General features: G+C 36.9%; 3 protein-coding genes across 3 annotated transcripts; 2 read left to right on the top strand and 1 right to left on the bottom strand.

Moving 5' to 3' along the window:
- Positions 1 to 33,980: 33,980 nt before the first annotated feature.
- Positions 33,981 to 38,528, top strand: LOC145163679 (uncharacterized). Its single transcript, XM_079082485.1, has 5 exons — positions 33,981 to 34,145; positions 34,780 to 34,885; positions 37,722 to 37,840; positions 37,930 to 38,051; positions 38,131 to 38,528. The coding sequence occupies exons 2-5, from the start codon at positions 34,780 to 34,782 to the stop codon at positions 38,390 to 38,392; spliced, it is 609 nt and encodes a 202-aa protein (XP_078938611.1). The 5' UTR covers positions 33,981 to 34,145; the 3' UTR covers positions 38,393 to 38,528.
- Positions 38,529 to 40,514: 1,986 nt separating this feature from the next.
- Positions 40,515 to 43,023, bottom strand: LOC145163672 (uncharacterized). The gene is made up of 2 exons (XM_079082480.1): positions 40,837 to 43,023; positions 40,515 to 40,742 (listed from the first exon to the last, which is right to left on the bottom strand). The coding sequence occupies exon 1, from the start codon at positions 42,884 to 42,886 to the stop codon at positions 40,853 to 40,855; it is 2,034 nt and encodes a 677-aa protein (XP_078938606.1). The 5' UTR covers positions 42,887 to 43,023; the 3' UTR covers positions 40,515 to 40,742; positions 40,837 to 40,852.
- Positions 43,024 to 49,622: 6,599 nt separating this feature from the next.
- Positions 49,623 to 61,866, top strand: LOC145126349 (uncharacterized). Its single transcript, XM_079061735.1, has 6 exons — positions 49,623 to 49,859; positions 49,904 to 50,125; positions 50,181 to 50,647; positions 50,718 to 50,906; positions 53,314 to 53,533; positions 61,804 to 61,866. The coding sequence occupies exons 1-6, from the start codon at positions 49,623 to 49,625 to the stop codon at positions 61,864 to 61,866; spliced, it is 1,398 nt and encodes a 465-aa protein (XP_078917861.1).
- The last annotated feature ends 10,223 nt before the right edge of the window (positions 61,867 to 72,089 follow it).

Genomic DNA, 72,089 nt, shown 5'->3' with positions numbered 1-72,089 from the left:
CACATTTAAACTCATGAACTAAAACATACAAGTAGTGATGAGATGTTAAAACACAAAACATTCCCATAAAGATTTAAGAACATGTTCATGGATTCTTCAACATTCAACAAAAGTTCAAAGGATTCAACAAAAGTCAACCAAGATTAGTTTAGCCAAGCATGGCTAAACTCAAAGAAACAAAGTTAGAGAATATTGTACCAAACATTAAACAAGAATCAAGAGGTGAAAAGATGATGTTCTTGAGGTGTTCTTGGCCTTCAAAAGTCTTCAAAACTCTATAGAGAATGCTCAAAAATCGGATGTCCAAGAGTCTCCAAAAGATGGGCACCAACCTTCCTCAAATAGCCTTCCAAATGGATTTCCGAAATTACCCCTGCAGGGCCTTGCGCGACCCGCGTGTTGTTGCGCGGGTGGGTTGCGCGGGTGGTGCCTGATATGGCCTATTTTGAGTTTTTGGGCCTCCAAAGCATATCCCAATGGCCCAGTTCGAGTCCAATAAGCTTGTAGTCCATAATTCTTCATGTTTTCTTCAATTTAAGCCCAAGATGACTATTCCAAATGATCCATAGCTCACGTAATCAACCGATCATTAATCTCCACATGCTCGAATATTCTCCCACATCTTGCAAATTCAAACTTCATTTTCTCTAAGCCTTCAAATAATCATCAAGCCCGCTCCATGCATTAACTCCATTATTATAAAGCCCAATATCCTTGACATCCTCTAAGTCCAATCGCTTCCTAAAGATCCCACTCCGCTAATCTCCTTAAAATCTGCAATTAAGCTCACAAAACTAGAAAGTACCCGAAATGGCCATAAAATAACAAAAAGGAAAACATGTATGGAAATTAACTAAATTATGGATGAAATAAACTAAAATAAACTAAATTATGGATGAAAAATATGTATGGAAATAATCATCACGGCCATCTTGGGTGTACGGCCGTACACCCATGTGTACGGCCGTACACTCCCTTTGATGGAGTGTTCGGCTTGATTTCAATGCGAAGAACCTAAGCAACTCAATCCTATACCTAATGCTTGAATGTACTGAGCTTAGAACCCTTAAACAGACTCTAAACAATGCTAAAAGATAGCAGAAACTGGTCTGGTTCTCGATTGAATTGAATGGCTGGACTTACAAGGCAAAAAATTTCGGGTTGTTACAGTCCCGCTTTTAAAATGCGCATAACTCACTCATATGAAGTCGGAATTACTTGATTCTTTTTTCATCATGTAATTTAGTGTTGGTAATTCATTTTAGAATGTAAAAGGCCATAATTTGGTTAAATATTGAATCATTTACATGCTTCATAAGATAAAAAATCATCTACAACATTTCAACCAGTTCTAGTTTGAAAAATAACTGAAAAACCGGTACCGGAACCGGCGCTAGAACCGCGGTCCGGTTCCCTCGTCCAACGTACAATATGTACGCCCAACGTACGTGGCCTCGTCCCAAAAATTACAAAAATGCCACTATGGGCCATTTTGCAACATTTTTCATACAAAAGGGCTCAAATGCAATAATATTCATACTTAGGGTTAAAATTACAAAAATAACATGTTGCCCACACCCACTAGCCTAAGATAAAAATGGTAATGATATAGCACGAAAAATAATGTGGAATAGTGGAAACATACAAAATGACGGGAGAGGTACTAACATTCATTCGTCCCTTTAACATTTATTAGGGTGCATTTGGTTGACAGGAAATGAATAAAATTTGAGGGAAAAAGATTCAAATTCCCTCGAATACATGCGTTTGGTTGAAATTAGAGGGGGGGAGGATTCTTAAATGAAATAATTTTTCCACCGTACGGAGGAAAGTGGATTCCTTCCAAAGTTGGATGCAAAACATTCTTTTTCATCAAGGAAAGTGGAAAATTACAAAAATACTCCATTTACTTATTAGAAAACCAACAACCACCATTACTGCTACCGACCACCAATCGCCACTGCCACCACCACCTACCACCACCATCACCCCCCACCAATAGGCACCGCAGCCGCCGCCACCATCACCTATAACCACCGTCGCCACTGCCACAACTGCCACCACTAGCATTACTGCCGCAGCCACCACCACCACCACCACCACCACCACCGCCACCACTACCACCACCTACCAACACTACCACCGCCACTATCGTCGCCGCCACCACCACTACCATCGCCCACTAACATTACCTTTTCTAATTAACTTCTAGTCTGAGGCTATGGTCCGAAGGTTGGTCATTATAAGGATTATGGATTTTGATAAGGTAAGATCTAGGCCCATTTGGGTGCGGGTGATGTATTAGAAGTGATCCGGGTGTTCGGTTCGTGTTTTGGAGCCTATGGGTATTTCGGTAAATTGGCAGTCCGGGCTTTTATGGAAAATGAATTTTTTTCGGAAGTTTTTAAGAAAGTTATAAGTTAATAGAAGTGTAAGGCTTCTCGTTACCTTTCCGTGGATATAAGGATCGCCGGAATCGGGCTTAGAACGAAGAAGTTATGGCCTTCGGAAGTTTCGTGGTTTTCAGGCCTAGCCGAGTACACGGGGCATACACAAAGAGTATGCGAGGCGTACTAGTGAAGAAGGCAGTACGCAGGGCGTACCTTACAGTACACTGGGCGTACTGACCAGGATGGTCGCGAATGCTCTTTGGAGGACACTAGGCGTACCATAATTACGCTAGGCGTACGCCAGTCAGATCAGAACCCTATTTTAGGGTCTTGGACCCTATTTAAGCTCCTTATCTCATAACCTAACCCTAATATCTTCAGCCTCCACCCTCTAAAACCCTATAAATCGTCATATATCATTCATGGTGACATTTTGAGCTTATGGAGTCCCTTTTTGGGATGTTTGGCCCATTTTCAAGAAGATGGAACTTGTTGCAAAGATGGGAATCAAGGAGGAGCTTATGGATCTGGATTTTGCGATTCATTCTCAGCTTGATGAAGGTATAAAGCTTTGAACTTGATCATTCATCTCTTAGATCTACCATTTGTGAGTTTTTGTTCATTTTGGTCCCAAGTATGAGATCTAGTGGTCTAAATTTCATTCCAGGAGCTTTGAGTTGCCCCTCTTAGTGTTTCTGAGGTTCAAGGTCCATAAAGTTGGCACCTTTAGAGTTTAAGATCATCTATGTTGGAAATTGAGCCATTTCCATGAAAGTAGAACGCTATTTGGTCTTATTGGGAGCATGCAAAGTCACCAAGTCAATGACTTTATGGGTTTAGACATTATGTGGGACTCAGATCTGTGTTTTGGACTTATGACTTAAGGCATTAAGTGCTTAATGGCAGAAGTGAGACTAGATGGTAGTACGTTGGGCGTACAAGCCTGTACATGCAGCGTACAATACATTATGCGAGTACGCGTAACGTAGTGATGAGTACGCCCTTCGTACTTATCCAAGTTGGATTTTAGACTTTGGGCTTCGGGTTAGGGCTATCGGTTTGGGCCTAGATTCTTGGGCCCTAATGGAGCATCAGAGTGGCTGTGTTCTGGACTAATTGAAGGATTGGATCTTAGGTTAAGGCCCAATAAGGAGCGTGGGCCCAATTTGGAAAATTAGGCCATTCATGGGCCTTTATGGATTTTATGGTTTTGGACTTTGTGTTTTGGGCCCTGTTGGGCCATCAGGTTTTGGGGTTGATATTTAGTTGTAGACTATTGGGTTTGGGCCCAATTTCTATTAAAGGACTTATGGACATTATAGTGTCGGGCTTTTGTTTTGGGATTAGGCCTTAGTTTTGGATCACACTGGGCCAGGGGTAGAATGGTCATTTTACCCCATGCATGGATTAAGGATTATGGTATGAGACCCAATTGCTAATTGGGTATATTGATTGGTAGTGACAGCTCGGGAAGCTGGCGGGGCAGCAGCTAAGGAATTCATGTGGGAAGCTTCTGCAGTGCGAGGTAAGTCTTCTCACCATACCAATGGGTCTAAGGCACCAAGGCCGGCTCATTTATCTAGTTTTGATGATTGTTGCGAATGTGCTATTGATACATTATGTATTTATGTGAAGACCATGCGGGGGTTCCCATGGAAAATAGTTATATATGCAGTATTCTAGTTGATTGTGTGGTATTTGGTATGTTAGTTGTCTTTGTGATACTTGCATGGAAGACCCCGGGGGGTTCCCGAGGCAGTTGGATATAAGACCATGTGGGGGTTCCCATGGCAGTGGGCAAAGACCACGTGGGGGTTCTAGTAGCACCCGGTGTAAGACCTTGGAGGGTTTCCAGGGCATCCTTATATGTTTGTATGTTTAGCTCATATGTGTGTATGTATAGTTTGCATTGTGTCTTGTTTGGCAGGAAGACCTTGTGGGGGTTCCCAAGGCAAGAAGACCATGTTGGGGTTCCCATGGTAGATAAGACCACGTGGGGGTTCCCGTGGCACTAGGTGTAAGACCGTGGAGGGTTTCCATGGCTTCCTTATATGATTATATGTAGGGCTTATGTGGTAGAGATAGCTTTTACAGCTAATATGATATGTGTTATGTGGATTGTGTGTTGGGTATGCTCTGGGGGACTCACTAAGCTTTATGCTTACGGTTTACAGTTTTGGTTTCAGGTATCATCGATTTGGAAAAGAAGAGCTCGGATTGATCGCGGTGCACACACCTATGATTTCTGCAATGAATGATTTTGGGATGAACTCTGATAAATCTTTTACTTAACGATGATTTGAAATGTTTAAAATAAATGGTATCAATGTTTTAGCTATATTAAAAATGAAATATTTACCCTTGATTTTTGGATCGTTACAAGTTGGTATCAGAGCCTTGGTTTGAGGAATTCGGACATACTTTCGGGTGTGTCTGAACTCAAACTGAGGATCTGTAAATTTTTCAAAAAGAAAAATGTTTTCAAGGAAAAGGTTTTCAAAGACAAGAAAGGGTGTGGTGCATGCAATCAGCCGAGCTCAAGTAAGTTTCTCCATAATACCCATATATGTTATCTGTTATGACTTGGTTTATGGATCTGAGAATCGCATGCTAGTTAGGGCTAGGGAAGATGCCTTTATATGTTGTATGAGCTGGTAGACTTGCATGCTAGTGCTGAGTAGTCAGTGATAGATTGGCCTAATATGTGATGCATGTAGCTTTGGAGATACTGTATGCTATGTTGTAATGAGAATGACTATTGGTATTGGTAACTGCTAAGTGTATATTTTGAAAATTGTATACGGTTAGGATCTTATAGCCTTAGAATAGCTTATTTGGCCTTATTTCATGTGGTCTTAGGGTAGAGTCTATTATTCGATAGTCTATTAGATCCTGTTATGTGTATAATTTGCATGCATAAGGCAGTCAGCAGCGAGGTTGGATGGATGTGGACAGCATGAGTGGCGGTATGTGGTCCGAATGTTTTATGATAGTTCATGGGTCGGAGACTACCCTCGGGTAAGCCTAGGATGAGATTAGTGATAGGTGTTACCTGCTTGCGGATTGTACGGGTGAATAGAATGACTTGTCTAGTGTACGCTGGTTAGATTTACCGATTACCTGAATGTTGCTTGGTTTGTGCTTTGTAGGACTCGTATTAATGTGAGTTAGCTATTAAGTGAATATGCTAAGTCACATGTAGCACAGAATGGATAATATCAGAGTGATGGACTTGACCATATTACGTAGCTCTTGTATGAGTCCAACCGTTCTAGGGATGAGTCTTTTACTTGAAGGATTATATGATCTCTGCTACATGTGGCTATATTCATGAGGTAGCTAGTTGACATTAATGGGAATCTTTCAGAAGCTGAGGGCAGGGTGAGGTTGGGAACCTAGGAAAGCCTAGGATATGCTCCAGTGTGCTTAGTGGGGCGGTTCGGTGAAGTTGGGAACCTAGGGGGAGCCTAGGAGATGCTACGGTAGAGATCGTATTGTTGTTTAGCAAACATTTAGTATACCGGTGGAGTAAGTGACTTAGAGGATTCGGGAGGATTGCTGAGGAAATTATGGATAGGTGTGGAAGGTAGTATTGGGCCCGTACTACTGAAAGCACAGGATCCATACTCAAATCGGTGAGAGTCTTGGAGAATCTGAGAAGCTTACGGGAAGGAGAACTCTTGGTTATGCCTTGATCGTGGGAATAGTTGCTTTGCAGAATGAGGATGAGCACGTATGGGAAGGACCAGGGTTTGGTCCTGGCTCCGTTGGTGAGCCAGTTAGTGGAAGGACTGCCAGGGTTTTGAGTTCACCTTGAATCTCTTGTATCAGGCGGCAAGGATTGATTGTGCGGTCTATTGCACTTTTGGGACTGGAGACTATGTCTTGGGGGTAATTTGTAGCCCAGTTTAGAGCAGAGGTTGCTCCAGCTATTGCAATTCAGCTGTTGACGATTGAGCTAGTGAGTGTGTCAGGGTGCGAGACCCTGAATGTTGTGGATCCCAGAGCCCAAGGGCGGAAGATCGATTTGGAGTACCTCGAGAAATGAGGTTCAGGTTATGTGCATTTAGTGGAGGGTCTCGGGAAGAGACCTAAGAAATTCGAATCAGCTTTTAAGAGGCCAACAGGTCGGGTTCAATGCAACGCTTGTGGAAACTGCACGATGGAGGTTCATTCCAAGAGTTGGGATCGTCGTTGGGACTGGAAGGAAGTGTACACCATGTTCTCAGGGTGGTCGAGGTAACACAGGAGGAGGAGGTCAGGATTCCTTCAGATGTTTGCAAAAATGCTATTTTCTGCCATTTCCAATGGATATCAGGAATTTGCATCGCTTTGGAATTGTGATAAGTTGGATCTCGAGTTGGTTATCTGCTATTGTCTGAGTTAGCAAGGGTTGTTAGATGCCAGTCAGCATGCCGAGGAATCTTTTAGAGATCTTCATAGGGACGTATCTCGTGGAGCGGGTTTCGCGTGTACCGTGATTGCTCCGAGTCGTTGTCAGAATATGTTCAGTGATCTGGGTTGCTACAGGTGTAGCAAGTTCGGCTACGACAGTAGGGATGGCCCACAGGGGGCAAGCCCGTTATATTTTCGTTGTGATCAAGTGGGGGACAAGGAGGTCGATTGTCTGATGATCAGAGAGTAGCAGTGAGTACACCTGCTCCAGTTATTTGGGGTTGTTATCTCTGTTGGTGGTTGAGTTGATTATATTCAAGAAGATTCATATGCCATCTGCATACCATGGATCTTTGGTGGAGTAGCACGAGGTTGTCTCCTTATATACAACAGATTCCCAGTGTTCGAATGTCATCTTGGGTGTAGTCGGGGTTGGGTCAAGGGCTTGTGCAAGGGAATCATGACTAGTTTTAAGTAGCCTTAGTATTTTGTGATTGGAAGAACCTTAGGGATCGCTGAGGGAAGAGAGAGTTGTTGCTAAGGTTTTGGTTAGACTATCCGTTCGTTGAACTCCGAGATCTGACCGTGATATCACTTTTTAGTGTCTGAAGTCATTGATGTTGTTGGGATACAAGAAGTGTTAGCTGGTTTTTAGGAGTTGTGTTGTTTTGGGTAGATTTACTTATGGTGCACTCGTCTGGATAGGCACCGGTCGTCAGCAGATTGATCATTGGAACGAAAGATGGACTGGGAATCCCTTAATTTTTATGTGACAAGCGAACTTAGTGGAATTTAAGTGGAGGAGAATCACGCAGGTATTCAGGACAGGGGCAGGCATGAGACCAGGATGGGTTTCTCATCCTCATCGAGGAAATGTTGGATTAGATGTTTAAGCCGATAACTATTATTGGTATGTACTCGACCTGAGAGTAGCATGGTTCATTTGGGTTGCATAACACCAGGACAATTTGTTAGGATGGACTTTTGAGAAGAGGTTATATATGATTTATTAATATACTATAAGTTATAATATATTAATATGAAATCATATGATTTAATTAGTATTGATCAAGAATTAGTTTGGAATTAATTTAGTGATCAAAAGAGACTAATTAAATCTATGGGGACTAATTATGGTAATTGGTTATATTTATATGTGTTGGGCTTATGATTCATATTGGACTAAGTTTATGTATGGATACATAAAGAGTTGGGCCACATGAACCATGGATCATAAAACCCATAGGTATGGATTTGGGTTATACTCATGAACCTTGAAATCCTACATATAAATACATACTTCATAGCCTAAAAACTCCCACTTGGTAGTTCTTGGAGTTCTTGGAGTTCTTGGAGGTGTTTTTGGTGCATAGATATTCTTTCTCAAGAGCCACCTTTTCCCTAGGTGAGTTGTGAGCCATTTGAGGCATTCATACTTTTGGTGCTAAGCTCTTAAGGCCAAATACAACAAGGTTTCAAGCTACATAAGAGGTATGTCATCCTAACTAGTATTTCATATTGTTTATGTCAATTGCATGCTAGTTATAGGCTTAATGCTTTGGAAATACCATTACATGTATAATTAGAGAAAACATAGATCCAAGGCATTTAGGGTTGTATGTGCACCATAGAATGTTATAGTATACTAAAACCCAACAGTGGTATCAGAGCCATGGGTTGTTTTCTATTATACTTGATGTTTTTATTGGTTTTCAAAGTGAAAAAATCGAATTTTCTGCACTCTGACAGCAGAACTTGTCGAGTCCAGTGCTTAACTCAACGAGTTGCATGGTTTTTCCTTGGACTTGCTGAGTTGGATGAGTGACTCTCCGAGTCCACTCACAAAGTTGACCAACTCGATGAGTCAACTCATGCACTCAACGAGTTGGCTGTCCTGGATGCAGATTTTCGAGTCTTTTGGCCTGTTTTGGATTAGGATCATTACCACAAAATGTTTTGTTCATAAAATTTTATTTTGATTCTATGGTAATGATTATCCTCATCCAAATAAAGGATAAATGTCAAAGTTTCAAGATTTGTAGTGGTTTATGTGATTAGCTAATTTCTTGAAAAATGTTGTTGTTAATTATCTTTACTTATGAGTTTGATCTAGATCATAGAAAAATTATTTGATTATTGTGTTAATTGGAATAATTGATTTTAATGGTTTTTATGAACTCCATAACTTGTCCTCAAGTTATGGAAAATGAAGAGTTTTTCCTTTTAAAAGTACATTAAGTCTCATAGGTTATGAAAATGGAAGAGTCTCTCGTTTTCAATGTCATCATAAAATAGTTTTATGTCTTCCATAACTTGTCCTCAAGTTATGGAACTTGAAAAGTCTTCCATAAAAACCATATTAAACTCATAAGTTATGGAAACCAAAAGTTTTTGAATTGTTCAAAACTTGCCCTTAAGTTTTGGAATTTGTAAAGTTACCCCCCCCCCCATGTATACTTTAATTCCAACCCTAGAATTTTAAAAGTATAAAATTCAACCCTTATACTATTATAATATTATAGGTTTAATATTTATATATATGTATAAGAGTAAGTCAGTTTTACCGTTAGTAGGCCTCATTCACGAATCCGGTCTATAAGGGGGTATAAGGTTACTGCCTATAAAATGGCGGTTTAATGGGTGTCCACTCTCACCCACCGCTTCCTTGACTGGTGGAGGGTTGTTAGCCGAACGGGTAGGACGGGACATTAATTCTCTCTTCATTAAAAGTATAATGATAAATACAAAGTAACTAAACTTTATTAAATTCTCAATCTTAGTTACTTTAGGAAAATGTGAATTTGGTACTAACCCATCAAATTGCACTTTGCACATTATTAAGTCATTAGTGGAGTGTGTGTGGTTAACTGGCACACTAATCTGGGACTGTAAATGTGTGGCAAAGGGTAGCTTGATGTTAATCATAGATCAATGGAGCGTGTGTGGTTAATCAGCACATTGATTAGGTGGTTGTAACATTAAGTGTACCAAGTTAATTTGCATGGTTATTCACTCCTTGTTTGTGATCCTCGGCATCCCAGTCACAAACTTGAAGGGCACAATCGAGATTTAAACATGTCATTGAATAGTTCAATTAATCTCAAACGATCTAGGAGTTTCAATTCATTTAAAACCTAATGTTAAATTTCGTTTTTCATGGTGGAAATTGGTAAATCGTTATTTACCTACCTTGAAATATTTTGTAGCTTGGATTACGGCATCCCTCTTCCAAGTTATAAAATATTGTGTTGGGTCCTAGCCTTAATATTTCATATTGGGTGTTATATTAAGGGCTTAAATCAACTACACTAGAATTTCTCCCTCAAAGATGTCTAGTTATGACAACTATGGTCTTCCTTATCCTTTTGGATAAAGCTATCCCAATGAAGATGATATCCCAAATGGCGATCAAGGTGAAAGATTAATCCCTTTGTTGTGCATTAATGGGACTGGAAATCATCCTTCACTTCCTCCACTTCCTCCAATTATTCTCCCTAACTCAAAAGTTCTTGAAAAGTTCAAGTTCACTCAATCCCTATTGGCAAGCAGTGTTTATATGTACTCACATCTTGGAGATGAAGTCTTATATTGACAAGCTGGGAGAGTTGTGTGTCGAAGTCTCAAGGAAGTTGACTGTTGACTGGGTTCTTCAATCACTTTCCGAGTCGAAAAAGGAGAGGAAGCTTAGAAGAAGAGTATGCTGAATATGATCGCGAAGATGGATTTCGATCGCATGATTCGAAGATCAGAATTTTGAAGTTGTTGCTAAGAGTCATGATAGATTGCTTAGGAATGGATAACAACATAATTTTCATATGTATTTGCATTGTAAGGATAAGTTTTTCCACAATTTTAAAATAAAAGGAAAATTTTGATTTTATTTATTTTAAGTATCCTTACAATGGCATTTGTGAAAAATTGTTGTTTATATGATTCCATTAATAGCAATATTGGAAAATGGATTTGATTCTTTCGTTTGTGGTAGTGTCATAATTTACCAAATAAGGAAAGATTCTCATCACCCAAGTTTCAGTTGGATAGAAACTTGGAATCATGCAACATGTATTGTATGAGGAATGAGAGTTTTCATCTTTGGGAAATTAAGACTAATTCATTGTTCACATGTATATGTGAGTCAAGTGAAGGACTAGGAGATCGGGTACACTTGGTTGTGCGCTGATCAAGTCCACCACAAAGAACGATAAGGCTATTCGTCATGATTTACTAAAGTTTAGTAAATATAGTTATACTTACAAGTTTAAGTGTAATTCTAAAACATTGGAAAAGTGTCAATGTATGGAAGGACGAATGAGAAGAATTAAATTAGGCAGAAAGATAAAAGTTTCTTCAATCTGAAAAGATGGGAGAGTACTTCAGTATCATGTTTTATGATCATCTTAATGATTATGAATAACCATGTCACAATTGATCATCTAAGGACATTTTAGTGCATTTTTTTGACTAAGAAGAGAAATCGTGAATTGTTAAAATGGTTAAATCAAAAGATGAATCTTACTTCGTTCCAAAAACGAGTCTTAGAGTAACACTCCAAGATCAAGCCTTAAGTGACATAATGTTAAGAAGGTTTAAAACACTTATCAAATGTAGAGTAAAATGTTTTCTACTCTTGTACATTTAAAATTGGTGAGTTGTGATGTTTTGGATAAAACAAAGTGTAACATCCCGAAATTCAGGTACAGCTATTTAGCCCTTATTTTATTCAAAATGTCAAGTTAAGCCCTTAAGAGGAATTGGTAGCAAATGAGTACGCTGGGCGTACTCAAGAGTACGCTGCGCGTACTCATGCGCTTATTTTGGACGCGGACTCGCCTGAGTACGCTGGGCGTACTCAGGGTTACGCTGGGCGTAATGTGTCCAGGTGCAAACCCTAATTTCTGACTTGTGCCCTATATATTGGATGCTAAGGCTCATTTCTCAGCCTCCATAGCAGTGAGTAAAACCCTAAGAGAGAACTTTTCATCGTTCTTAGTGAGTGTGTGTGATTTTGGAGCTAAAAGTGCCTTGGTGTGCTAGTGAAGAAGAAGGAGAGGAGTTTGTGGAGACTAGAGCTTGAAGTGCAAGTTTGGATCCGAGATCTATAGAGGAAGGAGCTGCATTTGGAGGTATAAAGTTCAAAACTTTCCTCTTCATTTGGTTTGTTGCTTCATGGACCATTTTAGGGTTAAAAGTCCCAAAGGTGGAGACTTTATGAGTGTAATGTGCTCCATGGACCTAGATCTGTCCCATTTCAGTGGTATTTGTGTTATAGATCCATAAAGTTCCCATCTTGGTCGTGGATATGAGATCATGCTTGAGTATTGGGCTTTCTAGTGTTAGGAAATGGTATATTTTGGGTGTTAGTGACTTGTTCAGCCATGCAAAGGCTTAAAGTCATCGACTTTATGGATTAAGAGGCTTAGAAATGGTCAGATCTAAAAGTTGGACGTGAGTCTTAACTGTTTAAGACCTCAAGAGCTAAGGGACTGAAACTGGGATTTATGTCGGGCGTAATCCCAATACGCGCGGTGTACGGGGTGGCGTTCCCCGATTCTGAGAGACTACCGGGTACGCCCAGTGTACACATCTGGTACGCGCAGCGTAACCCGGAGGGTTGACTTTTGGTTGACTTTTAGGGTTTGGTCTATAGTGGGGCCTTTGAGTTATGAGAGGGGTAAAATGGTCTTTTACCCTTCTGAGAGTACTAAGAGGAGGAATAGTCTAGCCTTGAGAGATGTATTGATTTAGAGTATTTATTTCACATGATTAGGCGGAGGCTAGACCCGATTTTACAGAGTTCGAGCTTTACCGAGTTACCCGAGGTGAGTCTTCTCACTATACTTTACCTAGAGTGGTAATTAGAGCTATGAGACAGAGTATTTTGTATGCTTTTGCATGATGTGATTTCTATGTGTTATATGCTATGTATGTTACAGAGTTTTCAGAGTTAGGACCGGAAGGTCCACAGAGTTAGGGCCAGAGGGCCCACAGAGTTATGGAACTGTAGGGTCCCACAGAGACACCTTGACCAGAGGGTCAACAGAGTTATAGCCTCGAGTGGCTGATATGTGTTGTGTATGGTATTTTGGGGAACTCACTAAGCATTTATGCTTACAGTGTTGTGTTATGTGTTTCAGGTACCAGTGAGGATCGCGGGAAGGCGCCGGCTTGATCATTACACACACGTGGAGATTTTTACATTATGATCTTGGGATATGATGTTATGATTTGACTATGTGATACAATGGTGTTTTTTTATAACGATTATGAGTGAAAATGTGTTTTATAAAATGTGAAAAATTGTTTTAAAAATTTGGGTGTTACAAGTTGGTATCAGAGCCTTGGTTTGAGGGATTTGGGTGCACCTTCGGGCGTATCTGAACTCAAACTGAGGATTTGGGAGATTTTCAAAATAAAATTCACAAAATTTTCTCAAGAGTAAAAAGTTTTGAAAGAGCAGAGCAGAGCAGTGTGTACGATCAGCCAGCGCCTGAACGGTGATTTCCCAAAATACCCTTACCTTATGAGTTATGAGATATGTTATGATACGATATGCATGCTAGAGTAGGCTAGGTATTCTTATTAGGACTAGAGTGGCCTGCTTTGTGATGCCTTAGCCTAGGGAGTTTGCTGCTAAGAGATGCCTGAGAGTGAATAGATAGCAGCGAGGAGTTTATGAGAGGTTGGTTAGAGGGCAGTCTATGCCAGTGAGACATAGAGTACTTGTGACATGGGATCCAAGGAGGAGGACTTAGAGTGAATGCTGATGCGGTGTGGACGGTAGTATAGGGCCCGTACTACTGAAGGCACCGGAGCAGTACGCACCCTAAGTAAGAATCCATTGGGTACTAAGGAGCAAGTAGGGTGGATTTATCGAGTGCGAGTATACTCGAGCGAGTCCCTGATATTTCTTATGTTGTATTTCAGAGACATCATGGTTGGGACACGCCACACACCAGGAAGCAGCGGTACTAGTGATGAGGAGATCCGTAGGATCATTCATGAGGAGGTGGCTGCGGCCATCAGGGCAGAGATACCAGAGATGTTCGGGTCTATCAAGACCACACTGATAGAGACCTTTGACGAGAGATACGCTGCTCTTTCTGAGGCTGCGGTTGCTGCGGCCACTGCAGCTATAGCTGCGACTAGGCCGCAGGGTGGTGATGTGTTGTTGTTTCGTGAGTTCAGCAACACAAAACCACCAGAGTTTGATGGGACCCAGGACCCGATTGCAGCGATGAGGTGGATATCAGACATAGAGGGGTGTTTCTTTACTTGCTCATCTCCAGAGCGTTTGAGAGTCCGGTTCGCGTTGAACCAGCTTCGCTTGGGAGCGAAGGACTAGTGGAAGTTTGTGACGGCGCACTATTCGCCTACTGAGCTTGCTGCAGTGACCTGGGAGAGGTTCACTGCTATGTTCCGATATGAGTATGTTCCCCAGGTGGAGAGGGAGCGTTTGGCCCAGGAGTTTCTAACCCTCAAGCAGGGTACTGAGTCTGTTACAGTGATTACGAGGATGTTCCATGAGCGGGCGATGTTCTGCCCAGAGCACGTGTCCTCCAAGCAGGCACGTATGAGCCGATATCTGAGCATTTTGAGGAGGGATATACGAGAGTTCGTGGCAAACTCGACGTACCGGACATTTGCTGAGCTTCAGCCAAATGCCCGGAAGAGGGAGATAGAGCTGGAGACCCAGGCTAGGGAGGAGGCTGAGTCTCAGGGGAGAGATCGGCGACCGGCGCAGTCTCAGCCGGCAGCCAAGCGGGCCAAGCCCGCCGATTCGAGATCTGTGAGTCAGAGGGGTTGCACTTGTGAAAAGTGCGGCAAGAGCCACGATGGGGTGTGCAGAGCAGGGTCTTGCTACAAATGTGGCAAGGAGGGGCATATGGCCAAGGATTGCCCCAAGGGGTTTGCAGTATGTTTTCACTGCAATCAGACCGGACACCGGAAGGCAGAGTGTCCGCAGTTACGAGGGACAGTACAGGGAGCATCTCCGGGATCTGCCCCTGCTACAGAGAGAGCTACTGATAGTCGGCCAGGGAAGGCCGAGGCACCGAGGGCACGAGGGAGAGCCTTCCAGTTGACCGCAGAGGAGGTCCGCGCAGCGCCCGATGTTGTGGCTGGTATGTATTCTTTCATGTATTTATTTTGATGTTGAGATATTGTGCTTATATTGTGATATGCGTAGGTACATTTCTTGTGTGTTCTGTACCTGACTTGGTGTTATTTGACTCGGGTGCGAGTCGGTCTTTTGTGTCACTAGCGTTTAGTCAGCACATCAGTACCCAGCGTGAGGCGTTGAGTCGACCTCTACGAGTGTCCATAGCGGACGAGCGAGCGGTGTATGCTACTGATGTGATTCGAGGGTGTGTACTCGAGATTTTCGGCGTTGAGTTTCCGATTGATTTAGTTCCTATTGCGATGGGAGACGTATGTGTCATAGTGGGCATGGATTGGTTGAGCCGATTTGGGGCTGTGATAGACTGCGAGCGACAGTTGGTGACGATACGAGACCCCAGTGGGGGAGTACTTACGGTGTACGGCGAGGGTACCCGTTCTGGGTCAGCATTTTGTTCGGCCGCTAGAGCGAGGCAGAGTTTACAGCAGGGCTGTAGTGGGTTTGTGGCTTATGTGGTGGATACGAGAGTAGATGCAGAGAGACCGAGGTCGATCGATGAGGTCCCGATAGTGCGCGAGTTCCCGGATGTTTTCCCCGAGGAGTTGTCGGGTGTGCCTCCCGAGAGGCAGATAGAGTTCCGTATTGATTTGGTTCCGGGGGCAGCGCCTATCGCCAAGGCGCCCTATCGCCTTGCGCCACCAGAGATGCAGGAGTTATCCTCGCAGCTTCAGGAGCTGCTGGGGAAGGGGTTTATACGGCCGAGTAGCTCGCCGTGGGGAGCGCCGATCCTTTTTGTCAAGAAAAAGGATGGTTCACACCGGATGTGCATTGATTACCGGGAGCTGAACAAACTAACGGTCAAGAACCGTTACCCCTTACCGAGGATCGACGATTTATTCGATCAGTTGCAGGGAGCGTCTTGGTTTTCCAAGATCGACTTGAGGTCTGGATATCATCAGATGAGAGTACGAGATGAGGATATCCAGAAGACAGTGCACCGGTGGTGTTCATGGACCTCATGAACAGAGTATGCAGACCGATGTTGGATCGTTCGGTGATCGTGTTCATCGATGATATATTGGTGTATTCGAGATCCAGAGAGCAGCATGAGGAGCATTTGAGAGAGATACTTGGAGTTTTCAGATCGGAGAGGCTTTATGCCAAATTCTCCAAGTGTGATTTCTGGTTACGAGAGGTCCAGTTCATAGGGCACCTCGTTAACCAGAATGGGATATTGGTCGATCCGGCCAAGATTGAGGCGGTGATGAGTTGGGAGGTTCCGAGATCCCCCACCGAGATCAGGAGTTTCCTAGGGTTGGCTGGCTATTATCAGAGATTTATCAGGGATTTATCCAAGATCGTCGTGCCACTCACTAGGTTGACCCGGAAGGGTGTTGCTTTTTCATGGGGCCCAGAGCAGCAGGCCTCCTTCGAGACACTTCGCCAAAGACTGTGCGAAGCCTCGGTATTAGCCCTTCCGGAGGGGATGGAGGACTTTTTGGTGTATTGTGACGCATCGATATCGGGGCTGGGAGCGGTGCTGATGCAGAGAGGGCATGTGATAGCATACGCATCGAGGCAGTTGAAGCCTCACGAGACGAGGTATCCCACCCACAATCTGCAGCTGGGGGTAGTAGTGTTCGCCCTCAAGATCTGGCGTCACTACCTGTATGGGGTTCGGTGTACCATATACACGGACCACAAGAGTTTGAAGTATCTGATGGATCAGCCCAACCTGAACATGCGTCAGAGGAGGTGGTTGGATGTGGTGAAGGATTACGATTGTGAGATCCTGTACCACTCGGGCAAAGCTAATGTTGTAGCTGATGCCCTGAGTCGCAGGGCGGAGAGTGCCCCTATACGAAATGTTTGTTTGAGAATGACAGTGATGACTCCGGTGTTGGACACCATTCGAGGGGCCCAGACTGAGGCCGTGAGACCAGAGAACCGTAAGAGAGAGCGGGTTATCGGACAGGTACCAGAGTTCGTTACCAATGGTCGAGGACTTATGACCTTTCAGGGTCGGATTTGGGTACCGTTTGTGGGCGGAACGCGTACCATCTTGATGGAGGAGGCGCATAGATCGAGGTTCTCGATCCATCCCGGGGCCACTAAGATGTACTTGGACCTGAAGAAAGAGTATTGGTGGCCCTGTATGAAGAGGGATGTTGCATGGTTCGTTGAGAGGTGTTTGACTTGTCGCAGGGTTAAGGCCGAACACCAGAGACCGCATGGTAAGTTGCAGCCGTTGGAGGTTCCCGAGTGGAAGTGGGAACAAATTACCATGGATTTTATCACCAAATTGCCGAGGACTGCAAGGGGCGTCGATGCAATTTGGGTGATTGTGGACAGGTTGACGAAGAGCGCTCATTTCCTTGCTATCAGTGAGAGCTCTTCTGCTGAGAGGTTGGCAGAGTTGTACGTGAGAGAGGTGGTATCACGGCATGGAGTGCCGATCTCGATCGTCTCAGATCGAGATGTGCGTTTCACTTCCAGATTCTGGAAGAAATTTCATGAGGAGTTGGGTACGAGGCTACATTTTAGTACCGCATACCACCCACATACAGACGGGCAGAGTGAGCGGACGATTCAGACGCTCGAGGACATGCTTCGAGCATGTGTATTGGACTTCGGAGGGAGTTGGGACACATATTTGCCTTTGGCTGAGTTTTCCTATAACAACAGCCATCATTCGAGCATCGGTATGCCACCCTTTGAGCTGTTGTATTGGAGGAGGTGTCGGACTCCCATTTGCTGGGGTGAGGTCGGGCAGCGTGTGATGGGTAGTACAGAGATAGTGCTTCAGACGACAGAGCAGGTGCAGCATGTCAGACAGAGGTTGCTGACAGCTCAGAGTCGCCAGAAGAGTTACGCGGATAGGCGATGATCCGAGCTTGAGTTCCAGGTGGGAGACTTCGTACTCCTGAAGGTGTCTCCTTGGAAAGGAGTGATCCGTTTTAGGAAGAGGGGCAAGCTGGGGCCCCGGTACATTGGTCCGCTTAGGGTGACCGCGAGGGTGGGCAGAGTAGCATATCGGTTGGAGCTACCTGCGGAGCTGAGCCAGATTCATGATACCTTCCACGTGTCTCAACTGAGGAAGTGTATTGCCGACGAGACAGCAGTGGTACCGCTGGAGGATATTCAGGTGGATGCGAGCCTGGATTATGCTGAGAGGCCAATCGCGATTGTGGATCGGAAGATCAAGGTTCTGAGGAACAAGGAGGTGCCTCTGGTTCAAGTCCAGTGGCAACATCGGAGAGGGTCCGAGCTGACTTGGGAGCTAGAGTCAGAGATGCGGGAGCAGTGTCCGGAGTTGTTTGCAGCATGAGACTTCGAGGGCGAAGTCTGATTCTAGTGGGGGAGAACTGTAACATCCCGAAATTCAGGTACAAGTATTTAGCCCTTCTTTTATTCAAAGTGTCAAGTTAAGCCCTTAAGAGGAATTGGTAGCAAATGAGTACGCTGGGCGTACTCAAGAGTACGCTGCGCGTACTCATGCGCTTATTTTGGACGCGGACTCGCCTGAGTACGCTGGGCGTACTCAGGGTTACGCTGGGCGTACTCAGGGTTACGCTGGGCGTAATGTGTCCAGGTGCAAACCCTAATTTCTGACTTGTGCCCTATATATTGGATGCTAAGGCTCATTTCTCAGCCTCCATAGCAGTGAGTAAAACCCTAAGAGAGAACTTTTCATCGTTCTTAGTGAGTGTGTGTGATTTTGGAGCTAAAAGTGCCTTGGTGTGCTAGTGAAGAAGAAGGAGAGGAGTTTGTGGAGACTAGAGCTTGAAGTGCAAGTTTGGATCCGAGATCTATAGAGGAAGGAGCTGCATTTGGAGGTATAAAGTTCAAAACTTTCCTCTTCATTTGGTTTGTTGCTTCATGGACCATTTTAGGGTTAAAAGTCCCAAAGGTGGAGACTTTATGAGTGTAATGTGCTCCATGGACCTAGATCTGTCCCATTTCAGTGGTATTTGTGTTATAGATCCATAAAGTTCCCATCTTGGTCGTGGATATGAGATCATGCTTGAGTATTGGGCTTTCTAGTGTTAGGAAATGGTATATTTTGGGTGTTAGTGACTTGTTCAGCCATGCAAAGGCTTAAAGTCATCGACTTTATGGATTAAGAGGCTTAGAAATGGTCAGATCTAAAAGTTGGACGTGAGTCTTAACTGTTTAAGACTTCAAGAGCTAAGGGACTGAAACTGGGATTTACGCCGGGCGTAATCCCAGTACGTGCGACGTACGGGATGGCGTTCCCCGATTCTGAGAGACTGTCGGGTACGCCCAGCGTACACATCTGGTACGCGCAGCGTAACCCGGAGGGTTGACTTTTGGTTGACTTTTAGGGTTTGGTCTATAGTGGGGCCTTTGAGTTATGAGAGGGGTAAAATGGTCTTTTACCCTTCTGAGAGTACTAAGAGGAGGAATAGTCTAGCCTTGAGAGATGTATTGATTTAGAGTATTTATTTCACATGATTAGGCGGAGGCTAGACCCGATTTTACAGAGTTCGAGCTTTACCGAGTTACCCGAGGTGAGTCTTCTCACTATACTTTACCTAGAGTGGTAATTAGAGCTATGAGACAGAGTAATTTGTATGCTTTTGCATGATGTGATTTCTATGTGTTATATGCTATGTATGTTACAGAGTTTTCAGAGTTAGGACCGGAAGGTCCACAGAGTTAGGGCCAGAGGGCCCACAGAATTATGGGACTGGAGGGTCCCACAGAGACACCTTGACCAGAGGGTCAACAGAGTTATAGCCTCGAGTGGCTGATATGTGTTGTGTGTGGTATTTTGGGGAACTCACTAAGCATTTATGCTTACAGTGTTGTGTTATGTGTTTCAGGTACCAGTGAGGATCGCGGGAAGGCACCGGCTCGATCAGTACACACACGTGGAGATTTTTACATTATGATCTTGGGATATGATGTTATGATTTGACTATGTGATACAATGGTGTTTTTTTATAACGATTATGAGTGAAAATGTGTTTTATAAAATGTGAAAAATTGTTTTGAAAATTTGGGTGTTACACAAAGACCAACTAAGGCCAATTGTGTGAAGTGTTTGTCTTGATTAGAATCCGCACTAACTCTTGGATATTGGTTTGTCAAGTAATGTTCCTTGACAAAGTGAATCATATATGTCAAGAGGTCAGTGGGAGTCTTAAAGATCTTGACAAGTTTCAAGAACTAATCAAGAATAAACCTATTGTTAAACACTAGCACACGACTTGAGGTTTGTGACCTATCGTGTTGACATATCTTCTTTCTGTGCCCATTCCAGTTAAAAGTTGTCTATGCATGTGAGTTCTATGAGTTCTCAGTTGTTTGCATAACTACTTGGAAGCAATGGTAGGCCCTTGTGCTGCCAGGTGGCAAGAAATTAAGACTGAACAAGTTCAGTCCATATGAGTTTGGATTTGTCACTAACTTTGTCTATTGATTATGGTTATGACAAATTCATATGGATAGGAACACATACACCATAAAATCTAAGTGTCATAAGGTTTCTCTTCAATTTCTGAAAATGATGGTGAGGAAACGCTTTCACTAAGTAGATTTTAAGGAGATAGAAATTGTGATATTTGCATTCTCAGATTCAATTATGATTACGGCATCCCTTTTCATAATTTGAATTGTGAGCATTAGCAAAGGTCTAAACATTATGATTACGGCATCCCTCTTCATAATTGTTTAGACACACATGTGAGCTATCTAAGGAAAGGTGTATGATTTTGGGAAGATTAGATAAAGTCTTATCGAAGCATCTCGTATCATAAATCTGAAATTTGGTAAGAAAGTCAACAAAGTGTTGGTTTCTAGAAGTCCAGCTGATTTCTGAGTACACGTCAAAGCTAGTGGGAGCATAAGTGTTATGCTAATAAGGATGTAATTATTATGCTAGTGGGAGAATAATCAATTATGGTGAATGTTGCAAGTTAGAAATGTTAATTATAGAAAACAAAGGTTTCAATTTGTAATGTTGTAGGGTTTGAAAAGTTGTTTTGCTATAATTAAGGGAGAGGAAATTATACTTCATTCCAATTCTAAAATCTTAGATTGAGATTTTAATAAAATTTAGTCAAGTATATATATATATGAATGTTATGTTGGAATGGTTCAACATAAGGAGGTTATGTATATGGAAATATTATTTGCGTTCTAAAATTTGATTATGGTTACGGCATCCCTTTTCATAATTCGAATTATGAGAACATTGCAAATAGAAAAAGTTATAGCAAAAGACTGGTCTAGGATCATGTCCTTATGTGAGACATTATGAATTGTATCTCATATGCTTCGGGTATAGGATCGATTGCATATGCTATAATATTTCTATGTGTTCTAATTTTTCCAAATGCCTAGGGCATTAAGAGGGAAAAGGAATAGAACTGGATATGACTAAAATGATTAAGCAATTGTCGAGGAAAATCTGAAGGTTTACCAAAAATTTGTTACTCATGGACAGTTGGAAGTATAGTGTTAATTTTGGAAGGACAATATTGACATATTCTGAAAAAAGGAAACTCTTATTCAGAAGTGCTAGTCAATATGGGAATATGGAAATGTTTCCATAGGTGGAAGTTATTCATTAAATATGTGTAAGATTAGAAAAACTTAATGCAAGAAGGATGTTCAAAGGAATGTACTTTGAATGTGAGACTTCGTTTCCATGGAATTACTCTCCATTTGAATACTTTGTAATGTCTGTTGCCAAGTCTTTGTGACTTTTGTGCATAGTCATTACAATAGGATCATTGCATATAAGTTTAGAATCTAACAGATTTCAGTAAATGGAAAAGAATCTTGTATTCTTACATTTATCATAAGGATTTGGAATTGTGAAATGAGTATCATTGAAATATTTTCAATTGATCTATTCCACAAAGAAAGGACCATAGGTAAACATAGTGTGCATGCTTGTAGCATGGGACAACTATTGTTTTAATTCAAGTATTAAGTTGATTATTTGAAACATTATACAATGAATAATGAGTAATAAATATGACTCAAAAGTTTTGGGACCATATAGGATTAGTATTATTCTTGTGTTTCACTTTGCATGTTTTGACTTCCCGAATAACTAGGTTATTCAAACTGTCTACAGTCGATCATACTTTGGAAGTAGGTATTGAGGCAAGACTATCATGAATGGGTTTTTAGTATGTCTAGATGTTTTAGACATAGTTGCAGTATTCATGAGTGCTCCTGGAATAAGATTCGAGTATGGGATTAAACCCACGCTCATTTGAATCACTTCATGGATTTTATCACGAGTGATCATGAGATGATAATATCTTATATTCTTCAAACGGAGAGATATGAGTTGCTATCACACCCCAAAACCAAGAACGGCGGAAACGTTCAGGGGTGGAGGACGTCATGTCAAGTATCATAACAGTGTAAAGTAGTAAACAAGCAACAACATCATCCATTGCATTAAAAGTAAAGTTTTAATACATGAGTGTTCTTTCATTGTAATAAGACACCAAAATGTAATCAAAATAAAAGACGAGTCTTGTCTGTGCTCCGTCTTCTCAAAACCTGGTCATCGTACCTGTCTACTGGTGACCTGAGAATACAAGTTATTTTGAAAGAGTAGATCAGCATAAAGCTGGTGAATTCATAAGTATTTTAGTGTCATTATTTTGATTTGGAAAGCTGCTATGAATGCCATGTAAATCTTTTGAATGAGACAATTGATATAAGTTTGAAAACCCTAGAAAATCCCATATTTCCTACTAGTATAAAAGCAGTCTTCTACCAAGACCCGATTGTTATGAAAGTAGTCTTCTACCAAGACCCTAATGTTTTGAAAGTAGTCTTCTACCAAAACCTGTATGTTTTGAAAGTAGTCTTCTACCAAGACCTGTATGTTTTGAAAGATGTACTTCTTTGTCAAAGATGGTTTTTCCTTTATGTGACTATTATTAACAATATATAGTCTACTTCATCGCTTATGTGAAAGTATCACAAAATAAAAGTAGTAGGAAAGATATATGTACAAGTATTATCCTTCTTATATTAGGATAACCCTGACATAGTAAACCGAATAGTATCCACCGCAGGCATCCGTAGATGTTCATTGTCCTCTGTAGCTAACAGCAGAGGGTAGGAATGGTGAGTCCCGTAAAGTACTATAGCATCAACCGTAGGCATCCGTAGATGTTCATTTACCTCTGTTGCTAACAGTTGGGTGTAGGAATGGTTAGTCCCTTACAGTATCCTTTTGTACTAGGATAGACAGATCTTATCTACACATATATATGTAATAATATCTATTGTATAGAATCTAATGTAGAAGTATTCAAGTAAGTGTATCCATGTAAGTGTATCCATGTAAGAGGATTCATGTAAGTATATCTCTTCATATAGCATTTAGTATAGACTCATGAATGAACTGACTCTGGTGTAATTCCTTGTACTAGGAATAATGTTTTGTATTCCCTAAACTATTCCTATAATAGTTTACTAGGATGTATTGATGTCCAAGAAAGTTTATACACCCTTGCTACACAAGAGTTTGGGAACTGAAGGAAGAGTAAAAGAGTTTTGTAAAACATTTAAGAGTTTTGGAAAATAAGTAGATATGACTTGATGTAATCTCATAAAACCTTTTTAAAGTAAGTCATTTGATAACAAAGTATAAAAAAACTTAAAACCATTGTGATTAACACATTTTGAAGTATGTGAAATCAGTTGATGGGAAACATAGTTATAAATCACATGTGATTGATTCTATAACTTAGTGTTTCCTACTTGTATTCCCTCCCCCCGCCCCATTAAAGCATTTAAAAACATTTAAAAGATTGATTAAGGGGTATGAACTCACCTGTAGTTGGTGGTTTGGATGAACGGATGATGTAGGATGCTTAGTGTCAAGTGAGGACTCGTACACACACTATGATCCTAGTTAACATATGATCAAACATATATGTATCTAATTAGTCATTTGACAACTAATTAGCCAAGTTAAAACACCCTAGAACACGAAAACACTTTGATTCAAGTGTTATAGGTACCAAAGGGTTGCATCTAAAGGTTGTATGGCATGGCATTGGATTTTATGGCCCAAAGACCACTCTTTATGGAGTTTACGGCCTAAGGTCATTACCCCCATGAGTTTACGGCCGTAAACTCATGGTACTAAGTTTCATTTGGTGATTTAAGGTCTTACAAGTCAAGATTGAACATCCAATGATCAAGTCCAAGCCTTAGGATAACATTAAGGGCACAATAACACTACCTAGTAGAGTTTACGGCCTAAGGACCCTTTCCTTAGGTGTTTACGGTCGTAAACTCTTATGGGGAGTTGTTTTGATTGTTGTTTAAGGTCTTAAACACATCTAGGAAGGATCAAGGTTGGTTTCCAAGGCATAGGAAGGAACTAAGGTACAATTTACCACCTTAAAAGGGGTTTACGGCCCAAGATCATCCTTGGCCGTAAACGCCTTTGTTCTATGGTTTCTTGATGATTTTCAAGTGTTATTAAGATCATACTAAGCACCCAAGAAGCTAGGACAAGTGTACTTACAAGATAGAAGCTCGATTGGTGTTTAAGGTCCAAGAACACTAGTGTGTGTTCTTGGTGTTCTTGGTGTTTGAAGATCTAAGTGAAAATCAACAATTGAATGGATGAAATGATGTATAATGACTAGGAGATAGGTTATAACAACAAATCAAGTCAAGTAATACTTACATTTTCGGAAGATCGGGTGAAGAACGGTATGCTACTTGAGAGAGAATGGCTTTGGTTCTTGAGTTAGGAAATGAGAAATGAACCAAATGGGGAGTAAACTCATGCCTAAGGCATGAGTTCACGGCCACACAAGAGTTTACGGCCCAAACTGCACAAGGTTGGCCGTGAACTCTTCATTAGGGTGCTAAGGGTGGGTTTGCTACTCCAAGACCCGAGGCAGTACTTCCTTTCATCTGATCGTTACATGAATAATTAATATATAAATACCCAAACGGACTTTAAACCGGCTAAAATTTAGCAGAAAAGTATTTAACTTTTAATTGAAGTGTTGGACTGTAGGGTTTGTACGAATGAAAATTCCGGGTTGTCACATCATCCCCTCGTTAGAGGGAATTTCGTCCCGAAATTAGAGTTTAAGCAAATAAGTAGTTACAATTAACTAAGCAAAAAGATGAGGATATTTCAGTCTCATCTGATCCTCTCGCTCCCAAGTGAATTCAGGTACTCGCTTGGCGTTCCAGCGAACCTTCACTATCGGGATACGGCTTTGTTTCGTTTGCTTGACCTCTCGGTCCATGATCTCTACTGGTTCTTCCACGAAGTTGAGGCTCTCATTGATCTCGATCTCGTCGAGTGGGATTACAAGAGCTCGTCGGACAGACACTTTTTCAAGTTCGAGACGTGGAAAGTAGAATGTACGTTACTGAGTTCGCGCGGTAATTGGAGTTTGTAAGCTACTGGGCCAATTCGGGCAAGAATCTCGAAAGGACCTATGTATCTTGGATTGAACTTCCCACGCTTTCCAAAGTGTATCAAGCCCTTCCAGGGAGAGACTTTCAAAAGAACGCGGTCTCCCACCTGGAATTCCAACGGTTTCCTTCGCTTGTCAGCGTAGCTTTTCTGTCGGTCTCTGGAGGCTTTCAATCGTTCACGAATTTGAACAATTTTCTCCGTCGTTTCCCGAATGATCTCCGGACCAGTGAGAGTGCTTTCAGGAACGTGCCCTATAGCTAATTGGGTATCACCCACCTCAGCCCAGCACAGAGGGGATCTGCACTTGCGGCCGTAGAGGGCTTCAAATGGAGCAGCTTTGATTCTCATGTGATAACTGTTGTTGTAAGAGAATTCGATGAGGGTTAAGTGGGTATCCCACGCTTTACCGAAGTCGATCACACAGGCTCGCAGCATATCTTCCAGGGTTTGGATAGTTCTCTCACTTTGTCCATCGGTTTGTGGATGATAGGATGTACTCATGTCCAGCCTAGTTCCTAGGGAACTTTGTAGCGACTTCCAGAACCTAGAAGTGAACCTACTATCTCTGTCCGAGATAATGGATATGGGAACACCGTGCAGTCGTACAATCTCCCTAAGGTATGTTCTCGTAAGTTTCTCCATCTTGTCGGTTTCTTTGATAGGCAGGAAGTGTGCGGACTTGGTCAATCTATCGACGATGACCCATATGGTATCAAGTCCACCCGTTGTCTTGGGCAACTTGGTTATGAAGTCCATAGTGATCCGCTCCCACTTCCATTCCGGTATCTCCGGTTGTTGTAGAAGACCGGAGGGTTTCTGGTATTCGACCTTAACCTTAGCGCAAGTAAGGCATTTACTTACGAAGGTAGCAACATCTGCTTTCATGTTAGGCCACCAGTATAGCTTTTTAAGATCCAGATACATCTTATCTGAACCTGGGTGGACGGAATAACGAGTGTTGTGAGCTTCGGTCATGATCAAGTCTCTGAAGTCACCGTGTTTCGGTGTCCAGATCCGATCCATGAGGTATAAGGCTCCGCCACCCTTGACTTCCAAGTTCTTATCCGTCCCTCTCATGGATTCACCCGCCACGTTTTCAGGTTTCAAAGCGTCGAGCTGAGCTTCCTTAATTTGCGTGGACAAGTGTGAATGGATAGTTAGAGTCAAAGATTTGACTCTACGATCAGAATATTCTTTCCGAATTAGGGCGTCAGCTACTACGTTGGCCTTACCCGGATGATAACGAATTTCGCATTCGTAATCACTGAGTAGCTCGACCCACCGTCGTTGTCTCATGTTTAGCTCCTTCTGGTCGAAAATATGTTGTAGACTTTTGTGGTCTGTAAAGATCGTGCTTTTTGTACCATACAGGTAGTGTCTCCAGATCTTCAGAGCAAACACTACTGCTCCAAGCTCCAGATCGTGTGTGGTGTAGTTAACCTCATGTGTCTTCAGCTGTCTCGAGTCATAGGCGATGACCTTACCTCGCTGTATCAGAACACATCCGAGCCCCTGATTTGAAGCGTCGCAATAGACAACAAAATCTTCTATCCCTTCGGGGAGGGATAGTATAGGTGCGGTGCACAAGGCTCGTTTGAGCGTTTGGAACGCTCTCTCCTGTTTCTCTTCCCAGTCAAAGGATACGCCCTTCTGGGTAAGTGTTGTAAGAGGTTTTGCTATGCAGGAGAAGTTCTGAATGAACCTACGATAGTAGCCAGCGAGACCTAGAAATTGACGAATTTCCGTAGGTGTCTTCGGTGCTGACCAGTTCTCAATGGCCTTGATTTTGGAAGGGTCCACGTGTATTCCCTCTTCACTAACTACGTGGCCCAACAATTCAACTCTTCGAATCCAAAATTCGCATTTAGAGAACTTCGCATAGAGTTTCTCCGATCGTAATGTTTCTAAGACTCTGCGGAGATGTTGACTATGTTCTTCCTTACTTCGAGAGTAGATAAGTATGTCGTCGATAAAGACGATGACGAACTGATCCAAGTAAGGACGACACACCCTATTCATTAAATCCATGAATACTGCGGGCGCGTTAGTCAATCCGAATGGCATCACTACAAACTCGTAGTGTCCATAACGAGTTCGGAAGGCTGTCTTGGGAACATCCCCCTCTAGCACTCGTAATTGGTGGTATTCGGATCGTAGATCTATCTTCGAGAAGTAGTTGGCTCCTTGAAGTTGATCAAATAAGTCGTCAATGCGGGGTAAGGGATAACGATTCTTTATGGTAAGCTTGTTGAGTTCCCTGTAGTCGATGCACATACGAAACGATCCATCTTTCTTCTTGACGAACAAGACCGGTGCTCCCCATGGTGAGAAGCTTGGCCTAATGAATCCCTTCTTGAGAAGTTCGTTAAGCTGACTGGAAAGTTCCTGCATCTCTTCCGGTGCCAGACGGTAAGGAGATTTGGCTACGGGGGTAGCCCCTGGCACTAAGTCGATTCTGAACTCGACCTGACGTTGTGGTGGTAATCCCGGGAGTTCTTCTGGAAAGATGTCGGGAAAGTCGCGTACTTCCGGGATGTTCTGAATGTCTTTTACTTCTTGGCTCGTATCGACGATGTGTGCGAGAAATGTGTGATATTCCTTCCGCAAGCACTTCCGAGCTTGTATGCACGAAATGATGCGAAGGCTCGTACTAGGTTTGTCGCCGTAGATAACTAAGGTTTCGTTGTTAGGAAGGTTAAGACGAACTGCTTTTTCAAAGCACATGATGTCGGCGCGAAGAAGACTCAACCAATCCATGCCGATAATGACGTCGAAACTTTTAATTGGAACCGGCATGAGGTCTATCTTGAAAGTATGGCTATCTAAAGTTAAATTGCAACCTACGTATATGCAGTTTGTACTCTCCGTTTTCCCGTTTGCCATTTCTACAGTGAAAGATTTTTCTAATGTACGAGGTTTTTGTTTAAGTAGGTGTGCAAATTTCTGGCTTATGAAACTTTTCTCAGCTCCACTGTCGAAAAGTATGCAAGCATATGAGTTATCGAGGAGAAACGTACCAGTAACTATCGTAGGATCAGCTACGGCTTCCTCGTGGCCAATAGCCATAACTCTTCTGACTCCGCCCGCTGTCCCTGCCTTAGGGCAGTTCCTCTTGTAGTGGCCCACCTCGCCACAGTTGTAGCAAGCCTGGCCCACCTGTTCAAGTTTGTGGCCCACGGAGGTGTGGGTCCTTGAAATGCGGGACGGGGGTTTGGGTTTTGAATAGATGGGGGTTGGTTGTTGACTTCTGGCTCCGAGTCAGAACCATCAGAAAAGCCTTCAGCTTCATGATCATCCAAAGGGATTGGGTGATCATCCTCTGGTTCCTCTCCAAGCTATCCAACATTTCCGTGGTTTGGGAAGTACGGGTCTCCGTGAGGGTGGAATCCAGCCATGATATCTACGCGAAAAAAGGGATATAAGAAATAACTAAATAGACGAACTAACTAAGATAACTATAAGATGACATTTATCAGTTGCTTCAATACTTGTTTAGTGCATACCAGTTATATGTAGTTAGGATAGGATAGACCTTCGAATAAGTGATCCCAACCCTAAGCCCCCAACCCAACGAGGACATGACATAAAGCAAAGATTTACAGATTCTAAGTCTATGACATCCTAGTACATATAACCTTAGTGTATCCACTAAACAACTATTGACATACTAATAAAAATCTATTTAGTTCTCAAATAAGTAATTATAGTAACACTAAATACCCCTATGGTATTTCATTGTGGAGATGTTGGTAAGTTTTTAGACTTGTTGCCACATCACAACCATTCTTGGGCATACGCTAATCACTCCTCGTACCAGCATAGTTGATCAGGCTATGCCATTCCCAGGACTGACCATATATCCCCAGGCTTACTTGTGATATTCAACAATCGTAATACTTTTGTTCTTGTCATTGTGACACCACTTTTAGTATGAATGCAGGCACGTATACTTACTTAAATATTTATTATTTAAAAGTATAAACTCTTGGTCAGAGTATTTTATTCCCAATGTATTTATAGTCTGTGTATCTTTTATGGGTTGATACACTCAATTCACTATAAACAAAGCTCTGATACCAATCTGTCACACCCCAAAACCAAGAACGGCGGAAACGTTCAGGGGTGGAGGACATCATGTCAAGTATCATAACAGTGTAAAGTAGTAAACAAGCAACAACATCATCCATTGCATTAAAAGTAAAGTTTTAATACATGAGTGTTCTTTCATTGTAATAAGACACCAAAATGTAATCAAAATAAAAGACGAGTCTTGTCTGTGCTCCGTCTTCTCAAAACCTGGTCATCGTACCTGTCTACTGGTGACCTGAGAATACAAGTTATTTTGAAAGAGTAGATCAGCATAAAGCTGGTGAATTCATAAGTATTTTAGTGTCATTACTTTGATTTGGAAAGCTGTTATGAATGCCATGTAAATCTTTTGAATGAGACAATTGATATAAGTTTGAAAACCCTAGAAAATCCCATATTTCCTACTAGTATAAAAGCAGTCTTCTACCAAGACCCGATTGTTATGAAAGTAGTCTTCTACCAAGACCCTAATGTTTTGAAAGTAGTCTTCTACCAAGACCTGTATGTTTTGAAAGTAGTCTTCTACCAAGACCTGTATGTTTTGAAAGATGTACTTCTTTGTCAAAGATGGTTTTTCCTTTATGTGACTATTATTAACAATATATAGTCTACTTCATCGCTTATGTGAAAGTATCACAAAATAAAAGTAGTAGGAAAGATATATGTACAAGTATTATCCTTCTTATATTAGGATAACCCTGACATAGTAAACTGAATAGTATCCACCGCAGGCATCCGTAGATGTTCATTGTCCTCTGTAGCTAACAGCAGGGGGTAGGAATGGTGAGTCCCGTAAAGTACTATAGCATCAACCGTAGGCATCCGTAGATGTTCATTTACCTCTGTTGCTAACAGTTGGGTGTAGGAATGGTTAGTCCCTTACAGTATCCTTTTGTACTAGGATAGACAGATCTTATCTACACATATATATGTAATAATATCTATTGTATAGAATCTAATGTAGAAGTATTCAAGTAAGTGTATCCATGTAAGTGTATCCATGTAAGAGGATTCATGTAAGTATATCTCTTCATATAGCATTTAGTATAGACTCATGAATGAACTGACTCTGGTGTAATTCCTTGTACTAGGAATAATGTTTTGTATTCCCTAAACTATTCCTATAATAGTTTACTAGGATGTATTGATGTCCAAGAAAGTTTATACACCCTTGCTACACAAGAGTGTGGGAACTGAAGGAAGAGTAAAAGAGTTTTGTAAAACATTTAAGAGTTTTGGAAAATAAGTAGATATGACTTGATGTCATCTCATAAAACCTTTTTAAAGTAAGTCATTTGATAACAAAGTATAAAAAAACTTAAAACCATTGTGATTAACACATTTTGAAGTATGTGAAATCAGTTGATGGGAAACATAGTTATAAATCACATGTGATTGATTCTATAACTTAGTGTTTCCTACTTGTATTCCCTCCCCCCCCCCCCCCCATTAAAGCATTTAAAAACATTTAAAAGATTGATTAAGGGGTATGAACTCACATGTAGTTGGTGGTTTGGATGAACGGGTGATGTAGGATGCTTAGTGTCAAGTGAGGACTCGTACACACACTATGATCCTAGTTAACATATGATCAAACATATATGTATCTAATTAGTCATTTGACAACTAATTAGCCAAGTTAAAACACCCTAGGACACGAAAACACTTTGATTCAAGTGTTATAGGTACCAAAGGGTTGCATCTAAAGGTTGTATGGCATGGCATTGGAGTTTATGGCCCAAAGACCACTCTTTATGGAGTTTACGGCCTAAGGTCATTACCCCCATGAGTTTACGGCCGTAAACTCATGGTACTAAGTGTCATTTGGTGATTTAAGGTCTTACAAGTTAAGATTGAACATCCAATGATCAAGTCCAAGCCTTAGGATAACATTAAGGGCACAATAACACTACCTAGTAGAGTTTACGGCCTAAGGACCCTTTCCTTAGGTGTTTACGGTCGTAAACTCTTATGGGGAGTTGTTTTGATTGTTGTTTAAGGTCTTAAACACATCTAGGAAGGATCAAGGTTGGTTTCCAAGGCATAGGAAGGAACTAAGGTGCAATTTACCACCTTAAAAGGGGTTTACGGCCCAAGATCATCCTTGGCCGTAAACTCCTTTGTTCTACGGTTTCTTGATGATTTTCAAGTGTTATTAAGATCATACTAAGCACCCAAGAAGCTAGGACAAGTGTACTTACAAGATAGAAGCTCGATTGGTGTTTAAGGTCCAAGAACACTAGTGTGTGTTCTTGGTGTTCTTGGTGTTTGAAGATCTAAGTGAAAATCAACAATTGAATGGATGAAATGATGTATAATGACTAGGAGATAGGTTATAACAACAAATCAAGTCAAGTAATACTTACATTTTCAGAAGATCGGGTGAAGAACGGTATGCTACTTGAGAGAGAATGGCTTTGGTTCTTGAGTTAGGAAATGAGAAATGAACCAAATGGGGAGTAAACTCATGCCTAAGGCATGAGTTCACGGCCACACAAGAGTTTACGGCCCAAACTGCACAAGTTTGGGTGTGAACTCTTCATTAGGGTGCTAAGGGTGGGTTTGCTACTCCAAGACCCGAGGCAGTACTTCCTTTCATCCGATCGTTACATGAATAATTAATATATAAATACCCAAACGGACTTTAAACCGGCTAAAATTTAGCAGAAAAGTATTTAACTTTTAATTGAAGTGTTGGACTGTAGGGTTTGTAGGAATGAAAATTTCGGGTTGTCACAGTTGCAGTCTACAAGTCGGTTGCACATTGATAATGTGAAAACGCAACAGTAACTTGGCGTTATAAACACATGTGGGGGTTCCCACGGCAGTGGGCTAAGACCACGTGGGGGTTCCAGTGGCACCCGGTGTAAGACCTTGGAGGGTTTCCAGGGCATCCTTATATGTTTGTATGTTTAGCTCATCTGTTTGTATGTATAGTTTGCATTATGTATTGTTTGGCAGGAAGACCTTATGGGGGTTCCCAAGGCAGGAAGACCACGTGGGGGTTCCCGTGGCACTAGGTGTAAAACCGTGGAGGGTTTCCATGGGTTCCTTATATGATTATATGTAGGGCTTATGTGGTAGAGATAACTTTTACAACTAATATGATATGTGTTTTGTGGATTGTGTGTGGGGTATGCTCTGGAGGACTCACTAAGCTTTGTGCTTACGGTTTACAGTTTTGGTTTCAGGTATCATCGATTTGGAAAAGAAGAGCTCGGATTGATCGCAGTGCACACACCTATGATTTCCGCAATGAATGATTTTGGGATGAACTCTGATAAATGTTTTACTTAACGATGATTTGAAATGTTTGAAATAAATGGTATCGTTTTAGCTATATTAAAAATGAAATTTTTACCCTTGATTTTTGGGTCGTTACAACCCACTAACATTACCACTACCACCGTCGCCGCCACCACCATCACTATCGTTATCACCGCCACCACTAGCATTACCCACTACCACTACTACCTACTACCACTACTACCACCACCATCGCCGCCACGACTACCGCCACCACTTCCACTACCATCACCTAGCAGCACTACCACTATCGATACCACCACCACCACCGCTACCGCTGCCACTGCCTACAATTTACTATTTTATAATTTATATAATGTATCTTTATATATAAGTTAGAAAATAAAATTTAGAAAAACAGAAAAAAGGGTAATTCTATCTATTTACATGCATTTCAATTTTCTGTGAACCAAACTGTATCTGAAATTAACTTTAATTATATATTTTGTCAACCAAAAAAGACATAAAATTAGATTCAAATTGTTTATAGATTCATTTTTCAATTTCAATTATCGATTTTTCAATTTCAATTCTAATTACGTTTACGCGAACCAAGCAGCGCATTAGACTCAAGGAAGTGGTGCGGTTTTGGCCGCACGATTTGCCACATAGGTAGGGGAACACCGCCCCCTATGCGGTTTCGAGTGCGGTTAGGTCGTACCTCACTCCTTTTTGGTCGTGTTTTTTGATTGGGTAATGGTAAATTTGACTGTTGAACGGTCAAAATTGTTAACGTTTATTTTTTTTCTTTCCTATAAATTAAACCATTCACTTCACTTTTTCAAACAAAAACCAAACTTTTACATTTCTCTATTACTTTCTCTCTCAAAATTAATAAAAAATGTCATCTTGTGAATCTTTTGAAGAATTTCAAGTTATTTTGTATGCTTAATTTGGATCCACGGGATGAATCGAGAGATGAGTTCTCGGAAACGACTTTATTTAGTATAGTTTAGTTATTTTATTTGTGTTTTTTAAGTTATTTTAATCGTTTGATGTGTTTTTTTAAGTTTGTAGAATTTTTTTTAATGTTATGTGTTTTTTTTTAATTTTTAGTCAACCAATGTAATGTTTTTTATTTTGAAGTATTGAAAAATTATGTTTTTTTTTATTAAAAATAAAGTTTTATTTAATTAAATTATTAAAAAAATATATAGCATGTGGCAGCTGGTAAAAAATGATGTGGCTTACGTGTGACACCGCCTTAGTCGTTTTTCTGGGGGAATTTGCGGATAAGAAAAAAGAAATATAGCCTGACTCTCGTTCTCGCACACTCGCCTACTCCTCTCGCACAACTCTCGTACTCGCTCTCACCTGCAGACGACGAAGACACAGCGGACGGCGGCGACCTCTTGGCTCCTGCTTCAACCGACGATTTCCTCCTCCTGCTCCGGTACAAAATCTAAAATCCTAGCTTTGATTTTTCTGATTAATAGTATATTCCTAATTGTTTCCCTGTCTTTCTGATTTTGCTGCAATGTTGTGATTGCTCCCATGACTAATCGAGTAACAGGAATCTGGAAGAGTTTACATTTTAGTATCATTTTGTTATTTTGACTTAGAGTTATATGCAAGAAATAGAAACTTGATTTCAGTTTGGGGATGAAGCTACTCTTACAAATCAGTCTTACCTTTCCGTTTCCCAAACCTATTTTCAGATAATCAAATCCAGAGAAAGTTGAATTTGCAGAATAAGCTTCGTATGCCCCCTTATATTTGGTACTTGTGGTGCTTCCTTGGGTCATGTTAGCGCCTTTTTAGTTGATACAGTCTTTCTTTTACAAGATAATTCTAACTGAATTTAGTCATAAGCATTCGACCTAGTGCCTAGAAATGATTTGAAGAAGTATGTAATAGGAAAGAATATTGTTCGGATAGACTTACTGAAAGTTGAAGTTCAGTCTGTTCAGATGCTTTTGGTTCAGTAGATTCTCTGTTTAAGGGATATGTTGACAATTTCAATTAAATATACAATCATTTTTTAGTTCATCATCAATGAAAGAAACACTCATACATTGCTTACATAGATGGAGAGAAGAAGTATAGCTGATGAGCTCTATTCAGAGATCTTGAAACCAAAAGCAGATATGAATCAAACATCACTTCATGATATAAAACAATCCCATTCACTAGGTATGAATCCCATATTTACCTTTTTGTGACTTATACTAAATTTTTTTATGATAGTTAGAAAGTAATTGAACTTAACCAAGAAACATATAAGAAATAGAAATGTTAAATGATAAATGATTAGAACAAATAGTTGTTTAGGTGCTGTTTGTTTTTTCGAAGCGAAAATTCCTGAAGTCTGCGGACCACCTCTGCAATCCTCTGTAGCAGAATAAGTGGAACAAACGGCTGCAGCCCATAATAAGAAGCATGTTTGTTTTTTAACATCTGCAGACTACTGCAGTAACTAAAATTTAAATAAACTAATTTTATAAACTGAAAATAGTTTTTAACACCGAAATTTAAATAATTATACTCTTAAAACATTGAAGGAATACTATAAAGAACATGTAAAAAAACAAAAATATAAAACTTTTTTAAAAAAAAAAAACTTACAAAAATATAAAAGAAGCTAACAGCTTTATTTTAGAAAAAAACTAATTTTAAAAAACATAAAAAAGAAAATAATAAAAAAAATAAAGAAAGAATTCCAAACGATGTCTACAAAGTTCGTAAAAAATTACACACGTTAAAAAAGATGAAATTGAAACTGAAAATATTATTAACAGAAACGGTAAAAAAATTAAAAAAATTAAAGTTTTTTTTTTAAAATCAAGTTAAAAAGAATTTATGAAAACTATAATAAGAAATTGTATCAAATCCGTAAATAAAAGTTTAAAAAAATCTAGTTTTTAAGTAAAATAAAATTTTAAAAAAAATAAATAATAAGATATACCAAAATTCTAAAAAAAACACTTCAAAAAAATGAAAGCTGAAGAGGTTTGAAGAGGCAAGTCAAGTGCTGCGCCACGCAGCACACGCCCAGAGGTTTTGCAGTTTGAAGTCTTCCAAAAAACAAACTGCTGCGAGAGGGAAAGTGCTGCGCATGTGCTACGCCGCGCAGCAGAAAGTGGTTTGAAGAGGTTTTTTTAAAGTAATTATATTGAAGTAATTATATTGAAGTAATTATATTCCCTTATTGAAACATTTAAAATGAAAACAAATAGGAAGAAGGGGTTTTAAAACAATAGAGAAATGTTGTTGATGTCGATAGACAGAAAACTACAGAATTCAACTTTAATTAACGATATAAATAATGTATGAAAATATTTAGTTAACATTTAAATATTTGACGTGTCATGAATTAAATGCTATAAATAGTAATTCACTTACCTTTTTCTTATTTTAGCATATTACATCCATTCATTTCTTCTTGTTACAACATTGTACTTTAAAATTATTTTTATTAGAGCATTGTACTTTGAAAAATCTATTGAATTACACTATTTCATCCAAATACAAAGTGATTTTTACTGGTATAATTGGGTAAATATTTCAAAGTATAATGTCATAATACAAAAAGAATGAAAGTAATAATAAGAAAAGAATGAAAAATAATACAAAATTGGGTAGATTTTTTAGAAGACAATGCCATAAAAAGAAAAACTTAAAAGTATATTGTTGTAATAGAAAGAAATGAAAGTAAGATGCTATAATAAAACCTTTATTTTTTATAATGAGTTGGTAAATTTAACTTATCAAAACACAGCGATTATAGGGTTTTGAGGTTTTTTTTTTTAATGAAAAATTGTGAATTGGCTGGAAACTTTTTGGAACCTAAAAGAAAATAAAATGAGATTGATTGTCCTTCACTGGACGAAAGAAATAAAATTATTAACTACTGATTAATATAGAATTCTAGATATTATATTATAAATTTCTTATTCCTTATAATTAAAATATGCTTTTATTTAAGCTGATACAGATTTTACTTACTTATTATTCTTAAGGAATAGTCTTTTTAAATATAATTCATATGGATAAGATTTGTGAGATTTTTGTGTAAGATTATATTTAATTACATAATATTTCTTCTTTGCTTCCAATATTTTAAAGAGTTTCACAAAATTATTTTATTTATATTTTATAACTCAGAAGAATCTGGTGAAATTTGGTTCTTTTTTCATCATTTTGAAAGCAAGTTTTTTCTAAAATCGCATTGCTTACTTAGAATGTAGGAAGAGGAAAAAAGAAAGCTTCTCATACTTCTATATTTGTGCACTTCTTATATTAAAATTTATTTTATGGATTTATATAAATGTATAAAACTTCACAAAGGAAGAAAAGTTTGCAACAGTTTAATTAAATTTAGAAATTAATGTTTCAATTTCTTAAAAAAAAAAAAAAAAAAAAGCTCGGCCATATGTGTTACAAATTCGAAAATTGATCATTATTTAAGAAAAAGTTTTCATGCCATTCTTATGTGTTTAATACGTCATTTCCAAGTCAATAGTCAAACAAGTAAACACATTAATATGTACCTTTTTTTTCCTATAAATATTAAATAGTACAACAAGGATAAAACATGAGTGATAAAACCTCTTCAAATAAAAATTTGTTTACTATTTCATCCACTTCAAGACACTCTAAATTATCAGATAGAAAGATGCAAATGGTATCAGGTAGGTGATTATAATATCATAATCCATTTTAATTTCTAAGCTATAGTGTAGATTTTCAGATAATTTTGTTTAGGTGTAATCTTAAGGCTTTATAGGCTTTATAGATGAATTCAAGTGTTTCCCTTAATTTTCACTATGTTCTTATATGTTTTTGGTTTTTATGGTGAAGATATAGTCACTGTATGTTCTTTTTTAAATTTTTGGATGAATGCTCCCAAGGTGTTTGATGAAATGCCCCATAGACTAAAACCACAACAATTTTAGTAGCTGATTATAAGATCATAACCCAATTCCACATACTCTACAAATAAATAAAACTACGTTGCTATTTCTTGCAGAAGTTGAGGATGAACAATGGTGTGAAGATGAGTCATCATGGAATGGTTCAGATGAGAAACTTGATCCATCATCTGACCTAAACAGAGAATGGCAAAAAAGAAAAAACCAATTCCATGCGGTATCCTATCCTCAATTCATACAAAAAAAAAATTATATAAATTATAATAATATATAATTATTTTAACCTAAATCTTAATAATTTATTAGATTGGATATCGTGATGGGCTTTTAGCTGGAAAAGAAGCTTCAGCACAAGTAGGTTTTAATATCGGGTTCAAGGAATCTGTAATTGATGGATTTAATTGGGGTGTCATTAGAGGCGTTACTGGGTATTATTTCTTCCCTTACTTTTTTATTAAGTTTTTTTTTTTTTTTTACATTAAGTGAAGGAAATATTAATTTGTGTAGAGCTTTGGATTGCCTTCCTGATGAATTAAAAGAGAAGTTGATAGAATCAAAGGAAACAAGAAGCAAGTTTCATGAATTATATGAATCTGTTAATAATCTATCAACAACAGATGCACAAAAATTATTTCAAGATGATGGTGTTCTTGATAGTTACTCTGAAAAGCTTAAGGCTCTTATTGTGGAATCCCCTACAATTGTGGTGCAATTAAGGGATAAAATAAATGATGTTTCATCATCGGGTGAAAAGCGTTTAATTCAATGAGCTAATGAAGTTAACAAGTTAAGCCCAATTCAAGGAGAAACAAATAGCTTGTGATTAATTGCTATCTTGTTAGTTTGTTTGAGATTACTTCTTTTGATTGATAATTTGATATATGATACAAATATACTTTGTTTTATACACATATAGATGATATGATAGGGCTTCAAGATACTAAAAGGGAAAGTCGGTGGCCGGACTTTGCTTTTCACTATTTAGTCCATGGACTTTTTATTTCTATCACTTTTATCCCTTTAGTTTGTAAAAGGACACTTTATACCCTATACTTTTCAAAATTATGTTTTTACCCCTTTAAATTTTAAAACTTTCTAAATTAACACTTCCATCTTTTCTATTTTCTAAACTTTTGTGTTTACTCTTGTAGTATATATAATCTGATTTTTTTTTTAGTTACCATCCTCAACTTTATAAAATATCACTTTCACTCCCTCCTTTTTTAAAAAGTTCATTTTTTTAAAATACATTATTGTCGCTGCACCCTTACACCCCTTCATTTTATGAAATTTCATGTTTTCTCATGTATTATATATAATATGATTTTCCTATCAACCGGCTCTTTGTTTTGGCATAATTTTTTTTTTTATACATTTTCTACCTTATTTTTAAGCATTTTTTTGGCATGGTTGTGGTCCCTGACTTTTGTGCTTTGGCAACTTAAGTCCTCCTATGCATATGCATGACTTTGGTTATTGACTTTTGTGGTATGTCGAAAACTTAAATCATCCTAAACTTATATTGCTACTGAAAGAGTTCTTCAACTTAAATAAGTTACTGCTGCCGCAACGTGTGCCGAGTAAAATCTTAGTTACTTGTAATTTGTGACATACAATAATTAATATACATATTAAAGGCATAGCATTGTTATGAACAGTAACATATGTGAGGGAGGAGTTGACGAACAGTACCCGGCTGAGCCGGTACTGTTTATCGGCTTAGTTTTTATTTTATAAATATATGGTCCCTGGATTTTGTTGAGCTTGGCAGTTTTGGTTCACTTTTGATTTTTTTTTTTTTTTTTTTTGTCGTTTTAAAAGCATCTATTTTTAACGTCTTGGGCAAAGCCCTGGATCGCCAACTAGTTTGTATTAAAAACCATAACTTCTTTCGTTTATGCAAAAACGTTACAATTTTAGCAACCCCTAAGTCGACCCACACAACATAATATCAATAGCATGCTACGTTCCACCAAATGACATTTGGCCTAGCGATGTCAAGGTGTTGAAGACATTCCCCAAGGAGTTGATGCTTCAAGTCTTGTTGTGAATAAAAGGTGTAGTTTAGGAATATGATTAGAGGGTGTGTGTGTGTGTGTTAGCCGTTCAAAAAAAAACAGCATGCTACATTGCTGGCATAAGAACCCAACAAGGAATCGACATCGGTATTGGAACTCTCACATTGGAAAATAAGCAAATTTCATTGTCGAAATTTAATGAAAATTTCATGGTTGATAAAAAAAACGGCACAATAAGAAAACTCATCACTTTGTCATGATGTGAGGAATGTGTTTTTGACTATTTGAGATCGTTTAAGAATTTCAAATGACATTTTTATACTTTTAACTTTTGGAAAGATATTTCTCGAGCAACCGGGATCTTACAAGGGGTCAAAATTGTTATTGAGAAATTTCTAAAACCATATATAACAACAATTTAAAGAAATGATGGATAAAACGACATTTTTCTACCATATAAAATCAATGTTTTTGAAGGTTTGAAAACCAGTTTCACCCAAACCGGTCCAACAGTCCAATAGACCGACGCCCCAACCAATCCCAAAATTGGAGGTTCAGCTTCAAACCGGACCAATTTCATATAAACTAGGTTCTAACATAATCTTGTTTGGCTTTAGATACTGTTTTTTTCTTTCTAGACCTTTTTTTTAGTGTTACATAAGCCTAGCACCCATAGAAAACAAACCCAATGAATATTTGAATAATATGCTACACCATTTTGTTTTATTTATTTATTTGTCTTTGGTGATATATGATTACCCAAGACACCTACAATTTTGGTTACGACATCAAATCATTGATCCTTTCTAAAAACAGTTGATGATTTCTTTTGTGCTACAGATGAATAATATGCTATAACATTTCTAAGATAAATTTGGAAAAAGAAAACACACACTAGATTAACATTACACAAACTTGATAAATGTTTAGAGGCAAGAATACCTCTACAACAACACATACATATAAGTAAATTAAACACTTCGCTATAGGAAATCAAACTCAAACCACTTTAGATTTATTAAAATCCATCCTCATAGTTGTTTGATCACACAATATGCTTCTAGTCCATCCATTATCTTGTAATCAATGTACCTTCTTCACCTGCATATGCATCAAGCAGTTTGTTAGAAAAGCCCTAATTCCTTCAATTTGCCCTATTGTTCCTGGAAATTAATGGAAATTTGTTCTTATATACCTTGGAATCAATAATCTCAGCTGCAAGCTTGCATGGGTCTTGCATTTGTAAACGCCTTTGAAGTATGTCTGTTATGCGATTCGTATTTGGGTGTTGGGATTACTTTCTCGAAAGCTTCAACAAGCAATGCAACTTTCTTCTTCCTAGCTGGTGCGAGTGTGGTGACTGCTTGTTGTAACGCGAAATCAACCATCCATTCCTCTGCGTTTTTCCGTTCATCCATCGTCTGGTGCTTCAAATCCACCGTTTCTGCATCTGGATCTGCTACTTCCGGTAGGAAATTTGGTCCTCGTAGGTTGTATTCCCCTGAATCCTCCATCTCTTTGTCAGTTTTTTTACGTCGTGTTGATTCGTTGAGATTCATGGAGGAATCCGGCAACTCCTCGCCGGAAATTGCAGGTTTCTCATCTGATTTGCTTGTAGGTTCTTCATCGATGGAATCCAACAGCTCCTCGCCGGAAGTTGCAGGTTTTTCAGGTTCTTCCTCGATTTCTGAATGTTTATCGGATTCAAAATCCATGGAGTTTGACCTACTGCATGCCGGAATTTCATCATGTTCTCTCTCGGGATCCTCCTGCGTATCGGTTAAGCTACTGGTATCCAATTGTTCGGCAGATTCGTTATCCTCAGCATCAGCCGGAAGTTCATCGGAAACCTTTTGATTCTCTTCGCCGGAAGTTTCAGGTACGTGCACACTGACAAGTTTATCTGTTTTCGTATGCTCTGTTTTTTCTCCATTGATGAAAATCGATATGTTATACTGTATGATGTTGTAGATTATCGTGGTGTGATGCTTGTTGGTTGAATCGGTTCTTTCCGGTGAGTTCCCGCCAAAATCAGGAAGAGTTTCCGACTCTCTAGAAGTTTCTTCAAGATCTCCGGTAGGTATAACTTCATCCATTTTTGCTTCGAATCCTATATTTTCATCGTCTTCCATTTCATTTTGGTGATTGATCTTCATTTGCTGATACAAACTGTCCGATTCATAATCATAATCACCCTCCGAATCAGACCACGCTCCAGAGCTCACGCTTTCTTCATCGTACAACTCCTGAAGCCCATCGTACAAGCTCTCAAAACCAATCTTCTGAATTTTCTCTTCACGTCTATCATCATCTTCAATCTCCGGCGACTTCATAGTTATTCCGTCATCGACACATGAAGAAGAAGAACAGTACCCCTCCTCCCAATCCATGGCGGAGCACTCCAAATTATCCTCCTTGTCTTTACTGTAAATTTCAACAAAGAAATCTCTGTTTTCTTCTACTTCTTCTTCTTCCATCACCGGAGTGACAGGTGTGACTTCCATTTCCATATCTGCTTCTGGACCTTCATCTGCGAAGATCACCTGCTCTGTAACAACTTCATCGTTTTTCTTCACACCAGGCTTTGTCTGACGTGGAGATAAACACCCAAGCTTAAAACTCTTCTGATTCTTCAAAGCACGTCTCCTCGCCGACAAGAAACACCTCAACGGCGGCACCGGAGCGTGGTGGTGGCCGTTGAGCGAACAGTAATTATACGGACATACCTTCATCGCGGACGTCCCTTCCAACTCAGTCCCTCCATGACTGAGTTCAAGGTAACTCGGAAACTTCGCGTCTTTCAAAGTCGACGAACACGTCGTCCTCCGAGCACTTAACATCACCGGCGAACACTTCAAAGGCCTCAACGGTTTAAAACTCGGAGTTTTCGTCAACTTCCTCACCACCTTCAAACTCGATTGTTTCACTTTTTCTGAATCACCTTTTAGAGTCGGAGTCATCTTCCGTACATCTTTCCTTGCATCGAAACTGGTGGTGGACTTCATGTAGTTGGGCGATTGCTTCTGCGGACTTGCTCTTGCTCCGGCGTCATGTGGTCTTTTCTTTCTGAGAGGCGGCGGCGGTGGTGGCGGAGAGGGGCGGGAGTCGACGGGTCTGGGTTTCTTCATGATCTTTTTGAGGTCATGGGATTTTGGAGACGATGGTCGGAGGTATTCCAAGTGGGTATCGGATTTAAGAAGATGAGTTTTGATACCAAGCTTGTTTGGAACCTTTCTTTGAACCATTGTCAAAGGTGAACCACTAGCAGAAGCATAAAGAAAAGTTAGGCAGGTTTTAGGGATATCTATGGGAGAGATTCCCAGGTTATTTGGTTATTAGAAAAGGTGATGGGTTACTGGGTGATGCTGATTTCCACTAAATGGACGGTTTGTTTTGAGGGGCATACTTTTGGATAAATATTCAATAACATAATCAGCACTTTTAAATTATATGAATTATTACACATCAACTTTATGTGATTATTATTTAGTGATGGACTACCTCCACCCTAAGTATCTATCTAAACGAGTCGAGTTGAATCTGGTATGTCGAGTTTGAAATCCGATTCGAAAATGAAAAAAACTCGATTCTAGCTCGATTGAGTTTTTAAAAATAAAATTACATTAAATTTTAATAGAAACACTATCAAGTTCAACTCGATTAAAGGTAAAAGTATAAATATAAAAAAGCCCGATCAAGCTTGTGAGCTTTATGAACTGAATTTTCCATTACTCAGGCAACCCGATAAGATACTCGAGTAGCTCGAGTTCCAATATACTTGAACATTGAGTCGATTCTAAGTATATTTTAGGTTGATCTTGAACATCTCAGAAGTAGGTTAGAATCGATCACACCCATACTTACAAGTATTTAATTAATTTACATAAAAAATATAACAATACAACGTGGTTTTGTGTGTGCATGTTGTGTAAAAAGTTCATCGAAATTCTAAAGGGTTGATTTATGACAATCCCTAGCAAATTAATTGATTTCAGTTTCAAAAAGTATTATATGTCAGGTAAGGGTGAGTGGTCCATGGATCAGACTGGACCGAACCTGAATTGGATCAAAACCGAATTAGCATTTTGTACAATTCGAAGACTAAGTTGAATATGTATATATCGTGCGTCCTGATTCAATTCGGTTTTGATCGTTTTTCAGTTCGATTCATTTTTCAGGATGTGGTCTAGGGATTGGATCGAAACCAAACTAGCATTTTTACAAACCAATAATCGAACTAAATATTAGAATATATGTATACGGTCCTGGTTCAGTTCTGTTTCGGTTGGTTCGATTTTTACAGCCCATGTCTAGATGTTTGTTCGGATAGGAAAACCAATTGGCTACGTTGTCGTCGTGAGCTCAAGTTGTGTAAAGAATTTATATCCCAAATCATAAACATGTCCTTCTGGAATCAACTGAACTAATAATGTCGTGTATGTATGTATGATAATTAATAAAGTTGTGCAAAGGGTAAATGTGAATATGTGATTCTAAATTATCACAATATCTAAAAAGAGATGATGTTTAATTTGAACTTAAGACTTTACCTTTGAACTTTTGCTTTTTTAGTGTTTAGGTAACCATGTAAGGACTATAAAAAACTTGTGTAAGATCACACACCATCTATCAGTCTTGGAGGTTTGGAGTTGTGTCCGATGTGCGTAATGTAGTTATTAGTTTATTTTTTAAACTTACTGTAATATGTTTTAATGAAATCATTAAAGTAGCTTATATATATATATATATATATATATATATATATATATATATATATATATATATATATATATATATATATATATAGAGAGAGAGAGAGAGAGGGGTAGGTTCAAATGTTTCTCACATCTATTGTGTGCTAGAATGCACCAATAAGAATTTAGTAATAATTATATGTATATTAAATGTTATCCATACTTATAACTCATATTTATGGAAACTAATTAAATTTGTCATTAATGTCAACAATAATATTCTTTCAGAATGAATTCATATCTTCCATGCAATTTTATTGTATTTTAAGTGAGTGACTACTGAAACAAAATACGAACTCATATAAAAAAACTTAGATGCGAATTCATTATGAAATAATGTTATTGCTGACATTAATAACGGATTTAATTAGTTTCCATAAAAAAAGAATTATAATTATTGATATCATCTAATATACATATAAATGTAAGAAACAAAATAACCTAGCTATATATATATATATATATATATATATATATATATATATATATATATATATATATATATATATATATATATATATATATATATATATATATGATTTACCTTATTGATATGTTTATTGACATTTTCCACAATTCTAAAATAAATAATATATTTATTTTCCGCTATATACCTTTATATGTTTGCTATATACCTTAATATGTTTATTTTATGTCATTTCTTATCAGCTAGTTTTATCCGATGATATTGTTTTTTTTTTATATTAAAAACTAACTTTTTAGCCTATCTGTCAAATACAAACTTAAAGGAAATATGTAATTATCAAATTTATGTTTGTCCATTTGTATGCTACATTGCATGACTAGGTAATTTTAGAATTATGTATAATTTCAAAGAGCTAGTAAAAAGTATGTGAGTGGAAAGAAGGTGAAGCATGATTTTGAGATGAATTAATAACGATTAGGTATGAAGTAGTTGGTTTTGGTTAAACGGAAATTTGAATAAGTTTATTTGGTTTGATTATTGATTTTAGTTGTTCAATATAACTAAATTGAGCAGCAAACGTTTATTATTATCAAATTTTTTATTTTAAATTATCTACTAATTATTATAATTAGAAAACTGAAAAGAAGCATATTACAACGTCATTCTAGCGGTCTCCATAGTCAACACCTAATATAAAATAATTTAATCATGATATTTCTAAAAATGGGAAGATGATGTTAGACCTTATTTTATCTCTTGACTATTACTTAAATACCATCATCTTAAGCACTGAGTACGAGTATAAAAGTAAAATATAACAAGTGATAAAGATGGAATAGTATGTGCCTTAATTACATAATATTGCATTTTTTATTGATATTCGTGTCAGCTTTCGCACACGACTAATCTCTCGTATCGACTATAAGGCTTAACTCTCATAGTCCAGAGTCACTGTATTGAATATCCATGGTCACAGGAATAAATGACAACTATATTCAATTCGAACTCTATAAATGGGATATCATTCACATCCCAATAGTGGTCACTACGCAAATGGTTAACAATGTATTTATTTAAGACAATATATATTTTTTTGGAAAGAGAATTTCGCTAACGAGGGTTTTCGGGCCAGCTTTCGTGCACCGACTAATCCACCGCTGCAAATATCAGGCTTTGCCTCATGTCCTGGAGTCACTGCAGACGAACATTCATGATCATAAAGGCTGCGTAGTGTCAAATTCTGAACATCGATCAATATTATTAAAGATAGCTATATTAAGTTTTATGGGTTGTTCAACATCAAGCTTTTGAGAGTAAAAAAAAAGTGTTTGAAAGTTTGAGATTAAAACTTTGACTTTAAATAAAAGCTCTAAATCCAAAGCTAACTAAGTAGCTTTTATAAGCATTTAGTTTTTAATTTTTATGTAATTTAACACATATAAAAGGAGTTTTTAATTGTTTTTTAAAATTTTATTTATCAAATAGGTGTAGTTTTAGAAATATTTACCAAATAGGTGTAGTTTTTAAAATTTTATTTTTAGCTTTTATTCTATTTCTACTGTTTTTTAAATATATTTTTTTGAGTTGTTTATAACTTTTTTGCTATTAATGTCTATCAAATTTGTTTACATACATCATATGTCTCGTTTCATTAAGAAAGGATAAAATTTCAATTCAAATTAATGCTTTTGATCTGTTGATAGATGTGGAGTCAAACATTGTGGACGGATATGGAGTCCCGTCGTCTGATTGTGGTCGGAATCGAGAAGACGACATGATGTCGGGGCAAATGGCAGACGACGTGGTCGGGGTTATTTTATTTTCTTTTGATTTTGCTTTTAATTTTGACTTGGTATAGATTTCAACCCAAAATGGTAAATATTTTCAAAACAATACCTATTTGGTAAATATGTTTTTAAAAAACACCATTTGAGTAAACAAAAAAACTCCATTTAAAAGGTTATAACTATTTTGCCGAACATTTCTACACAAAATCATGTTAGAGTTAAAGTTTCAATTTGTAGCTAGTTTACCGAACACGTTTAATTTTTAAAAGTATTTATATTAAGATAATTATTGATTGCACAACGATCGATCAAAAGTTTAGATCTTATTTTTCTACAAGAGCACGAGAGAATTATGCTTTTGTTTTGTTTTTAGTAACACCACATCAATTAATATGATTAAAGTAGTCTACGATGATTTTGGAAAAACATCTATTGTATATGAACAAGACAAATTTTAAATTTTTCTCCATTCATTATAACATAGCCCCTATATATTGATTTCAACTTGTAGAAGTCAGAATTTATAATTTATACTGATTAAAAGTTGTAGATATGCATTATTGTGTTGCATATCTATTATGACATTTTAAATAGAGGGAGGATTTGGCCAAATAAATATTTATGCATAAGTGAGTGTAGGGTACGAAATAAAAATTGTATCATTGTAGAGACCTACATTTATTTGTCTCATTCCCCTTTACAATATTTAAAAAACCACATTTGACATCATATACAAAATCTGACAGATAATATGATTTTTAATATGTGTGTGTGTGCCTGTGGGGATATAGATAAATATTTAATTTCTATTCTTAAAACATAACAAATAATATAGTTTTGTTTACAACTTATATGCGGTAAAAAATTCCGATTTTATTAGAGAAGCTATTTGTATAATACATATTATCCATTATTAGTAAATATAAACTTACAATTGTTGAATTTCTATTGAGTGCGACATGGTGACATTTGTATTACTAGTTTAACCACTCCTCATATTTCTGTGAGTAATACCCAAATACGATAAGTATACTGTATTTTGGTTATATAATTGTTAGTTTTGATTTAGAATTTATAATAAGATTTTGATTTTTGTTAGTTTTTATAATTATGATGATTTTAAAGGTTACACTTTGTATGATTACTTGTCATGACTAACTTTTTCTTAATAATAATACATACAATTTTTTTATGAAAAAACATATACCATAACAATAGACCCGCTCCTAAATTTTAAGGTCTTTATGATTAAAGGTCTTTGTGACTACATACCTACACACCTCAGGACCGCCACCACACAAGGGGCGTGTTCGGCAAAATTAGCTGGTAGCGGATAGCTTATAGCGTTTTGTTAAACGCTACATGAAGTAACATTTGGATTTGGAGCGTTTTGTTTAAACTAAATGCTAGAAGCTTGTAGTGCCGAATGAGGTTTTCTGTTCAAAATGGAGCGTTTTGTCAAACGCTAGAAGCTAGAAGCTCTCAAACGCTCTGTGCCGAACACGCCCAATAAGAATTATTGGAAAGGAAAATAAGTGTGTTTGAATATGTTTAAAATATACAAATGAATAATTTTCTTAAATTGTATTAACATAAAAGATAATGTTTTTTTGGACATCTCCAATAACTAGATAAATAGAGTAATTTTATTTTGTATGTAAAAAGTATAGATATTTCACTCCAACCCAACACTCTCTCTCTATATACACACACACATATATATATATATATATATATATATATATATATATATATATATATATGTGTGTGTGTGTGTGTGTGTGTGTGTGTGTGTGTGTGTTACAGCCCGTGGAAACTCCGGACGAATAAGAAAAAAGACTTTATCGCTATTGTAAGTTTATATATATTCTAAATTATTCCAATTTTATCGGGGTCGGTCCTGAGGATTTAAAAATTCTCAAATGCACAAGACGGATCAGAAAAAAAAGGTTTTATTGCTATTATAAGTGATATATATATATATCGGGGAGGGTTCATGCGAAAATGCAAATAATTTGCGAAAACGCAAAAACAAGAAAAACCTATGATATTGTGTCGCATCAACATTATATTTTGGAAAATAATTCATCCAAACTTTGAAATACATGATGATAATCGATGATAGATGAGAAATTGTTTCAAAGTATGATTTTTAACATTTTTATTATGAAAACATGAATTTAAAAATGTGTAAGGACTTGAAAAAAAATTATTAAAATCGTCTTTAAATCTATATTACCATAACATCATCCAATGTAAACTTACTATCTTTAATTTATTGCTAATAAATTTATTTTTTTATAGTACATGTGTTTGATTTTTATAAGATAAATCTGTTTTCGCGTTTTCGCAAGATATTTATGTTTTCGCATGAACCTACTTCTATATATATATATATATATATATATATATATATATATATATATATATATATATATATATATATATATATATATATATATATATATATAATTGGTTCATGTGCAATTGCCTATTTTGCTCCCTCCCATGATAATTGTTTCAAGTGTATTCAAAATTTCAATGGATAATGACTTAAAAGGGTAACATATTATTGATTTTGTACACATTTAGTCCCTGGCTTTTTTTTGTCCACATTTTACCCTTGAACTTGTTGTTGTGTATAGATTAAGTCCTTATTACCGGTTGATGCCGGTTAAGCCGGTCATTTTGTGTTTTACGGGAGTTTAAGAAAAATGAATTTTACCCTTGAACTTGTTGTTGTGTATCTCTCAGTAACTATGCAGTTGCACAAGGATATGACTTGTATTATGAGAAGAATGACAAGGATAGGTTGCTTGTAAAGTGTTGTTAAGGAAAAAGACCACAATGCCCTTTTAGACTGTGGGCTTCCTGGATGAAAGATGAGCAAACATTTCAAATAAATTCCCTCATAGAAGACCATAGTTGCTCAAGGGCATTCAAACTTGGGTCAATTGTTACCTACAAGTAGATAGGGAAACAGTTTGTCACTGATATTTTGGAGTCCCCTAAAATGAGTCTGAGGAAGATGAAAGTTATGGTATCCAAGTTATTCAACATAAATGTTAGTGTTGGACAATGTAGGAATGCAAAAAGATTTGCATTGTGTGAAATTGAGGGTGATTTGAAGGATCATTATTCCAAGCTATGGGATTATGGAGCTGAGATTAAAAGGGCCAACCCAGGATCTCATGTTGAAGTGTATGTGCAGCCCCAAAGTAATTCTACTGTGGTGTTTGAAAGGTTTTATGTGAGTTTTAAAAGAGTGGTTGATGGCTGGTTAGATGGGTGTAGGAAGGTTATTGGGATAGATGGATTTTTCTGAAGGGCATATGTAAAGGTGAGCTCCTCTCAGCAGTAGGAAGGGATGGCAACAATAACATATACCCAATAGCCTGGGCAGTAGTAAATGTTGAGAACAAGAGTACATGGAAGTGGTTCTTGGAAAATCTAATGGAAGACATAGATGAAAGGGGAAATGGTAATGGAATCACATTGATGTCAAATGGACACAAGGTACATATATACACAAATTATCTTTTACACAAACTAACATTCCAAATCAATGCAGGGTATAATGGAGGCTGTGAAAGAAAGATGCCCAGAAGTTGAGCATAGGTTGTGTGTTAGGCACATCCTTGCTAACTTCCATAAAAAGTTTAAGGGTGAGTGCTACATTAAACCTTATTGGAGGGCTGTAAAGGCAACTACAATTCAAAATTTTGAACTTGCAATGGAAGAGATCAAGAGCTTTGATGTAGGGGCATATGATTATCTCATTAAAAGGGACCCCAGCTGTTGGTCAAGGGCTTTTTTTAAGGTGGGAATGGGATGTGATGCAATGGAAAATGGTGTTTCTGAGAGCTTCAATGCTGCTATTGAAGAAGCTAAAAAGAAGCCATTGATCACTATGTTGGAGGACATAAGGGTATTTGTGATGGATAGATTGTACATGCAGAAAGAGAAAGGATTGGGCTGGAATTTAGCAATCTGTCCAAATATCAGAAGGAAGCTTGGTGAATTAAAGAAGTTGAGAAGGTTAGTTGTTACAAACACTTTTAATTACTTTTTGTACATGCAATTGATAACTAACTTTTTGTATTGACAGATTCTGGGCACCATATGTTAGTGGATACAAACAGTTTGAAGTTGTGCAATGTAATGAAAGGTATGGTGTTGACTTGGAGAAGAGAGAATGTGGATGCAGAGGTTGGCAATTGACAGGAATTCCTTGTGTACATGCCATATGTGCCATATCTTCTTTGAATCTTGATTCAGAGGAATATATTGCAGAGTGGTTTACTAAATCTGCATTTCTTAGGGCCTATGAGTACACCATACATCCCCTGAATGATAGTTCCTTGTGGCCCCACATGCCTGATGTTCACCAGATACTACCTCCAATTAGGTAGAGGTTACCTGGTAGGCCATGTGTGAAAAGAAAAAGAGACCAAGAAGAAAATGAACTCAGTGGGAATACAAGGCATACTATAAGCAGGGAAGGTGTTCAACACAGATGCATAATTTGTAATGAAACTGGACACAACAAAGCTACATGTCCAATGAGGGGTCCTTCTGAAGCAGGTCCAAGTAAAGCAAGAAAGAAGAGTAATGCAAAAAATTGTCCTTCACAAGCAGGTCTGTAACACCCGGTATCAGAAAAGCCAAGAAAGGAAAGAAAAACCCTAAGTCAAAAGGGGGTCAACTCGTCGAGTCCAAGGAAGGACTCGACGAGTCGGAGCGGGATCCGGGTGCAAGATTAAGTGACCGACTCGACGAGTCGGAGAGTGGACTCGGCGAGTCAGGTATGGGTTAGGAAGCCCTAATTCCGGGACTTGGTGCCCTATTTAAGCATCTTATTCTCTTCCCTAGGGTTCATTACAGCCTCTCTCGTCCGGAACCCCAAAACCCTAGCCACCTAACTTCATTTTTGGAGCTTTTGGTGAAGATTAAGGTCCATTGGAGTGGATTTTGAAGGCTTGGGAGAAAGGAGCAAGGAAGGAAGTGTAGATCCAGCCTTCACATCGAGTTGGCAACTGTTAGAAGGTAAAAAGTCTAGACCTTGAGCTTTCAATTGATAAATCCCCTTTCTAGCTTGCCTTGTTGTCACAATTGGATCATTTCCAAGTAGAATCTGAGTATTAAGCCTTTGTGGATGGTTTGGACAACAGATCTGGACACTCTTGAGCTTTAGAAGCTCAAAGTAGTTGGCTTTATTCAGCTAAGGTCCCATTTCATGACCTAGGTCTTCCTTGAAGCTTGGATTAAGTGTTTTAGCCTCATAGCACCTTGCATGCACGTAAAGTTGGCAACTTTACGTGCAATGCTAGCATAAGGAGTCCAGATCTATGGGTTGGAAGTGTTGGAATTGACTGAAATCGACAGAATAGAGTTGTCACAAGGAGGACTCGGGGAGTCAGCTTGTGGACTCGGCGATTCGGGTCACAAAACCCAAACCCATCCGTTTATGAGTCGGATCAGTGAGTGGGGTTAGAAAAGGACTCAGCCAGTCTGTGTCCGTGATGGACATGAAGATCATGATACTCGGCGAGTCCAAGGAAATCTTCTTATCTGATGAAGATGGACTCGGCGAGTTGTAGAACAACTCGGCGAGTCAGTTGAAGATATTCCCGATGTGTTAGATGAAGGAGAACTCGTCGAGTTCTGGCTAGACTCGACGAGTGGAGTCGGGGTTGTTTGGGATTTGAGGAGCATGGACTCGGCGAGTTGGTAGAACAACTCAGCGAGTCTAGTCAACTGGAAGGTTGACTTTGACCAGGACCTTGACCAGAGTTGACTTAGTTGACCTCTGGAGGACAGTTAGGCTAAGTTCTATTATTTGGTGTTGGTAGCTCGGTGAGCTAGGAGAGCATCGCTTCAGAGAATAGTCGATTAGCAGCCAGAGGATTATCAGCAGAGTTCAGCAGTTCAGGTGAGTTTTCCTCCCAGTAGGAACGGGTCTACGGCCACAATGCCGGCCCGTTTAGTTAGCAGTAGTTCCGGACACTGATCTGATGCAGTAGTTCAGTATGCTTGATGTCTTTGTGATTCAAGCATGTTTATGCGTTAGTTAGTCCGGACCTCGGTCCGATGCAGTATGCAGTATATGTGCTTATATGCTATGATCATGTTATGTTATGTTCAGTTAGTCCGGACTTCGGTCCGATGCAGGGGGCAAGGCCCCAGTTAGTCCGGACTTCGGTCCGATGCAGGGGGCAAGGCCCCAGTTAGTCCGGACTTCATTCCGATGCATGGGGCAAGGCCCCAGTTAGTCCGGACTTCGGTCCGATGCAGGGGGCAAGGCCCCAATTAGTACGGACTTCGGTCCGATGCAGGGGGCAAGGCCCCAGTTAGTCCGGATTTCGGTCCGATGCAGAGGGCAAGCCCCAGTTAGTCCGGACTTCGGTCTGATGCAGTGGGCAAGGCCCAGTATGTGCTTTATATGTTATTGTATGGTATGTGGTAGTTTGGGGGAGCTCACTAAGCTTCGTGCTTACAGTTTTCAGTTTTGGTTTCAGGTACTTCCGGTAGCGGAGGGAAGAGCTCGGGATGATCGCATGGCACACACCATAGTTAGTCAGCCTGGGATGTTTTACTCTGATAAGAAGATTATGTTTTGAATTAACATTATGATTTTATGTTATGATTTATGTTATGAATTGACACTTGTGGTTTAAGTAATGTTTTTAAAACGAAATTTTTAGTCATGATTTTGGGTCGTTACAAGGTCCAAGCACTCCAGCTCCAAGTGCTCCAACACATGTCAATCAAGATCCTTTGACTCAAGAGCATGTCCCTGTGAATCAAGAGCTTGTCATTCAAGAGCATGTCCCTGTGAATCAAGAGCTTGTCATTCAAGAGAATGTCCCTGTGAATCAAGAGCATATGAATAAAGATCCTGTGAATCAAGTTCTTGTGAATGAAGTACCTATCAACCAATTGTTGGATAAATGTCTAAGTCCATAACTATAATTGGTAAGACTTGACCCGACCCGGCATGGTCCATTTGGGTTGCATGGCATCATGCATTTGGATAGACTATAATGAGAGAAATAACACTTAAGGTTTGTTAATATATTTTAAGTTATAATATATTAATAAGATTATTTAATTAGTATTGATCAAGAATTAATCTAGAATTAATTAAGTGATCAAAAGAAGACTAATTAAATATATAGGTTGATTGTGTAAATCATCCATACTTATATAGTGGGCTAATGCTCCATGGATTGTCAAGTTGGGCTAAAACCCATAAGATGCTCCATGGATGCTCCATGGTGTATTTGTACCCATGGATCATGGAAATGAAAGGCCATGACAATTAGGGTTTACATGGTGTAACCCTAACTATATAATGATCTTATTCTTGGAGAAAATCGGCCACTATGTGTGAGAAAAAGGGCTAGCCGATTTTCATGAAGTGTGGATGTTCTCTGAAGTTATTCCAAGTGTATTTGGTGTTGTGTGAACCATTTGAGGTGTCACACTTGGGGCACTAGGCACTCAAGCTTCATGAAGACATTCTACATCAAAGAGGTATGTAATTCTAACTTGATATATTCAAATGAATCAATGTTATTATGCTAATTAGGATGAATACCTAGGAAAGTTCATATTTGCATGTATAATAGAGAAAACATAGATCCAAGGTATTTAGGGTTGCATGTACACTTAGGAGTGTTAGAATGCTCAAAACCCAACAGTGGTATCAGAGCCTAGGCTTGTTTTCAATTATACTTGATGCAAAGTGCTGAAAAATGCTGAAAAAGTCGATTTTCGGGCTGTCAGGGCACTGGACTCGCCGAGTCCACTGATGAACTCGTCGAGTCCATGAAGAAAATCATCCTAATCGTCGAGTAGGTTCATACACTCGACGAGTAGGAGCCCCTGACAGCATATATTCGAGTTTTTTGGCTAGAAATGGACTAGGAACATTACCATAAGCTATTTTTGAACCTATAAACCTGTTTTTGATGTGGTAATGTTCATTCTAATCCAATTTCAAAGATAATTGTCAATAGATTCATGTTTTGTATTAGTTTAATGGTTAGTCTAATTACATGAAAAAGTTTGATTAAATTATCTTGTTCTTATGAGTTGCTTAGATTAATAGAAAAATTATTAGAAATTGTTGTTTTCAATCCATTTTAATCTAAGACATGATTCTAAAATGTGTTTGTGTAACTTGTCCTCAAGTTACATGAAAAGTCACATTAAAGTTTCTTAAAACTCATAAAAGTTGGCAAAGGTTACAAAATGAAGAGTCTTGTCTTCATTGAATGGTTTTATGACTCCATAACTTGTCCTCAAGTTATGGAGGTTCAAGAGTCACTTCATTAAGTAATAAAATGTGCAACCTTAATTAGTTCAATAAGTTACAAAAATAAAGAAAAGTTACATTCTTTTATTAGTTTAAAGTCTTCTATAACTTGTCCTCAAGTTATGGAACTTGAAGAGTTTTTTAATTAAAACTACTTTAAACACATAAGTTATGAAATTAATTAGTTTTTGAATATTTTCAAAACTTGCCCTCAAGTTTTGGAATATGTAAAGTTTCCCTCAAGAATACTTTAATTCCAAGTTAAGCCCTTAGAGTTTTAAAAGTTAAAATTCAACCCTTATACTTTATAATATTATAAGTTAATATATATATATATATATATATATATATATATATATATATATATATATATATATATATATATATATATATATATATATATATGTATAAGAGCAAGTCAGTCTTACCATTAGTAGGCCTCATTCACGAAGCCGGTCTATAAGGGGGGGTATAAGGTTGTTGCCTATAAAATGGCAGCTTAATGGGTGTCCACTCTCACCCACCGCTTCCTAGACTGGTGGAGGGTCGTTAGCCGAATAGGTAGGACAAGAACTATAATTCTCCCTTCATTAAAAGTATTAATGATAAATACTAAGTAATTAAACACTTATAAATTCCCAATCTTAGTTACTTAGGAAAATGTGAATAAGGTGCTAATCCATGAAATTACACTTTGCACTTTGCTTAAACCGTTAGTGGAGCTTGTGTGGTTAACCGACACACTAACCTGGATTTAACAATGTAGGCAAAGGGTAACTTAATATTTATCATAGTATCGGTGGAGCTCGTGTGGTTAACCGGCACATCGATTGAGGAGTAAATATTAAGGGTACCAAGTATATTTGCATGGTTACTTCACACCTTGTTTTGTGATCCTCGGCATCCCAGTCACAAAACCTGAAGGGCACACTCGAGATTGAAACATGCCATTGAAAATTTCAATGAATCTCAAAAGATCTAGGAGTTTCAAATCCAATTAAAACCTAATAAATTATTTCGTTTATCTTGGTGGAAATTGGTGAATCGTCATTCACCTACCTTTAAATATTTTATAGCCTGGATTACGGCATCCCTCTTCCAAGTTATAAAAATATTGTGTTGGGTCCTAGCCTTAATATCTCATATTTGGTGTTATATCAAGGACTTTAAATCAACTATCTTGAATATCTCCCAAAATATGTCTAGTTAAGACATCTATGATCTTCCCAAATCTCTTGGAACTTCACTTCCTCCACCTCCTCCAATTATTCTCCCTAACCCACAAGTTCAAGGTTACTCAAACCCTATTGGCAAGCAAGGTCTATGTGTGCTCACATCTTGGAGATAAAGTCACATATTGACAAGCCGGGAGAGTTGGGTGTCAAAGTCTTAAGAAGGTGGGATGTTCCATCACTTTCTAAGTCATATAGTGAGTTCCTTTAGGACTACTATAAAACAGACTATGACATGGCCCTTAAAGATCTTATCTATTTACTTGGTGCTGCTGAATCAGCAATGATTTGGAACGATAGTAAAGCAAATTTGATTAGAAGATCAACTTCCCAAAACTTTATGGACAGTGACAATGGTGACACTGGAAATCCAGAAAAAGCATTCTCTTCCCAATAGAAATGGATTGGCCATAGTCAACCCAGTTGACCAAATGGTAAAGAGAAAGGCTAAGTCTGAGATAGTCCCATTACCAAAGGGTCCATATGTTTATTTTACCAAAGGAAGGGGCGTTGATTGCAAAGCTGCCAAATTTACCTAAGGATGTTAAAGTCAATAAGTTTGACTCTACTTCAGGTAGAGCCCATATTCTAACTCTGTTAAGTTTCTATTCTGATATCCTCATTACATGATGTGACTGGGTCACATGTTGATGTTTTAAGAATCAAAGAATAGAGATAAAGCTTAAAGGAAGTATATGCTGATTCTGATCGCGAAGGTGGATTTCGATCGCATCAGAATTTTGAGCAGTTGCTTAAGAAGTTATGATATATTGCTAAGGAATAGATAACAACAAGTTTCCATGTGGATTGTAAGGATAAGTTTTTCCGTAAAGTTTAAAATAAAAGAAAAGTGTTTAATTTTATTTATTTGAAGTATCCTTACAATGGCATTTGTGGAAAATTGTTGCTCATATGATTCCACTAACAGCAATATTTGAAAATGGATTTGATTTTTTCATTTGTGGTAGTGTCTAAATTTACCAAATCAGGAAAGTTCCTCATCGCCCAAGTTTCAATTGGATCAAAACTTGGAATCATGCAAGTTGAATAGTATGATGAATGAGAACTTTCAAGCATTGGAAAATTAAGACTAATTACTTATTCACATGGATGTGTGAGTCAAGTAAAGGACTAAAGGGATCGAGTACACATTCTTGTGCACTGGTCAAGTCTACCACAAATATCGATAAGACTATTCGTCATGATTTACTAAAGTTTAGTAAATATGGTTATACTTATAAGTTTAAGTATAATTCTGAAGCATTGGAAAAGTCTCGATGTATGACAGAACGAATGAGAAGAATCAAATTAGGCATAAAGATAAAAGTTTCTCAAATCTAAAAAGATGGGAGAGTACTTTAGTATCTTGTTTGTGATCATCTTAATGATTTAGAAATCATATAACAATTAGTCCTCTAAAGGTTATCTTAGTGCATTCTTATGACTAAGAAGAGGAGTCATGAATTGTTGAAATGGTTAAATCAAGAAGATGAGTCATACCTCGTTCCAAAACAATTATTAGAGTCATACTCCAAGATTGTAACTTGAGTGACATATCTTAAAGAAAGGGTTAAAACACTTGTCAAATGTAAGAGTAAAAGTGTCCTACTCTTGTACATTTGAAATTGGTAAGTTGTGATGTTTTGGGTTAAACAAAGACCAACTTAGGCCAAGTGTGTGAAGTGTTTGTCTTGATAAAGAAGCTGCACTATATCTTGAATATTTGGCAAGATAGTCTTATATGTCAAGAGGACAGTGGGAGTCTTAGAGATTCTGAAAGCTTCAAGGTCTAGTCAAGAATAAAAACCTGTAGTTTAACACTAACACACGACTTGAGGTTTATAACCTATCGTGTTGACATATTTCTATTTCTGTGCCCATTCCAGTTAAAGTTGGCTTTGCATATGAGTTCTTAGAGTTCTCAATTGGTTGCATAACAACTTGGAAGCAATGGCAGGCCCTTGAGCTGCCAAGTGACAAGAAATTCAGATTGAGTTCAGTCCATATGAGTTTGGATTTGTCATTAACTGTGTTTTATGATTATGGTTTTGACAAATTCACATGGATAAGAACACATACACCATAAAATCTAAGGTTCATAAGGTTTCTCTCCGATTCATGAAAATGATGGTGAGGAAACACTTCCACCAAGTAGATTTGAAGCAGATGGCAAAAGGTCTAAACAATTGAGACTATGATTACGACATCCCTTTTCATAGTTCTGAAATTGTTTAGACACACATGCATGCTATCTAAGGAAAGGTGTATGATTCTGATAAAGTCTTATCAAAGCAATCTAGTATCAGAAATCTGAACTTTGGTAAAAATGTCAATAAAGTATTGACTTCTAGAGGTCTAGCTGTTTTCTGGATACATGTCAAAGCTAATGGGAGCATAAGTGTTATGCTAATAATCATCATGTTAGTGGGAGCATGATAATTATGATAAGTATTGCAAGTTAGCAATGTTAATTATAGAAAACAAAAGTTTTAATTCGTGAAGTTGCAGGGGTTGAAAAAGTTGTTTTGCTATAATTAAGGGAGAGGATATACTTCATTTCAGTTCTAAAGGCTTAGATTGAGACCTTAATCATCTTTAGTCAAGAATATGAATTTCATGTTGGATTGGTTCAACTTAAGGAAATTCCATATATTGCGTTCTCAAAATTTGATTATGATTACGACATCCCTCTTCATAGTCAAATTTTGAGAACATGGCAAATAAAAAGTTTTGTAGCAAAAGACTGGTCTAGAATCATGTCTTTATGTGAGACATAATGAATCGTGTCCCATTTGCTTTGGGTACAGGATCGATTGCATGTGCTATAATATTTATCCTTTCTAAAATTTTCCAAATGCCTGGGGCATTAAGAAGGGAAAAGGCCTAGAATTGGATATGACTAAAATGATTAAGCAATTGTCGAGGACAATTTAAGGTTTACCAAAGATTGGTTGCTCAGGGACAGTTGGAAGTATAGTGCTAATTTTGGAAGGACGATATTGACATATTCTGAAAAGAGGCATCTCTTGTTCAGAAGTGATAGTCAAAATGAGAATATGGAGTTGTCTCGATATGTGGAAGTTATCTGTGTAAGATTAGAAAACTTAATGCAAGAAGCATGTTCAAAGCAATGTACTTTGAATATGAGACTTAGTTTCCATGGAGTTGAACTCCATTGGAATACCTTATAATGACTGTTGACAAGTCTTTGTGACTTTGTACATATTCATTACAGGAGGGTCAGTGCATATAAGTTTAAAATCTAAACAGATTTCGATAAATGATAGGAATTTGAAATTCTCACATTTTTCGATAAGGATTTGGAAGTGTGAAATTAGAATCATTGAAATTATGTTCAATTAGTTTATTTCACAAAGTAAGGATCATAGAAAAACATAGAGTGCATACTTGGTGTATGGCAAAGCTATTGTTTTGAAAAACATAGTGTACTTGCTTGAAGCATGGGACAACTAGTGTTTTTAATTCAAGTATAAAGTTGATGAAACCGAAACAATGAATAATGAGTAATCAGTATGGTGATAAATAAAAGTGTCTTATTTATATTCATAGGGTTTGATACCATATTTGATTCATTTATTCTTGTGTTTCATTTTGCATGTTTTGACTTCCAGAATAAACTAGGTTATTCTTCCCGAATGACTAAGTTATTCAAACTATCCACAGTCGGTCATATGTTGGAAGTAGATATGAATCAAGACTGTCATGGGTTGGCTTGTAGAGGTCTAAGATGTTGGACAAAGCGGTGCTACAACACTCATGAGTGCTCATAAGTTCTGAGTATTGGATTCAACCCACGCTCATTTGAATCACTTCATGGATTTTATCACGAGTGATCATGAGACGATAATATCTTATATTCTTAAAACCTAGAGATATGAGTTGTTACTATGAGTTGGTTATACATTGATTTCACGAAACCGCATTGGTAACTCGATGTTATAAAACGTGTCTTTGTGTATGATTCAACAAGTAGTAGAACAAGCCATATAAGTCGAAGTTTATCCATTCCTTTTACCTTCGGGATAAAAACGATATCTGTGGGCCCCTCGATGATTTAGTGCTGACACATGTGAGGGCTTGGCTGATTTGATTTGTTCAATCAGTCAGTCATCATAAATCGGAAATCGGGAAACAACAAATGGACAGAGAGAATGATTGATAATCCATGTCTCAGTCCATATGATATCTAGAATGGAGGAATATACGATCACTTATCTAATGGACAAGTCATTGACAAAGGTCAGAGATCATCGGCAAGGTCAGAGTTCGACGGAAGCTTTTGAGAGCTACGATTGCCAGTCGGTTCTTGAAGTCATACGCAATAATAGTTTTAGACTTATCCAAGTGGGAGACTGTTGGATTAATGTCTAAGTCCATAACTATAATTGGTAAGACTTGACCCGACCCGGCATGGTCCATATGGGTTGCATGGCATCATGCATTTGGATAGACTATAATGAGAGAAATAACACTTAAGGTTTGTTAATATATTATAAGTTATAATATATTAATAAGATTATTTAATTAGTATTGATCAAGAATTAATCTAGAATTAATTAAGTGATCAAAAGAAGACTAATTAAATATATGGGTTGATTGTGTAAATCATCAATACGTATATAGTGGGCTAATGCTCCATGGATTGTCAAGTTGGGCTAAAACCCATAAGATGCTCAATGGATGCTCCATGGTGTATTTGTACCCATGGATTATGGAAATGAAAGGCCATGACAATTAGGGTTTACATGGTGTAACCCTAACTATATAATGATCTTATTCTTGGAGAAAATCGGCCACTATGTGTGAGAAAAAGGGCTAGCCGATTTTCATGAAGTGTGGATGTTCTCTGAAGTTATTCCAAGTGTATTTGGTGTTGTGTGAACCATTTGAGGTGTCACACTTGGGGCACTAGGCACTCAAGCTTCATGAATACATTCTACATCAAAGAGGTATGTAATTCTAACTTGATATATTCATATGAATCAATGTTATTATGCTAAAAGGATGAATACCTTGGAAAGTTCATATTTGCATGTATAATAGAGAAAACATAGATCCAAGGTATTTAGGGTTGCATGTACACTTAGGAGTGTTAGAATGCTCAAAACCCAACGCCAATATCCTATGAATCCAATACCTGTTAACCAAGTGCTTGTGAATCTTGGTGTTAGAGTGCCTAAGAGCCTTGGTGTTAGAGCAAGGAAGCCTTCAGAGAGAATCAACAAGATACAAATCAGGAAGCAGGTTTTTCGAAAGGATGGCAAAGGAGTGACTGAGGACAACCCAGTTACTTTAGATTGATTACGGTTACTTGTTTTCTTTTGCTTTGGAAGTATGTAATAGTACACTATGTATGGTGAATTTCTTTTGTTAATTGGCCCAACTTTTGATGTAATTGACAATACTACCCTTGCTTGTAACCTGTCAACTTTTGATGGCCTTTAAGTAATGGAATCGGATATGGTATCCTATGTCAATTGTGTTTTTTCTTTTTCAATCTTTATTGGTATTAATGCATTAGTTTATTAAGAAGGTTATAATGGGAATCATATGTCAATTGTCTACTGGGAATCATATTTGTTTCTATCAATGTCCTTGTCTTTTGGTTGTTGAATTTGCAGACAAATTCAATTATCATTGTCCTTGTCTTTTGGTTGTTGAAATTGCAGCCAAATTCAATGTAAATTACAATCAAATGTGTACCATGTAACACTTCATTCAATATGCAAACTCCATTCAATACATTCAATAGAAACCATTCAATACATTACATATAAACCATTCAATCCCTACATTCAAACTAACACAATTCAATACATTATACCAAACTCTATTCAACTGTTTTCATATAATATTACAACTGATTTCTACCCTATAACTATGTGCTTTATTCTTATGCTCTTGAACTTCTTTCTTCAAACATGCAACATCCTCTTTAACTGCTTCAAGTTCTTGTTCTAAATACGGATTCCCAGTCACAGGTTCATCAATCCATTCCCAATACTTACACTTCTTACCTGGTTTCTTCGAAATCAAATATAAAGATGGTAAGAAGCTCAAAATCTTTATTTATTAGAAGGAAAATCAAAAGTACAGAGGGAAATCAAGATCGACATACCAGAGAATTGGGGCAAACTTTGAACTTTTTGTTAGGGTTGTCTTTAGTCTTGGATGTGCATATTCGAACTGGGAGTCGACAATCACAAAGCTCCTCTTTCTTTGCGATGGATCCAGATGAACTGGGAGTCGACATCTTCTTCTTCGATTTTGGGTATGGGTTCGAAATGTTTTTTGAGTCATGTTAGGGCTAGGCATCGTATTATAATCAATGGAACTCAGAGATGATCCACGTAGGAGTGTTTACTTTTAATGAGTGTCCACATAGGCAGCCATGTCAGCAAATATGGCATCAACCGGTAATAAGGACTTAATCTATACACAACAACAAGTTTAAGGGTAAAATGTGGACAAAAAAAAGTCAGGGACTAAATGTGTACAAAACCAATAATATGTTACCCTTTTAAGTCATTATCCCAAATTTCAATAACGTAATTTTATACGAATTATTTGTTTAGTTATATTTTTCAATAATATAAGTTTTATTGTTACTGTAACAAAAAAAATTTAGACAACTATTAAAATGATAGTAAATTGAATCAGTATTTATGAAAATTCTAAGAAAGTTAGAAAAAAAAAATTATAATATTCTATTTGTCCACCATGAGCGAAATGTATTATTTTCAAGTTTAAGGTAATTAAAAATAAATTGTAAACACATAAAATAGAATTATAAACTTTTTTGACAAATAGAATTTAAGTAATGAATACTAATCAAGCCAAAATACACTTGTCTTTTAAATGATAACGTAGATGCTTTAATTATTAACACTCATCGCCATCAAACATTGCAATTCGACAACCCTATATCCTAAACATTAAACTCTAAAACTGAAATCTTAAACATTTATAGGTATAAACGTGCAAAGCTTCAAAATCATAAGTTGGCAAGCAGAATATCGTGTTTTAATGCATGAAATAAAAAGGTTTGGTTTTGTTGCTTAGAATGAAAGGATGTGGTGGTCGGTCATTTTTGAACTTTAAATGGCAAAACCGTATCGCATTGGTCGGCCAAAAAGGTTGTGACTGGTGGGTCATATATGCACCAAAGGAGGAGCGTATGGTCAATAATGGTGGTATGTTACACGCCTCTTCCCTTCTTTCTGAAAATTTTCATACCCACATTGCATCTATTTCAAGAAAAACATGTAAAGTAACAACATGAACCACCCATCTTTTTTATAAAGAAAACAAAGTAATATTTCCTTTTGATTTTAGTTGAAGTGTTGCTTTCATCCTAATACACCAAGGTTTGGATTCACCAACTAACTAAAACATCTATTCGTTAACTTTGTTTCTAAATAGAATGGAAACAAATCAAATAATCATAACTAGAAATAACAAACATCAAAATGATAAATAACAAATTTTAAAAGCTAAATGCTCTCTTAATGTCATTTCTATATTTATCGTCTCGGTTCTCAAATATTTTTAGATATTGCTTGTAATGCATAGCAAGTCGAGCAACTAGACCAACAGTATTTACAATGGACGCATAACAATGTATTAAATAACGTTTATTTTTTAATGGCAAAAAATATATTAAAAACTAGTAAGAAAGATCAAAAAGTCATTACAAAGAAGAAATAGTTAGAGTGTGGTTTTGTAACCAATGAGCCTAATTAAATTTTAACTTAAGCTTTCTATGAATAATCTAAAACCGGATTAATAAGTCATTACAAAGAAGAAATAGTTAGAGTGTGGTATTGTAACCAATCAACCTAATTAAATTTTAACTTAAGCTTCCTATGAATAATCTAAAACCGGATTGAAGAATAATCTTGTCTAGAATACATTTTTAATTGGATTACTAGGCATATGTCCCTACGTTACGCAAGATTAAAATAATATGTAAAAGAATTATACATTATATATAAACCTATAAATTTTGGATATAACTTATAAGTTTAATACGAAACTAATTAAAACTCATTTCTCACAATGCATATTATCTATCAATAATAATATTTTCATCACAAAACTTGAATTTTGGATATAACTTATAAGTTTAATACGAAAACATAAGAGCAAATTACACGAATCGTCCCTCGTCCAGGTGCCAAAAAGCACGTTCAATCCCTATTTTCAAAAATTAACTAGGATCGTCCCTCATTTGGTTAAAAGTTGCACATGTCATCCCTCGTTAGTTTAAATTTACACGTTTCATCCCTTACGAGACATGAAATGACTATTTTGCCCTTTTTTATTTTATTTTTGATTTATTTTATTTTTCTTACAATTAATAACAATATACAAAATAAAATAAAAACCTCATCCTTCCCACCTTATCTAACCCCTTCCCTTCTAAACCCATTTTCCCTAAAGCAAAATCATCACCACCACCGGACAACTGAGCACCACCATTGACCACCGCCGGACCACCACACACCATAGTTGACTGCCACTTCTTTTTTCTTTCAAAAACACTGTTGATAACCCATTATTCCCCCTTCTTCCCAAGGGTCCTTAAGCCACCACCGTCGACCACCAAGCCTTGTAGAAACACCAGCCGAAGGAAGAGAGACGGAAACACCAGCCATCACCACCTGTTCGCAAATCTACACTCCAGGTGGTATTAGATTTGATTTTTTCCAAAGTGGTGAGTAATGGCAGACTCGATTTCTTCAAGGTTGAAACTCTGTCGAGTTTGATTCAACATAGAACCCTATCATATTACTCCGACGAAATGTACCTCTGATCTAGGGTTTCAAACGGAGATAGAGGCGAACAAAAAAGTAGATTCATTCTTCCGTTTCTGTCAGGCGAGGGGTGAGGGAGAAGACGGTAATGGTTGTGCGCATATGAAGGAGGTGGTGGTTTCGAACGCAGATGGAGGCGGCGATGGTTGCTACAATGATGGCAAAGAAAGAAAGAGAAGAGATGTGTGGTTGTGGTTTCCGGAAACTTCATGGTTGTCGGCGACTTCGTGAATGGTGTGCCGATCTTAGACGGTGGTGGACAAGTGGTGAACGGAGAAGCAGAGATGGAGCGGTGGATGGTGGTCTTCATCTGGAGACTTGGTTTCAATGATGTAGAAGGAAAAGGGGGAAAACGAAGGGGAAGGGGGAGCCGGGAGGGGTGGGTTGATTGGTAGGGTATTTTGTTTTTGTTTTTTTTTTCTAAATCTAAAAAACATGATAAATACATATTAAAATATTAAACAAGAAATTATTAAGGGTAAAAATGTCATTTTATGTCCACAGGGACGACCCGAGTGAAAGAACTATTATGCATGGACGATCCGAGTTAATTTTTGAAAATAGGGACTGAACGTGCTTTTTGGCACCTGGACGAGTGATGATTCGTGTAATTTACTCAAAACATAATCATATGTTCAACACGTTAATATAACCAACATCAACAACACATTTAATAATATATATGAATTATTACAGTGAAAATAAAACATATTGATAATAATACAAATATCAAATATGAATATCATATCATTGTGGATTCTTTTTACGTGAATCTAATTTGTTATAAAAAATACAATACATGAGATTCCATATAGTAGATTTGTATGCTTAATATAGCTGGAGATAAATAAATTATAAAACATATAGAAAAGATCATCTAAGCTAAAACAATGTACCAAGTATAGATAATTGAAAATTTTTACATAAGATTTGAGACATGTTTCTTATGTTTGAAATATGAAGGTGGTATTTCTCTTTTTTTTCATGGTCACATTTTAACAGCTAAATGTTCTCTTAATGCTATAAACTTGTGTTTTTCATGGTCATTTGCTCAATACACCCCCTCTTTTTGGTCATTTGATGAATTTTCTCTTGTTTTTAATGTATTTTATTTTTAACTTTTTTTTTTCATTTTATGAAAATTAATTTTGTTATAGCGTGTAACCATATAAAAACATGATGATTCACCTCTTAAAATATGAATGCATGCACCAAAAAGTAGACCATTTTTTGTTCTTATAACCCCATTTTCTCTATCCCATTCAAGCCATCTTTTTTCTCACTCTCATTCTCTAAACCTAAACAATCTCAAGTATGTATATGATAAATAAAACTATTGAGTTTTCTAGTGGCTAATAATTAATCATAAATACACATGAGTTAGAAAACTCTTGAGTTGTAGTGAGCAATTAATTTATAGTTAGAAAGACATTTGAGTTATAGTGGAAGTTTCAAATGAATATGGTGCAAGGAAAATCACATCTATTATAGTATAACTAGGCGAATGCCCGCGCGTTGCGCATAAACACTTATATAGTTGAAATCTTTACAAATATATGTTTTTTTAAATATAACAATAACGTTGTTGTTAAATTTGATATAATAATTCGTATACTAAATTGATATAATATATTGATTATTTTGAATTATATGATAATATATACATATATTATAACTGCATAACATCAATCGTTTGAATGACTTCTATCTGCGAGTTACTCATGAGTAAAATTAAGTATAATATATGGTTTAATGTTATTTATAGTTGTTGTTATTGTTAATTATTTTTTTAAAATTTATTTGTTTAACGTTTTAATTTCTATCATTATAATTATTTAAAACATCAATCATTGTTTTTTGATTTTAAAGGTAACAATATAATTATTTATATAGAGTTACTTTTGACTATTGTTATTGTAAGTTATTTTAAGGTAATTATTCGAAAACTTTTAACGATTATAAAAATATCTTTAGGAAATATTTTAGTTAAATTAATATTATAATTTAGTTTTTGTATTTTGCACTATAATTTATCAGTTTTAACTATTCACAAAATATTCATTGGGTTTTTTAAGTGGAACTGAAATTTTTATTTAAGTTGACACTGTAATGTTATAGTTAAATTAACAATTTAAGTATTTTGTCCAAACTGTTCAAAAGTTGTAGCTTTAAACTGATAATGATTCATATACAACAACATATTAAATCTAATAAATTAAGTATAATATGTTAAAAGTTAAAGACATAACTTTATAAGTAGAAGTAAAGATATTATTTTAATATTGAAATTTAGTTTATTTATGATTAAACATTAGGTTTGATATTTATTTAACCTTATTAACCAACTTATAATCATTATTAGAAAGACACTACAATTTATCACTTTTAACTATTTACAAAATATTTTTTGGGTTGTTTAAGTTAATCTAAAATTTATATTTAAGTTGATAATGTAATGTTATATTAAAATTTATAATTTAAGTATTTTATACAAATTGTCCAAAAGTTGTAGCTTTAAAATGATAATGTTTACATCCAACAATATATTAAAATTAATAAAAGTTAACAAACATAAATTTATAAGTATAATTAAATATATTCTTTTAATATTGAACTTTAGTTTATATATGATTACACTTATGATTTGATATTTATTTAATCTTATTAACCAACTTATAATCATTATTAGAAAGAAATTGAAAAGTTATAAAAGTTTCAAATGAATGTGGTGAAAGAAAAAATGCATGGGAGTTTCAAATGAATGTGGTGAAAGAAAAAATGCTTCCTTTATAAGTATATATAGATAGACTAGACGAATTCTCGCGTGTTGCGCAGCGTACGTTAAAAATATATTGTTAAAATGTTGAAAAATATATGTTTAAAATGGTTATGTTATTGACATTAAATTTGACTTAATATTTTGAACAATATTATTCATTGATATCAGCCCACCCTCCTCATTATTAAAATTAAATATAATTATCTATTTAATATTATTTTTAACAATTATTATGATTGATTAACTTAAATTTTTACTTATGCGGTTATTTTCTAATTTCAATAATGATATTCATTTAAAATACAATTTATTTGTTGTTAACGTTATGTAATTTATAAATTGATGTTATTATCATTTAAAATTATTGTTCTTTAGTTTTAAACCACTTATTATTATTAATAAGTTAAAGAAGGCTTTTAAGAAACACTTAATATTACTATTAAAATGTGAAACATACATAAATAATAAACTGATAAGCAGACAATTTACATTTCAAAAGAGACTTGCATGGATAATATGACATATTCATGATTTTTATAATTTGATTTTATTATTTATAATCATGGTTCATTGGTTTTAAAACCACTTATTATTAATAAACTAAAGAAAACTTTTAAAATACACTTATTGTTATAATTAAAATGTTAAACATATGCTAAAATATAAAGTGATAAGATAGACAATTTGTATTTAAAAGAGACTTACATGGATACTATGAATAATATTGCATATCCATGATTTTTAATTAATTATTACTTTGAAGCAACACAAACATACAAACATATATACAATATTTAATTAAATATTATCTATATCACTTTCCGTAACAAATGATCGATATCATGAATCTAATCTAATTTACATTAAAGTTTCAACCACAACATACAATGATTGTCTTAAAAGAATACTTAAACCAAGAAAAATATAAAAAAAAGAATTAATATATAACAAACTTACAAATTAAAAAATTTATCATAATAACATGGCTCGAAAAATGGTCTAAATCCCTCAAACCAACACAGCCCTTTTAAACTTGTTTTCTTTGTAAATTTTGTATGTGATTTGTATTTGTGTGTCTACTCAAAGATAATGACATTTTTATAGTAGACTATCCATTAATTGCTTATTAAATATATTATATAAGTTATAAAACCTTTCATGATGTGTGGTTAATTACTTTGAAGGTGAAAATGTGTTGGAGTTTCAAATGCATGAGGTGCTTGGAAATTTGTGTGGGAGTTTCAAATGCACGAGGTGATAGGAAAAATGTATCATTTATAAGTATACTATGATATGATATGATATGGATATGGATATAATTTCTCTGGAAACAAAGTTTTGTTCAAAAAATCCACAACACCCAAAGAAAAATAAGAACCACCGTATCAAAGCAAAGACGTTGGTTTCTGTTTAAACATGAAGGCTCTTCCCAATGAATTATGTCTACCTATCAAATGAATGGAAATGTTAGCCAACACCCACCAATCCACCATCTCATAGTTTTAACCCAGACTGAGGAATCAATAGTAAATGGGTTAAATAGGAACAATAGTGATATCGAGTCGCATACCGGACATAATAAGGACTTTTTGTAAATTCCTCTTTTATAATAGTTCGTTCCAACATGGAGGTGATCCAAACTCCAAAGTAATCCCCTGGTCCAAAATACTAAAAGAGATTAGAACAAGATTATTCCAACGTGGTTTTTTTATTATTACCAATCATGGTTCCAAAAGGCACGACATGGTGTGTACTTGGCATGTCATGACGTGAGGTGTGGCTATGCCGTCTCAAAACCCTTCATAGATGCGATGTTAAATGTGACATACGGAGACAGGTCAAGGGGTGAGGTTTTTTCAAGAGCTTTTTTTGTTATTTTAGATCGGGCATGACATTATTAAGTTTTTGTTAATTTTTTGTTGTTAGGATATAATTTTTCTGAAAACTTCATATCTTTTATATAAATATATAATTATGTGATTTATCTTTTTTATATATATACAAAATTACCGCCTTAAGTCACGCATTGAATAACATCATGACTCGCCATATCTTATAAAATTTGAGGCTTGACCTTGCTGTCACATTACGCCTCAAATCATTTAGAACCTTTCTTCCAATACGAGCTCCTTTTTCTTCCCCTTAAAAGAATCTACACCGAAGCTTTTCTAACAAATTAATAACATCTTCCAGGTCTTTATAAATTGAGAAGTAATAGATGTAAAGACTACCTAAAACGACTTTATCAATGTCAATGTTCTATCGAGCGAGAGTATTTTAACTTTCAAGTGAAAAGTTTCTTCATAAACATGTTTACCACAATCTTCCAACCTTTGTTCCTGCTTATATTAGCACCAACTAATAAATCGAGGTACATAAAAGAAACTCATAGGTTCTTACAATTCATACGCAAAGCATTTTCTCAAACTGTAAAAAGTAACAACTCAAAACAACATATTTTGCCTTAAATTCTCCTTAAGACTAGAAAAAAAAAACAATATTAAAAGATAAGAGTATCTTGATACTCCCCAAACTAATGGTGACATTCACAAATTGCAGATATGATCATGTGAGATCGGACCATTGTTAGGAAAATAGATACCATTGATTATATTATTATTCTTTCTAGCCTCTAATAAATATCTTTGTTAAGACCTTCGTTGCTAAATTAAAAATAAAAGGACTTCGGGGATCCTAGCCTCACACATTTTAATTTTGAAGTTAACAGTGTTCAAGCTAAGCTGCTAAGGAATTGCTGATGAGAGGTACCTACAAAAATATTTTCTACATTGGTCTTTAAATCCTGTTTACAGAAAATACAGTCAAATATCTCCAATTAAATGCATTGAAAGTCTTTCTGAAATCTTTTTTTTTAAAACATAATAACCCAACTTGTTATTTAGTATGGAAAAAGAGAAATAATTCAAACCATAGCTTTTCCACTCCTACGACCCCATAGAATTTGAAACTAGTGCTGACAATAGATCCATCTTGATTAGATTTTAGGTTCAACCCCATCTGTTAAAGATGTTGAAAATCTTAAATCAACGCGACTAGTTTAGTTAAACATTTGAGATTTCCAATCCAACCTCACTTGTTAAATAAATTGGTTCACCCCAATATAATTTAAAATCTAAATAAAATATAAATGATTACACCCACTTACATACGTTATAGACTCCAATAACTTTCAGAGTTTAAAAATGATACAATCACAAATACACAAATCAATTAATAACATTGACAATGCTTAATTTTTAAGTTACTCGATTTCCACTTTCACCATCACTATGGAAGATTGTAGTGAATGGTGCCACGTTTAGAAATTAGAATTAAGATCGTTTTTTTTTCAGTATAATATAATATTCTAGTTAAATAGATGAAAAATCTTAATCCAACTGTTAATTTTATGTTAATTTTAGATTAGATTCAATTAAATTGACAGAATATATATCTTTTTTCGGCTCTATTTTAAACTCGTTAATGGAAAAAATCTAACACTCACTAATCCACCAATCACCACCATCTCTATGGACTTCTGTTCGATAAAAGGTTGTGGACCTAGAGAACTGGGCTCAGCTCACTAGAATAGCTTCTCATGGACATTCTAATTCCCAAGTCATTGCTTCTATCAATAAATCCATTCGACCAGCTGATTTATAATTTATTTGGTTGATATTAAGAGATCCCTAAATTGATTAAATATCATTGCTTCTATTAATAAATTTCATAGTATAATTTGTAAGTTAAAGGATTAGAAATTACAAGTTAAAGGTTATATATGTAAATTTTAAAATCTGTTGTGTTTGGTGGAATCAATCTTTCAAACAAATCCACATTTACAATCAATGTTTTCAAAAATCCGGTTCGAATTGGGCGGACCGAAAATCGGAAACGAGAGCGGTTCAATAACGATCGGTTTTATACAATGTTTTAAAAACCAGTTTTTTGGTTGATTCAGTCTAATGACCGAGTCCAAGTTCGACTATCGGTTTAACAGGTTCGACCATCGGTTTAACAGATTCAACCGTCGACAATGGTGTGCGTCGGTTTTTGAGATGTGTACACTCCGGATAACCTGATCAATCGAGCTATTTAATTTTTTTAATGGGCTACTTTTTTAATGGGCAAAGTGAAATCTAACTATCCAAGTTCAGACGATTTTTATCGGTTTTATCACACTGGTTCAAGCCGATTTTTGAAGAAATTGTTCAGCTCAATCTGGTCTAGAACTCAGCATAAACTTGGTCGTTGTTGAACTGCTCTCGTTTCTGATTTCCAGTAAGACCAGTTGGCTTTTAAAACACTTATT

This window comes from Lactuca virosa, chromosome 1 (assembly GCF_052849685.1).
Source record: "Lactuca virosa cultivar CGN04683 chromosome 1, Lactuca_virosa_CGN04683_v6, whole genome shotgun sequence".
Classification (NCBI taxonomy): Eukaryota; Viridiplantae; Streptophyta; class Magnoliopsida; order Asterales; family Asteraceae; genus Lactuca; species Lactuca virosa.
Note: the sequence above shows the minus strand (reverse complement) of the source record. Positions and strands in the feature narration are given on the sequence as shown.

What these genes read in the sequence shown, in the direction of transcription:
- LOC145163679 (XM_079082485.1), top strand. Translation starts at nt 34,780, where the DNA reads ATGGAGAGAAGAAGTATAGCTGATGAGCTCTATTCAGAGATCTTGAAA. An exon ending in GAAAAAACCAATTCCATGCG is followed by an intron (nt 37,841 to 37,929) that starts GTATCCTATCCT and finishes ATAATTTATTAG; the next exon opens with ATTGGATATCGTGATGGGCT. An exon ending in GTCATTAGAGGCGTTACTGG is followed by an intron (nt 38,052 to 38,130) that starts GTATTATTTCTT and finishes TAATTTGTGTAG; the next exon opens with AGCTTTGGATTGCCTTCCTG.
- LOC145163672 (XM_079082480.1), bottom strand. Translation starts at nt 42,886, where the DNA reads ATGGTTCAAAGAAAGGTTCCAAACAAGCTTGGTATCAAAACTCATCTT.
- LOC145126349 (XM_079061735.1), top strand. Translation starts at nt 49,623, where the DNA reads ATGAGTCTGAGGAAGATGAAAGTTATGGTATCCAAGTTATTCAACATA. An exon ending in GAGGAATATATTGCAGAGTG is followed by an intron (nt 50,907 to 53,313) that starts GTTTACTAAATC and finishes CGAAATTTTTAG; the next exon opens with TCATGATTTTGGGTCGTTAC. An exon ending in ATCAAGTTCTTGTGAATGAA is followed by an intron (nt 53,534 to 61,803) that starts GTACCTATCAAC and finishes TTGAATTTGCAG; the next exon opens with ACAAATTCAATTATCATTGT.